General features: G+C 44.4%; 1 protein-coding gene across 1 annotated transcript; it reads right to left on the bottom strand.

Moving 5' to 3' along the window:
* Window positions 1-28,759: 28,759 nt before the first annotated feature.
* Window positions 28,760-65,148, bottom strand: SIRT1 (sirtuin 1). Its single transcript, XM_069753447.1, has 9 exons — window positions 64,531-65,148; window positions 60,747-60,860; window positions 52,826-53,067; window positions 51,470-51,622; window positions 50,308-50,455; window positions 41,734-41,813; window positions 41,082-41,268; window positions 39,145-39,702; window positions 28,760-30,136 (listed from the first exon to the last, which is right to left on the bottom strand). Exons 1-9 carry the CDS (start codon window positions 64,847-64,849, stop codon window positions 29,835-29,837), a joined length of 2,103 nt encoding a protein of 700 aa, XP_069609548.1. The 5' UTR covers window positions 64,850-65,148; the 3' UTR covers window positions 28,760-29,834.
* Window positions 65,149-72,089: the final 6,941 nt, after the last annotated feature.

Here is a 72,089-nt window from a genome sequence, read left to right as displayed (position 1 = left end):
TTTGACGCACAAAAAGGAGCAGGCGTCTGCAGCTGAGGAAGAGGGAAGCCTTGATGACAGTCAGCCATTGTCTGGTCAGGGCAGTCTACAGGACGAGGTAGCGGGTGAAGAGGAGGAGGATGAGGGGGATGATGGGGATGAGTATTTTTTGAATGAGGAAGCTTCTCCGGGGCCAATAGCAACTGGTGGCGTTGCAAGGCCGGGTTCTGGTTTTTTTAGGGAGACAAGTGACGTAGATTTGCCTGAAACTGCCCCTCAACCCAGCACAACCGCAGATTTGACAACTGGAACTTTGGCCCACATGGCGGATTATGCCTTACGTATCCTCAAAAGGGACCCACGCATTATTAAAATGATGAGCGATGACGATTACTGGTTGGCCTGCCTCCTTGATCCTCGCTATAAAGGCAAATTGCAAAATATCATGCCACATGAGAACCTCGAACAAATATTAGCAACCAAACAAGCAACTCTTGTAGACCGTTTGATTAAGGCATTCCCAGCACACAGCGCCGGTGATGGTTCTCACACGAGCTGCAGGGGGCAACAGGGCAGATGTGTTAGAGTTGCACAAATCAGAAGTGGCGTTGGACAGAGGGGTTTTCTGACCAGGTTGTGGAGTGATTTCGCAATGACCGCAGACAGGACAGGTACTGCAGCATCAATTCAGAGTGACAGGAGACAACATTTGTCCAGCATGGTTACTAACTATTTTTCATCCCTTATCGATGTTCTCCCTCAACCGTCATTCCCATTTGATTACTGGGCATCCAAAATAGACACCTGGCCTGAATTGGCAGAATATGCATTGCAGGAGCTTGCTTGCCCAGCAGCTAGTGTGCTATCAGAAAGAGTATTTAGTGCTGCTGGTTCAATATTGACCGAAAAAAGGACTCGTCTGGCTACCCAAAATGTTGATGATCTAACCTTCATTAAAATGAACCACTCATGGATTTCGAATTATTTTGCCCCACCTTTCCCGGCTGACACCTAGCTTTCCTATAAAAAGGTCTTGCTTGTGGACTCGTCTTACTGACTGTTCCTATCTCTTAATTTGCAGCAGCTGTTTGTCCAGCATACAACATGTTGACACCTCCCTAAATGGGCTAACTCCCCCCGCGGGGCCGTGGTCGCGCCACTTGGCGCAAGCACCTGTGAGAGTGCCATTTGTCTGAAGAGGTAGGTGTGCCCGCTTTTGGTCGACGGCACTGCAACTGGGTCCCTCATAGTACAATAAAGTGTCTCTGGCGGTGGTGGTGCGCACCCAACGTCAGACACACCGTTGTAACATGAGGGGCCCTGGGCCTGTACCGCCGGCCACAAGAGAGTCCCCCTCCCCAGCTCAAACAGTGCTCTACCACTTGCAAAATTATCTCTCACAGCTCCACCAATGTTTAGTCTATGCGCTGACATCCTTCAATGCCTGGCACTGACAATACCAATATGTTGACATGTATGATGCTAGTTAAAATAGTCAGGGTCAGTGTCCTATATTGACACCAGTAAATACTTAGCGCCAAATTACTATGTTTGAAACTCAGCAGAGGAGCCCACCCTTGTACCTAAGTATGCCACCCTTTTGTTTTTTGGTTTTGTTGTTTTGCGAGACATTAACATCTATTTATTTTTGGGGAGTACTAACTGTGTCAGACACTCTTTCCAATGGTCCTCCGCTGACCACACCAATGCTGCCTGTGTACCTCTGCAAGATAATTCAAACTGCTTTGAGCCTACTTTTTTTATTTTAGGCCTACTAAGTGTCTGCGGTCCCTCCTTCCAATTGTCCACCGCCGACCACACCAATGCTGCCTGTTGTGAATTCCGCTCTTGGGCTCCCTCCGGTGGTTGTAAGTAGCATTTTTGTGAGTTCTGCTCTTGGGCTCCCTCCTGTGGTTTTGAGTGGTATGGCTGCTTCTTGGATTTAGTTTCTGCAGCTGTTTTCACTGATCGTCTTTCTGGCTCGGCTATATTAGTCTGGCCTTATCCCTCATTTAATGCCAGTTGTCAATTGTTCCAGCCTGGAGTTATTGCTCTTTGGATTTTCCTGACTCTCTGACCAGTTCAGCAAAGCTAAGTCCTTGCTTGTTCTTTTGCAGTTCACTTGTTGTGGACTTTGTTGTTCAGCACTTTCTATGTTTTGCTCATTTGACCAGCTTATCAGTATGGATCTATTCAGCTAAGCTGGAAGCTCTGGGCAGCAGAGTTTGCCCTCCACACCTTTAGTCAGGTGTGGAGATTTTTGCATTTCTCTGCGGTGGACTTTTTCTAGTTTTTTTACTGACCGCACAGCGTTCTGTCCTGTACTATTTCTATCTAGCTAGAAGTGGCCTCCTGTGCTAAATCTTGTTTCATACTACGTATGTCATTTCCTTCTCCTCTCACAGTCATTATTTGTTGGGGGCTAAACTATCCTTTGGGGATTTTCTCTGAGGCAAGATAGTTTTCCTGCTTCTTTCTTTAGGGGTAGTTAGCTCTTAGGCTGTGACGAGATGCCTAGGGAGAGTTAGGAGCATTCCACAGCTACTTCTAGTGTTGCGTTGAGCTTAGGGACTGCGGTCAGTATAGTTACCACCTGCTCAGAGCTAGTCGCATGTCGCTCCTTAATCACCAGACCATAACAGCTGCCTGTGTACCTCTGCAAGATAATTCAAACTGCTTTGAGCCTACTTTTTTTTATTTTAGGCCTACTAAGTGTCTGCGGTCCCTCCTTCCAATTGTCCACCGCTGACCACACCAATGCTGCCTGTGTACCTCTGCAAGAGAATTGAAACTGCTTTGAGCCTAATTTTTTATATTTTAGGCCTACTAAGTGTCTGCGGTCGCTCCTTCCAATTGTCCACCGCTGACCACACCAATGCTGCCTGTGTACCTCTGCAAGATAATTGAAACTGCTTTGAGCCTAATTTTTTTTATTTTAGGCCTACTAAGTGTCTGCGGTCCCTCCTTCCAATTGTCCACCACTGACCACACCAATGCTGCCTGTGTACCTCTGCAAGATAATTGAAACTGTTTTGAGCCTAATTTTTTTTATTTTAGGCCTACTAAGTGTCTGCGGTCCCTCCTTCCAATTGTCCACCGCTGACCACACCAATGCTGCCTGTGTACCTCTGCAAGATAATTCAAACTGCTTTGAGCCTACATTTTTTTATTTTAGGCCTACTAAGTGTCTGCGGTCCCTCCTTCCAATTGTCCACCGCTGACCACACCAATGCTGCCTGTGTACCTCTGCAAGATAATTGAAACTGCTGTGAGCCTAATTTTTTTTATTTTAGGCCTACTAAGTGTCTGCGGTCCCTCCTTCCAATTGTCCACCGCTGACCACACCAATGCTGCCTGTGTACCTCTGCAAGATAATTGAAACTGCTTTGAGCCTAATTTTTTTTATTTTAGGCCTTCTAAGTGTCTGCGGTCCCTCCTTCCAATTGTCCACCGCTGACCACACCAATGCTGCCTGTGTACCTCTGCAAGATAATTGAAACTGCTTTGAGCCAACTTTTTTTATTTTAGGCCTACTAAGTGTCTGCGGTCCCTCCTTCCAATTGTCCACCGCTGACCACACCAATGCTGCCTGTGTACCTCTGCAAGATAATTCTAACAGCTTTGAGCCTAAATTTTTTTTTATTTTAGGCCTACTAAGTCTGTCTGCGGTCCCTCCTTCCATTTGTCCTCCGCTGAGCACACCAATGCCGACCGTGTACCCATGTAACTTTTTGTCATCCTGCAGTGAGCCTACTTTGTGGTGTAAGGTCTACTAGCAGTGTCTGTCTGCGCCACTTAATACAGCTGTCCTCCACTAAAAAAAAAAAAAAGGCGGATTTTCAGCTTGTCAGAATTATAAAACTGCATTGGGGCCACAAGTTTCGTCGTGGTCTACAAACTGAGTCTTCCGCTCCAAGCTTCTATCTTCTAGCTCTCGTTAAGTAGTTGTTGAAACAACACTGCATTAGGCCTACAAGTTGGGTCTGGGTCGTAGAGACGGTGTCTGCCGCTCCAAGGTGTTCTCCAGGTTGCCTCTCCATAGCTTCTATCTTCTAGCTCTCGTTAAGTAGTTGTTGAAACAACACTGCATTAGGCCTACAAGTTGGGTCTGGGTCGTAGAGACGGTGTCTGCCGCTCCAAGGTGTTCTCCAGGTTGCCTCTCCATAGCTTCTATCTTCTAGCTCTCGTTAAATAGTTGTTGAAACAACACTGCATTAGGCCTACAAGTTGGGTCTGGGTCGTAGAGACGGTGTCTGCCTCTCCAAGGTGTTCTCCAGGTTGCCTCTCCATAGCTTCTATCTTCTAGCTCTCCTTAAGAAGTTGTTGAAACAACACTGCATTAGGCCTACAAGTTGGGTCTGGGTCGTAGAGACGGTGTCTGCCGCTCCAAGGTGTTCTCCAGGTTGCCTCTCCATAGCTTCTATCTTCTAGCTCTCGTTAAGTAGTTGTTGAAACAACACTGCATTAGGCCTACAAGTTGGGTCTGGGTCGTAGAGACGGTGTCTGCCGCTCCAAGGTGTTCTCCAGGTTGCCTCTCCATAGCTTCTATCTTCTAGCTCTCGTTAAGTAGTTGTTGAAACAACACTGCATTAGGCCTACAAGTTGGGTCTGGGTCGTAGAGACGGTGTCTGCCTCTCCAAGGTGTCCTCCAGGTTGCCTCTCCATAGCTTCTATCTTCTAGCTCTCGTTAAGTAGTTGTTGAAACAACACTGCATTAGGCCTACAAGTTGGGTCTGGGTCGTAGAGACGGTGTCTGCCACTCCAAGGTGTTCTCCAGGTTGCCACATAATCGAAGCTGCATAGAGCCCATTTTGTTATTTTAGGCCTACTAAATCTTTCTGCGGTCCCTCCTTCCAATTGTCCTCCACTGATCACACCAATGCAGACCGTGTACCCATGTACCCTTTTTTAAACCTGCGTCGAGCCAATTTTGTGGTGTAAGGCCTACTTGTAGTGTCTGGCTGCGCCACTCAATACAGCTGTCCTCTTTAAAAAAATGACCTGCAATTGTCAGGTTTTCAGCCTATCGGAATTTTAAAACTGCAGTGGGCCTACTAGTTTGGTTGGGGCCTACTAACAGTGTCTGCCGCTCCAAGGTGTTCTCCTGGTTGCCTTTCCTGAGCTTCTATCTTCAGGCTCTTGTTAAATAGTTGTTAAATGGAACAACTGCATTTGGCCTACTAGTTGGGTTGGGGCCTACTAACAGTGTCTGCCGCTCCTTGCTGTTCTCCTGGTTTCCTGTCCTGAACTTCCATTTTCAGGCTCTCGTTAAGTTGTTGTTAATGTTAGACTGCATTTGGCCTACTAGTTGGGTTGGGGCCTACTATCGGTGTCTGCCGCTCCTTGCTGTTCTCCTCCACTGAACAAAGCTGTGCCGCCTGTTTACTACTGTTGCCAATTTTGAACTGCATTTACACTACTTACTGATTTGGGCCTACGCTCTGTGTCAGCCTCTCATTACAGTTGTCCTCCACTGAACAAAGCAATGCCCCCTGGTTAGTCCTGTTACCAATTTTGAACTGCATTTAGCCCACTTTATTCTTTGGGCCTATATCTGTGTTTCCTCCTCATCCTGCCCATTGCCCAGCCAGTGATAGATGAGTCTGCTGGTACATTGACCCATAACGCAACATTCCCCGTGCACGCTACACAGCAAGATTGTGACCCTGCTAAAAGTCAGGTTCCCCTTCCTGCATACCATATCACCTTACACGGGGACAAAGAGGAAGGTGCAGATGGAAGTGCAGGTGGGGGGAGGAATACTCGTTGGCGACGTCACTGGCTCAGGGCCCCTCATAGTACGCAAAAGTGTCGCTGCCGGTGGGAGGCGCCCCCGCCCTGCAAACACACCGCTGTACTTTGAGGGGCCCTGTGCCAGTGCCAATGCCAACGAGTGGGCCTCCCCTGCTTGCTCAGGATCACAGCACTTGCAAAGTTGAAATACTTACCTCTCCCTGCTCCACTGCCGTGACGTGGTCCAGATTTCCTGGGCCCACTAAATACTTGAACCAGCCCTACCCCCCACAACTTTAGCCAAATGACCCCTAATTTCCAATGCCTTACTATTTTTATAAGGTAAATTAAGATTGACAAGCTTCAGTAACAAGAATGGATGTTTTTGCCATTAAAATGGGCACTGTAGGTGTTTTCCTGGCCTCCACTCACTGCCGACTATGCTCCCCCATTGACTTGCATTGGGTTTCGTGTTTCGGTCGATCCCCGACTTTTCGCAATAATCGGCCGATTCCACTCGACTCGACTTTTGAGATAGTCGGGTTTCGCGAAACCCGACTCGACCTTAAAAAACTAAAAGTCGCTCAACCCTATTTGTGACTACTTTATTTGTTTGTTTAGCTCCTCTCAAACAATTTATGCCCACAGACCACATCACAGTTCAATGTGCAGAGAAACAAAGTGTATGTAAAAGCCAAATGGTGCAAAATTTGTAAAAAAAAAAATGGTTTTCCTTCTACTGGAATAACACATTATTGCCTGTATTTTCATACCATACTATACCCATGATGGAATAAATATAAGGTTTATGGAATTATCTTTGCTTTGCTGGACTGAAATTTCGGATTGAAAAGTCTGTGTCTCCTGGCAGAGGTCCATGTAATCTGTGAGTTCTCAGCACCAGCGGTGAGATGATTTTTCTGTGTGCGTTTAAAATATATAATATCTGGAATATTTCTATTAAGATATTGGCTCGCTTTACTTTTCTTCTCCCAAGTCAAATAACAATTCCTCCAATGTTTGTTTCCCATAAAAAACGCTTTTCCTTCTTTGTAAATAAAATGTGACACATGAGCAGTACCCAGTACATGGCAGCTATAGATATACTGTGGATCATGTGCAGGCAGGTTTATATCATCAGTACCTGAATACAGAGAATCACACATCGGAGATAAGGAAACGTCTGTATCATTATGGGATATATAAGGTTGGCTTATATTAGATCATTACATTTTATCACTTACATGATTGTGATATCATTCTCTATGCTCTTCTTTTGAATTAGTGCAAGAATTCTGTAGTTCGCCTCTCTATAGCACAAGGAAACATATCAATGTATATATTAGATCAGGTTAAACTAGAACTTATTGTAACACTAGTAATTGATATGAACGATTAGAAAAGGTGTCCCAACTTAGTTCTCCCCTATCCACATTATAGGGAATAAGCTGCTGATTGCTGGGGATCTGTCCGCTGGAGCCTCCAGCTCTGAGTAGCGCATGTGCACACCACTATACAATGAGAAAAAGGACCTTACCTGGGGTCTACAGCTGCAGCTGAAAAACAAACAGCTTACAATTAGATTTACTGAAGTATTTAATACAAGACCCTCAGTTGCAGTGGATGATTTAATTTCAGGTTATATTCACGTCATTTTTTTCTCATCTGCACAAAACAAAACCCACTCATTTTCATTAGTTTGCTGCACCCGATTTTCATCTTTCTTTTTGGTCCATGTGTCTATTTTTACCAACAGTATGTTATCCATTTCTCTTGCATGCAAGAAAAAAAGTTGATGGAAGTTTCCCAAGTTTTTCGTAGTGGTCAGTCATTGGGTGAGTGTAATCCACAATTTGCCCCAAAGCCAACATGTCACTAGCTCCATAGACTATAAGGGCCAGTGACAAATACTGAGAGCACACCTGGTACAAAAACAAACATGTGAACCAGCCATTTCTTTACAACCTGATTGTACAGACACTACCTTACAATCGGATCTCAGTGGAACAAGAGAGGAATGCACTGAGGAGTGTAGGATGGGGTTAAACCAAAGTAGGAGAAGAAAGGGAATTATCACACACTCAAAACCTAGCAAGTCTCAGATAAATCCACCAAACGCCTTCTCCAATAATAACCTCCAACCACAACTTCCTGCCATGCATGCAGCATAAGCTACTCTGACAATGAGTGCTAGCCAGGACCCAAATTATATAGGATAAAGTAGTCGCTAACAGTGAACAGGTGAGAGCCTTAATGCAGGAAAGCATCCAGGAGCTCTCAACTGAGCAGATTAACCCCTGCACTGCTAACATAAACTTGCACCATTTAATATGATGGTGAAGTGTTTCTATTCAGTGTAGGAGTAGGAGAAATCAGATGCTATGGTCCTCTAGCTCCTCTCTGTCTACACAGGTGTTGCATCTAAAGCGGCAGTCCACACAGCCATTAGTCCTGGGGAGTGCTGGCTCTGTTCCCCCATAATCCAAGCCATCATTTCAATTTTACTGTTCCTGTTCCACCATTCAGCCTGCTCCTATGCATCTGACACTCAGCTCAGTAGGCACCATTACCTCACGAGATAGTGTCCGCTGTGCAAAGCCTCAGTCCCCACGCTGCCCAGACCAGAGAAGGGCGCTGGGGGACACGGCGAAGTATAAATGCTATAAATGTGAGTGAGAATGTTAATACTTAAATGGGGTGTTGCTGATTGCAGCCTGTAATAGTAAGAGAAGTGTATAAAGTCCATGAAGTATTTCAGCTTCTTACATTGTACTGTATATCACCTTCTCATAGGCTTCTATTACACTGGATAATCAATGGGCTGTTAAATTATCTCACAAGGTGCACAATCTATGAGCAGAGCGCCAGTCCGTGCCCCATGCAGCATTCATATACTCCATAAACAGCACGCCTGGTAAGTGACCCTGGCATCTCCTGACAACTCAGGGCGGCATCTGCTGACAACTCAGTGATATCTGACTTTACTTTCCATTTTTTCAAGTATAAAATATGTGGAATACATTTATAAATGAGTTGTGTATTATGAATCATTAACCCATTATCTACCAATGTCCTTTTTTTGGGACGCCTAATCTTTAGCTTCTAGCAACTAAGATTTTATCATTTTTATAATTAGGTCCAATTTTTTGTGTTGTGTTTGTAAAATGAATGTTTTCAAAATAGGAAATCATGTCATTGTCATTTTTAAATGAATATAGGGACGCCCTTTTCTGAAAAATCCGTACTTGTAAAAATTTTAATTTGGCAAGTAATGAGTTAAATCATTTATTCCATATTTATTAATGTTAACAAATGGGGTAAACCGGCATAGCTGCATTGCTAAATGTGCCTGAATGTAACAAGGAGCTGGGTGTATTCCAGGGGACTTTTCAATAGACAGTGGGTGCACAACCGTTATTGTTTAAGGTGTAAATAATAAAGTAATATTGGTAGATAAACTTCGGCACTTAAAGAATTTGATTCATAAAGAATATTTTAATCAAAAAGACCCAGAAAATAGAATATAGTTCATCTATAAGAAGAACAGATAATATTCATCCGACGTTTCGGCCTTGCAAGGCCTTTTTCAAGAGCTGCTATGAGTGTCTCCATTGGGAATCTGTGAGAGTGTATGGGTCCGGGAGCAAAGTTATGGTGCTCATAGTGCTGTTCACCTGTTTAATGACGCCGTCAGTTCCAGACAGCAGCATGTAAAGGAATATTCCCATCTCCAAGATTCTCTCCCAATATATACAGTAGCAAGCGTAATAATAATAATAATATTATCAAATGCCTCCAATTAGAAATGTAGTTAAGTTCTTCTTATTCGCTATGTCACACATTACACCACTGCTCCCACAGAATAGGATGGGGTAGTGTAACATATTATACTACTACTCCCTTATATAATATATGACCAGTTCTGTCTACTTATATAGAAGCAGTGGTGTATTATAATGAGCATTAGATATAGAGCTCTGGGTTGTACCACCAGGGGCATATATTGAAATCATGGGGCCAAATAGCAAAAGTTTTAATTGCCCCTACCTCCCAAAAAAAATCACCGGGGTCACGGAAGAGCACACCTCATAACTTTGCAGCACTTACAAAGTAATTTCCGTCCACTTTAAACATCTAGATTCCCCATATAGTCCTCCATATAATGCAATGGGCCCCACATTGCCTTCCATATAGTACAAAAGGCACCATACAGTATAATGGCCCCATATAGTGCACCATACATGCCATCTTGACTGAAAGGTAACAGAAATGTAGAAATGTTTGCAAATTTAATAAAAAAGAAAAACTGAAATATCACATGGTCATAAGTATTCAGACCCTTTGCACAGACACTCATATTTAAGTCACATGCTGTCCATTTCCTTGTGATCCTCCTTGAGATCCTCCTTGTTCAACAAATTAAATGCTACTGTTAATCATTGACAGTGGTACATAAATGGCCCCAGATGGGTTTTCATGGTAGCTGGGGTCCTGCTGAAGTCCCCAAAGCTGCCATATTGGCCCTGTTTAACTGCAGTGGGTACAGAAAGTAATTTAGACCCCTTTAAATTTTTCACTCTTTGCTTCATTGCAGTCATTTGGTAAATTCAAAAAAGGTAATTTTCTTCACATTAATGTACACTCTGCACCCCATCTTGACTGAGAAAAAAAACAGAAATGTAAAAATTTTTGCAAATTTTATAAAAAAGAAAAACTGAACTATCATATGGTCATAAGTATTCAGACCCTTTGCTCAGAAACTCATATTTGTAAGATATTGTCCATTTCCTTGTGATCCTCCTTGAGATGGATCTACTCCTTCATTGGAGTCCAGCTGTGTTTAATTAAACTGATAGGACTTGATTTGGAAAGGCGCACACCTGTCTATATAAGACCTCACAACTCACAGTGTATGTCAGACCAAATGAGAATCATGAGGATAAAGGAACTGGCCAAGGAGCTCATAGACAGAATTGTGGCAGGGCATAGATCTGGCCAAGGTTACAACAGAATTTCTGCAGTACTCAAGGTTCCTAAGAGCACAGTGGCCTATATAATCCTTAAATGGAAGTAGTTTGGGACCATCAGAAGTCTTCCTAGACCTGACCATCCAGCCAAACTGAGAAATCAAAAATCGTCGGAGAAGAGCCTTAGTGAGAGAGGTAAAGAATAACCCCAAGATCACTGTGCCTGAGCTCCAGAGATGCAGTAGGGAGATGGGAGAAAGTTCCACAAAGTCAACTATCACTGCAGCCCTCCACCAGTCGGGCTGCTCATCACCTGCCCAATACAATCCCAACAGTGGAACATGGTGGTGGCAGCATCATGCTGTGGGTTTTTCTTCAGCTGCAGGGACAGGATGACTGGTTGTCATTGAAGGAAACATTAATTTGGCCAAGTACAGAGAGATCCTGGATGAAAACCTCTTCCAGAGTACTCTGGACCTCAGACTTGGTCGAAGGATCACATTGCAACAAGACAATGACCCTAAGCACACAGCTAAAATAACAAAGGAGTGGCTTCAGAAAAACTATGTGACTATTCTTGACTTGCCCACCCAGAGCCCTGAGCTAAACCCAATTGAGCATCTCTGGAGACACCTGAAAATAGCTGTCCATCAACGTTCACCATCCAATCTGACGGAACTGGAGAGGATCTGCAAGGAAGAATGGCAGAGGAACCCCAAATCCAGGTGTAAAAAACTTGTTGCATCATTCCCAAGAAGACTCATGGCTGTACTAGCTCTGAAGGGTGCTTCTACTCAATACTGAGCAAAGGGTCTGAATACTTATGACCATGTGATATTTCAAGTTTTTTTTATAAATTTGTAAAAATTACTATTTCTGTTTTTTTCCAGTCAAAATGGGGTGGAGAGTGTGCATTAATGAGTCAAAAAAGTTCATTTTTTTATTTACCAAATGATTGCAATGAAACAAAGAGTGAAACATTTAAAGGGATCTGAATACTTTCCATACCCACTGTATATCTAATATAAAGTCATAGTATTCAAACGTATCAGTGATGACTATAGTGGCACAAGAATCACTCATAGTAATTGCTCCCATCCCTGTCCATTAAGCTGGCATCCTGTAAATTCCCTCTGGGAACAGAGGCAGAACCCTTTTATAGCTCACAACTGTCCTTTAGGTCATCATCCACAGGGGGAAAGTGGGGTCAGATTAACTCTCATTGTTTGACTATTTAGTCAATCAATCTACATAGTTTGCCCTTCACTGTTTGAAGATTAACACGCTACCTGAATTTATACAATGGGTAATAAACATATTAGCAAACATGAATTGTTCAATGACCCTGCATCCCTGTCCTCCAAGGATGGCGACACAATAATCAATTCAAGAGTCAACATTTAGATTCATATGAACAATGACCTATGTCTCTTGATCAAGCAAAGAAAAGCACATGAATTCAAGAGTCAACGTTCAGACTCATATGAACAATAGTCTATTTCTTCTGGCTTACTGAAAATATACATCTGGCATAATTAAGATATGCCTGTACAATCCTTTTAATCCCTTGACACCTTCACCATTGACATATTTATTACCTTAGACCCATAGTCTAAGGTAGCTATAAACATCTTCATTTTCCTACAAAGCAAATGAAGTTACTATTATACAGCTTACTATCCTAGACCACCAGGGATGTTATCTGCTATATATCATCTAAAGTTTATTTTAGAAAAATACAAATAAAAAAATGGATGGGTAACCATCATTTTTTTTAAATATGAGAAGAAGGTGCAGGTTTGCCTGCAGAATGGGTCTGTTGTGCTGTTTTATACATGGTCCTCTATTGTTCGTGTAAACCAGGAGCCTAGGAAGCATTTCTCTTTAAGATCTTAGCAACCACACACTGTCTCCTAACAATGGGTATAGTGGATGCTGGGTAGATGTCAAATTCTTCTGAAATTGCTGACAGCTAATTAGCCTGGGGAGAACACAGAAGTTGTTAATAAATGCTTCTGTGTTTCCTTGTTTAGCCTCCTACTGCCCACCTTCACTAGGAAAGGGGTTCTTTGAGACCCCTGAGTAAAGGCCATGTTAGGGAATGTGTCCACGTTCAGGAAACGCTGCGTGTTTGACGCTGCATAGGGGCGCAGCGTCAAGCACGCAGCGTCCAGATGTTACAGCATAATGGAGGGGATTTAATGAAATCCCGTCTCCACTATGCGTGGTAACACGCATCCGACGGCCCTGCGACTCCGGACATGCGGCTCATCTTTTTAGATCGCAGCATGTTCGTATACCTTGCAGCGACGCTGCGTTGCCGCAAGGTATAACACAGGGCCCTATGTGTGGGGTGCGATGATTCTGGACGTGTGCAATGAACACATCCGGCATCATCGTGTCCCCCAGAAGGGGGAGGAGCTTTGGGCAGAGCTAGTTCACCGCTCCGTCCAAACCGCCGGCCATCCTGAAGGTGGACACGTACCCTCAGTGCCAAAGCATGCTTTAGTCACTATATATTAGATTTCTGAAGATAGTCAAATACCATAGAAGGTGAATGATCGAAAATCCTTATTCTCATGATCTAATGGTCAGACATCAAGATTGTATACTTGACCCTAAGTTTATACTAAATGCTAAAATCCTTTAAAAGGACAACTGAGCTGTCAATCACTGCACAGACAGCTCAGCACACCTCTGCACCAGACTGGACAACTGAGCTGTCAATCACTGCACAGACAGCTCAGCACACCTCTGCACCAGACTGGACAACTGAGCTGTCAATCACTGCAAAGACAGCTCAGCACACCCCTGCACCAGACTGGACAACTGAGCTGTCAATCACTGCAAAGACAGCTCAGCACACCCCTGCACCAGAATGGACAACTGAGCTGTCAATCACTGCAAAGACAGCTCGGCACACCCCTGTATTCTAAACAATAAAAACACAATATAATAGATAAAATGTTTTCATAGAGAAAATGTGATATCGGAAAATAAATGACCTATTGCATAAATCAGCTTTTTATGTTTAATGTATTTTAAACAGTTATTGAAGATTTCATTTATTTTACATATTGCGATCTATAGAAAAATATAATATGTAAATCCCATACTGGCAACTAGGCCTACATTAAGATTTCTACTTCCTGCACATGAACATTAGCAGCAACAGACTGACTCAGACCCTATCTTTTGCAAAGAAGTTTTCTTATCACCTAATCTGATTATGCTCTAATCTCGGTAAAAATCATTTGGAATGGATCCAGACGACAGCAGCTGTAATATCATCTATTTTAAATTGTGGATCCTGTGTTTTCTACTGTATATGAAGGTGTTAAATGTCTGTGACGATAATGAAACTGATGAAAAATCTTCTGTAAACATCACGACTATAAGAATAAGAGACTAGTGTGAAAATTGGAAGATTTCAGAATATTTTTTTCTAAACCTAGATAGTGATATAGAAAATAAAAAGTAGCATTTTTAAGAAATACACTAACAATTGGTCATTTTTCTTTAAAATAGCAGTTAGACCAGTCACACCATTGGTATTGATATTCTATGCTTGTTACTGCTTTCTTCCTCAGCTTTGACACATGACATTATATGTGTCTAGACACAATGTGATTGAAGAACTGACATTTATTTTGTTTTACCATACAGAGATTTAAACAGGGTAAGATAATGCTATCCTTGATTCTGGCAGCTATTCAAGAGAAGAATGAGGTTTTCTCTAAGACAAGCTATCATTTACAGTACTATTTTGCAAGTCTTTTTCTAACTAAAAGTTAGGAAATTTGCCAGTTTTGGAAATTAGACAATTAGACAAGGCTCAAAAGTTAATGGGGGTTATTCAAATAAAATTGTTTATCAATTATCCAGAGGATACATGATTAATTTATGATTGCTTGGGGTTTTAGACCACTGAAGGGGGTTGTAATAGAAAAAGTAAAAAGCTCATCAGCGCTGCCAATAGTTTGCCGACCACACTGTATATATCGACCGGAGGGTGCCGTATCCAGCTGGCAGAGTCAGCAAAAACAGGTAAGAAGAGGGGAAGTCCAGCACAGCCATCCGTCGTTAAAAAATGATTTTATTTTATTAGTAATCTATTAAAGTTAAAAGAAGAAAATAATTGTTGAAGAAAATTTAAAAAAAACTCTTATTCGTTTCAAGCTTAACAACCGCCCTTCTTCATAGCATAAAGAAAATGAAAAACACAGCACATATATATAGAAAACAGAAACCAATCAAAAATACATAGCAATTAGCCAATCCTAAACATTCAATTTGCATATACAATTCCAGAGAGATTGCGACCACACCTCGAAGGCAGAAATCACCCATTAGTAAATGCCTGGAAGAAAAAAAAGTAAATTTTTATATATGGGATGGGAGGAAAACAGGAGGCTTGCTCCTTTTAAAGTTCATGTGGGTTTATGGCTTCATAAACCCAGAAGCAAAAACAGAAAACAAACAGCCAAAGCAAAATCCAAAATGTCCATGACAGGGCTCTGTTCCACCAGGCCTGTGAGCACACAGGCTGGGGCAGGGCTGCCACTAGAAATTTCGGGGCCCCATACTGGCAAAATTTTCGGGGCCCCCTTGAGACTCCGCCCAGGCTCCACCCCAGCCCCACCTCCAGGCTCCACCCCAGCCCCGCCTCCAGGCTCCACCCCTCGAACTGTCCACAGTCCCACCGCTCTCTCTTGGAAAAACTCCACTTCTCACCTATCACACATTGACAGTTCCCATCACCAGATCACACATATAGCCGGCAGCTTTTGTTTTGGCCAAAATATTTTTTAAGCCGCCACCATAACAAGGTAGACACTTTTGGCCGGGCCCTACTCTGCTGTAACCTATTAAATATTTGTTAAAATATGCAATACAATTTAGGTATATTTTTATTTATTTTTCAATTTTTAAAAGGAAGGAAGGAACAAATACCACAACACCATGACCAGATGACATATTACCACCACAGTGATCGAATAATATCACATAAAAGGAACAAATACCACAACACCATGACCAGACCACATATTACCACCACAGGGATCGAATAATATCACATACAAGGAACAAATACCACAACACCATGTCCAGACCACATATTACCACCACATAGTGACTGAATACTACAATTCTGATCAGTAATTTTAAAAAAAGCACCATACTATCACCATAAGTGCCATTATACACAGGAGATCTGTAATTAGTAAGCAGTGTCTGTGTACAGATAATATAGTGATCACTAGTGAAATTATACACAGGAGCTCTGTATTCAGTATACAGTGTATAGTGTCAGTGTATAGGTAACACACTGACTCACCAGTGACGTCTCTAGGTGAAGTCCTTCATCTTTCATCCAGCACAGACTGCCATCATTTCATCCAGCCAGGACTTCTCTCTGCAGGAAATAACACAGTTATCTCGAGCTCCGCTTGCAGAACACATTACTTAATTTTTCACAACTTCTACATTACACCACATGAAGAAGGCGACATAGTATCACTCTATACAGTAACAGGACCACCCCCCATTTAAAACAGTATACTCAAAAAATAAAATAAATACATCACTGCAGTAATAATATCCCTAAATTAGCCCCTATGGTATTAATAATATCCCCCATCCTGGCCCTGTGTGTCTCATTCCTGGCGTCAGCCAGATGTTCTCCCATCCTGCCCTCATGAGTATCCATTCTGCCCCATATGATCTCCCCATCCTGCCCCATATGATCGCCTCATGTGATCTCTCCATCCGGTCCCATCTGTCTCCATCATATCCATCCTGCCCCATGATCCTGCACGCTCTGTCTCCAATTCTGCCCCCAGTGTCTCCAATCATGCCCCATGTCTCCATTCTGCCCCCTATGTCTCCAACCATGCCCCCATGTCTGCAATCCTGACACTTGTCTCCAATCATGCCCCCTGTGTCTCCATTCTGCCCCATCTGTCTCCAATCCTGCCCCATCTGTCTCCAGTCATGCCCCCATGTCTTTCATCCTGCCCCGTGTCTCCAATCATGCCCCGTATCTCCATTCTGCCCCGTGTCTCGCATTCTGCCCCAATGTCCAGCATACTGCCCCTGGGTCTCACAGTCTGCCCCTGTGTCCAGCATTCTGCCCCTGTCACTGTGTCCAGCATTCTGCCCCTGTCACTGTGTCCAGCATTCTGCCCCACTGTGTCCAGCATTTCTGCCCGTCACTGTCTCCAGCATTTTGCCCCTGTCACTGTCTCCAGCATTCTGTCCCACTGTCTCCAGCATTCTGCCCCACTGTCTCCAGCATTCTGCCCCACTGTGTCCAGCATTCTGCCCCACTGTGTCCAGCATTCTGCCCCACTGTGTCCAGCATTCTGCCCCACTATGTCCAGCATTTCTGCCCCACTGTGTCCAGCATTTCTGCCCCACTGTGTGTCCAGCGTTTCTGCCCCACTGTGTCCAGCGTTTCTGCCCCACTGTGTCCAGCGTTTCTGCTCCACTGTGTCCAGCGTTTCTGCCCCACTGTGTCCAGCATTTCTGCCCCACTGTGTCCAGCATTTCTGCCCCACTGTGTCCAGCATTTCTGCCCCACTGTGTCCAGCATTTCTGCCCCACTGTGTCCAGCATTTCTGCCCCTGTGTGTCCAGCATTTCTGCCCCTGTGTGTCCAGCATTTCTGCCCCTGTGTGTCCAGCATTCTGCCCCCCGGGCCCCCCTGGATGCCGCTCTCAGAAAAAAAAAAAAACACGACTTCTTACCTGGCCATGCTCCAGCGCCGGGTGAAGATCCCCCCTGGCTCCACACAGACGCACTCGCCGGGCCCGGCGGCTGACAATGACGTCAGACGCCGGCGACGCCGGCGAGTGCGCACTGCGGCCGGGGCCCTATTCAGCTGCCAGCCTCAGACTGGCTGGCGGCTGTTAACTATTGACGTGCGGGCGCGGGCCCGCACGTCAATAGTGTGCCGCCCGCAGCGCCTGCAGGGGGGGCCCGGTGAGCAGATGAGACGGGGCCCGATGCGGGCCCCCTCTGCTCACCGGGCCCCATACACCAGTCACGGCTGTCATGCCCTGATGGCGGCCCTGGGCTGGGGTAGTGTGTAGTACTCAGGCTCAGTCTGTTCAAAAGTCAGAGACATTTGGGTGGTAAAAATACACTTTTAAATTCTGCCATGTCACTTTGCATTAATTCCTGAAAATCACCTGAAGGGTTAATAAACTATGCGACGGCAAATTTTAATATGTCGAGTGGTGCTGTTTTTAAAATGGTATCACTTTTTGGGGGTTTTCCACTATATGGGACCCCTAAAGTCACTTCAAACCTAGATAGGTCCCTAAAAAAATAATTTTGCAAATTTCAGTGAAAAAACGAAAAATTGCTGCTACATTTTTAAACCTCCTAAAATGCTAACAAAATAAAACAACATTTTACAAATAGTGCTGATGTAAAGCCGACATGAGGGAAATGTTATTTATTAATGTTTTGCTATGGTATGACTAACTGAATTAAAGTTTGAAAACTGCTACATTTTTTTACATTTTTGTGAAATTTCTGTTATTTTTTTTTATAAATAAAAGCAAAACATATCAACCTAAATTTACCATTATCATAAAGTATAATGTGTCACGAAAAAACAGTCTCAAAATCACTGGAATTTGTCAAAGCGTTCCAGAGTTATTATCACATAAAGTGACACTGGTCAGATTTTTAAAATTTGGCTCCGTCACTAAGGGGTTATAATATCCCTTTTAGCATACATTCGCTGATATCTAGTGTTGGACTGGAGAAGGCAGGGCCCACCAGAGAATATCATTCTTGGGGCCCATCATTCATTTAGTTACATACGGTAGGTTGAAAAAAGACCTAGGTCCATCGAGCTCAATCTTTCTCCACCAATTATACATTTTATTACTACATTAACTATGCTATGTGTACTGAGGAAATCATCCAGTCCTTTTATAAAAGCTGATAGTGTCTGCCATTACTACCTCTTGTGGTAGGGTAATTCACTGTCTGACTGCACTAAGGCTGTGTGCACACGTTACGGATTGGTGTGCGGATTTTTCCACAATGATTTTGCACTATGGATTACCCGCGGATTTACCGCGGTTTTTGTGCGGATTCCACCTGCGGTTTTACACCTGCGGATTCCTATTATGTAGCAGGTGTAAACCGCTGCGGAATCTGCACAAAGAATTGACATGCTGCGGAAAATACAACGCAGCGTTTCTGCGCAGTATTTTCCTCACCATGTGCACTGCGGATTTGGTTTTCCATAGGTTTACATGGTACTGTACAACGCATGGAAAACAGCTGCAGATCCGCAGCGTCAAATCCACTGCGGATCCGCAGCCATATCCGCAACATGTGCACATAGCTGCAGGAATCGCCTTTCTTCTGCCCATAATGAGTGCCCCCTGGTCCTTAGTATGGTCTTTGGAAGGAATAATTCATGTGCCAGTCCTTTGTATTGACCACACATGTATTTATACAGTCATGGCCAAAAGTGTTGACACACTTGAAATTGTTCCAGAAAATTAAGTATTTCTCCAAGAAAATTATTGCAATTACACATGATTAGTTATGCACATGTTTATTTCCTTTGTGTGTATTGGAACAACACAAAGAAAAATGAGAAGGCAAATTGGACATAATTTTACACAAAACCCTAAAATGATCGGCACCTTTCAAAAAATAGGGGTAAACAGCTTTTTTCAAGCATGTGATGCTCGTTCAAACTCGTCTGTGGTAAGTAACAGGTGTTGGCAATATCAAAATCAGACCTGAAACCAGATAAAAATGGGATAAATGGATAAATTGACTCAATCTTTGCATTGTGTGTCTGTATGTTCCACAATAAGCATGGAGAACAGAAAGAGAAGAGAACTGAGGACTTGAGAACCAAAATTGTTGAACAATATCAACAATCTCAAGGTTACAACTCCATTTCCAGAGATCTTGATGTTCCTTTGTCCATGTTGCGCAACATAATCAAACATTTTACAACCCATGGCACTGTAGCTAATATCCCTGGACATGGATGGCAGAGAAAAATTAATGAAATGTTACAATGCAGGATGGTCTGGATGGTGGATAAGAAGCCCCAGTCAAGCTCTAAATAAATTCAAGCTGTCCTGCTGGCTCAGGGTGCATCAATGTCAGCGTAAACTATCTGTACACATTTGAATAAAATTAAACGCTATGGCAGGAGACCCAGGAGGACCCCACTGCTAACACAGAGGCATAAAAAACCTAGGCTGCTGTTTTCCAAAATGTACATGAGTAATCCAAAATCCTTCTGAAAAATCATCTTGTGGACAAATGAGACCAAGGTAGAACTTTTTGGTATAGCACATAATTCTTCTTTTCTTCCAGAGACACAAAAACAGGAAATTGTTACCAATGACAGTCACTCATGCGTGTTTCAACGGTCGTGCCGCCTTAATCATTGATCATTGATTGTGCCACCTTAATCATTGTGATCAAGGCACGTTTTTGTGTCTCTGGATATAAAGATGGATTTTGGACTTACATGCTTTTAATGAAAATGGAATAAAAGTTATTTTTTATGGATGTCACCCACGTTGGACTTCTGCTTCACCTCCTACTACTTGCAGCATTGCATGATCCGCTCGGTGGGACTAGAGAGGAAGTGAGCTGATCTTTGCTGCTTCTTTTCTGAATTTCAAAGGTACCAACACTTTTAGCCATTTCTGTATTTATACTTTTACATGATTTTGTTTTTTCTTTATTTTTCCCACTGATTATTCTCTAATGTAATATGTAGTATTTTTTTTAATTTCATATTCAACTTTCCTTTTATTCTTTATTATTTATCATTCATTATTCTTCATTACTTTTTTAATTTTTTTATATTATATTTTCATATTTTTTATTTATTTGCTTTTCTCATTTATATAGATTGTTCTATTTTTTATTTTTCAATTAATATATAAACTTACAAATTCTAAAATTTCTTCATATGTCATTTTTGTTATTTTTTCACATTCACAACTCATCCTCACTAATTATCCCTCTTTCATTTGGTTCTACATACAGTATATCTTCCATTTTCTTTTATTCACATATGTTTTCACTGCACAATTTTTATACCATATTTCATAATTTTTTCTATCACCTTTAAAAATGTTTTATCTACATAAATCATGCCACTACCTCATATGGTGTATCGCCCGTTTACCTGCATGGCTCCTCTCCCTCCTTCCAGAAGGGACGCCGACATGCTTATGCAGCACCCCAGGCAACTGGTTGCTGCAGTGATGTTGCTTTTCCTTCAAGGAAGGTAATGTCATGCTCAGAGGCAATGGGGTTCTCTTCATCAGGTAAGGCACACACATGCAACACATTCTGAATCCAGGCTAGGAGGGGGGGCTCAGGACCCGGATTCAGGGGAGCTTCCCTAAGCTTTATGTATCCTGACCTGGAGGAGGAGCTAGACAATTGGTCCAGGGAGACCGAAGTAGAAGAAAGTCTGAGAGAGCAGACAGAGAGTCCTGGCAGCCACGAGGGAGCTGCAGCCTCTGGAAAGGACAGATAACCCGAGGGGTTGTATGTGGAGGAGCTGGAGAGGGAAGGAGCAAAGGAGAGGAACAGGGCTCAGAGGGCATCAGCGGAGGGACACCCTCAGAGCCAGAGCACAGTAGCCAGGTACTGGGAGCCCGTGGCCTTAGTGGAACTGTACAACACTAGGCAGAACCAGAGGGCTGAGAGCTTTATGTGACTGGTCCACACCACACCTGAGACGCAGCAGCACCTAAGGAGCCCGGGCATGATAGAGTCCCTGTAAAAAGGCTCAAGCTGCCCGTCATGCAGGTACCTGTCTCAGGACAGGGGAATAGAGGACTCTGCAGGAGGCTTCAGGCAACAGGGACCCCATTTACAGCAAGCGCTAGTTGGAAAGGCTCACGGACCTCTACTGGAACAAGGAAACCCTCCATTGCCTTTGGGCCAGCCGGGCCTGTGAGGATAATGTATAATATACGTTTTTGTAATATAAGTTTTAGTTTATCTTGCCAGCACATATAGGGTGGGCGTTGACCCCCCTTCGCTCTGTGTTTTGCTTTCTGGAATGTGTGTGTGTAGAAGAGGTTTTATTGCTGGGCAACTTACTCATCCCTCCTCCCATTTAGAATAAGCTAGAACTGGGATAGAATTTCTCTAAATACAGGAAGTCCTTTGTTCTGTTATAGTAAGATATTGGGCCAACAATTTTGGCTAGGAAAATAATAAGTCCATTTTGTGAATCTCCATTGGCGGATCTATCAGCCACTGTAAGCGCGAGCCTCTAATTCCAACAGGTAAAAAAGTATGGATTTCTCCGGAACTGTGTGTCCCAACCAGCCCGAATTTAGTGCCAATAGTAAAAGAAGATGAATGTGCTGTGATTCTAACACATTCTGGAGCGGAGATACAAGCATTATAAAACTTTGTGTTAAAGGGTAAGGGGGGCGCCAGAGAGCTGCAAGTTTTCAAGCGGAACTGTGATATACATAAATCCCTGCAGTTCGTGTTATATTGTAGAGCAGTGGGATAACTAAAATAAGCCCCTGCTGTAAACTGAAAGGCCAATAGCCTTGTGTGTGTTTTCATCACATTGTTAGCAGTGGAGGGATAACGAAGATAACCCCCCTGCACATGTGATAGCCGTCTGTTGGCCTAAAGTCACCCCGATTCATGACGTAGGGGTGACGGTCATAGTGTGAATCGTGACAGGGCCATACCATCATCCGTGCCTGATACCCTGGACTGTGGCCTGCCAAATACAGTAAACCAGGTAAAGACTTTACTACTTGTCTCCTCCATTTATTCATCGGCACATACCATCATCTTGGCCACACACAATAGGACCCCTGGGGACCCCGCTTCACCTGTGGGAAGTGTAACACCCATGCTGCCTTAACATCCCCTTGGGGACCCACTACAATGCAGCGTCGGTCCCACTACTGACCGAAAACCACAGGTGGCGTCACGAATAGACTACATACCAAATCCTTTTAATTGAGTCCCAGGGCCACGGACCGGGTCGCAGCCACCGTGACTTCCCCTTTAATATCGTACCCGGTACCGAGTACCCCCCTGCCCTGGTGGGTGACTCACATACCACATCGTCCTCCCAGTTGCATACTCTGCTCTGGCTACTGCCTCAGCTCCTCCATTTCAGGTTCTGTGCATGCCGTGCAGTTCTCTTGGCAGCAAGCTTAGGGCTTCCAAAAGGGTTAGCACTCGCACTCTGGATTTGTCACCAGGCAATAGCTTGGAGGCGATAAGTATTTAAGGCATAAAAATAATAATAAAAGACTGACTGACACATCCAGGCTAGTGTGAATACTAGGAGCAGCCACCTCCATATAAAATATTCAAAAAGTTGCACTCTGTCGTGCTAAGGGTAAGTTTACACAGGGTATTTTTGTTGCGTTTTTTTAATGCTAATTTTCAGCTGCTTTTTACAGTACCAGCAAAGCCTATGAGATTTCAGAAATCTCATGCACACACATTGTTTTTTGTACATAAAGCATGTCACTTCTTTCAGCTGTGATGCAGTGACCCCTGTTACAGCTAGGGGGCGAGGCATGTGCTCCTCAGGATATGCATGGAGGCATATCTGTGCTTGTAATGGTTGAAATAGCCACACACACCTCCCACCTATGGGAGTGAATACAAGTATATAATGTGACCATGTGGGTCACATGTGGAAAAATGGATGGACCTGAGTGGTCTGTGTGCCAGGTCCTGGTGGGCCTCTGTGTTGGGAGGTGCTGGGAGTAGGACTAGATCCCTGAAGAGCACATGGGGGAGGCCTTGGACCTGGGGGCCTGTGTGTTAGACGGCCCCAGATGGGGATGGACGTCCTGAATAGCGCACAGAGAGGACACATGTGCAGAGTCCGTGATGGCACTGCATTTGGGGAAGCTACAGCCCATCTGTGGATCTAGACTGTCAGGTGGCCTGGTGAGCATGGCACTGCCCTGGATGGTGATCCCAGCTCGGCAGCTTCCCTGAGAGAGCGAGTACTGACAGGAGTCAGCGTATGGATCAGGAGCTCCTAGAAGGTAACCCAGCATATAGGGTGCTGTGCGGTCACCCATGGCATCTGGTCAGAAAAGGATCAGCGTGTTTAGAGACCGCGACCCAATGTCATGTGCGCTATATGACTAGGGACATTGATATTCGGCGTACGGACACTCATGGTAACGAAGTCAGAGGTCCAGCATGTTTAGTGTCTGTGAGATAAAGCCGAATATGAAGTGTCTAAAGATAAAGCTGCTACTTAAGGTACCGTTACACTAAACGTTGTGTGGTCGCTGGGGAGCTGTCACACAGACAGCTCTCTCCAGCGACCAACGATCAGGGGAACGACTTCGGCATCGTTGAAACTGTCTTCAACGATGCCAAAGTCCCCCTGCAGCACCCGGGTAACCAGGGTAAACATCGGGTTACTAAGCGCAGGGCCGCGCTTAGTAACCCGATATTTACCCTGGTTACCATTGTAAAAGTTAAAAAAACAAACAGTACATACTTACATTCCGATGTCTGTCACGTCCCCCGGGATCAGCTTCCCGCACTGACTGTGTCAGCGGCGCCGACCGTAAAGCAGAGCCAGAGCACAGCGGTGACGTCACCGCTGTGCTCTGCTTTCCGGCCGGCGCTGACAGTCAGTGCAGGGAAGCTGACGCCGGATGACGTGACAGACATCGGAATGTGAGTATGTACTGGTTTTTTTTTTTTAACTTTTACAATGGTAACCAGGGTAAATATCGGGTTACTAAGCGCAGCCCTCCGCTTAGTACCCGATATTTACCCTGGTTACAAGTGAACACATCGCTGGATCGGCGTCACACACTCCAATCCAGCGATGACAGTGGGTGACCAGCGACCAAAAAAAGGTCCTGATCATTCCCCAACGACCAGCAGGGGCCTGATCGTTGGTCGCTGTCAAACATAACGAGATCGTTAGCGGGATCGTTGCTACGTCACAAAAAAACGTGACGTTGCAACGATATCGTTATGTGTGAAGGTACCTTTAATGTCACCGGTTGGTGCCTATTGTGTTCTATGAAGTGTATATGATGAACTATGCATAATCAGGTTTATGATGCCATAATAAACCGTGTGAACTGTTTAAGTTGAAAAACCGTGCCTAAGTGCTTGAATCCCGTGCCAAGTGAGTGTCCCCCAATACACTCAGTAAATGCAATCTTACACAGCGTTTTTGCTGTGTTTTTTCACCCATTGACTTGAATGGGTGTTGAAAAAAACACAGCAAAGACGCAGGTATCATTATTTGCTTCGTTTTTGCTGCTGAAAATCCAAGGACATTAACATGGACAAAGAGAAAAAAAAAAGCAGAAAATAAAACGCACCAAAAAACGCACCTAAACCTGCGATTTTGACGCAGCTTCTTTCCTACCAAGAAGATCAGGTTTTCCTGATGAGACTGGAACTCCCCAATTACTTTTGGTCCCTTTAAAAACAGGGTGGCACATGTTAAGGAGCTGAAACTTGTAAACCCTTCATCCAATTTTAATGTGGATACCCTCAAATGAAAGCTGAAAGTCTGAACTTTAACTGCATCTGAATTGTTTAAAATTCATTGTGGTAATGTCTATAACCAAAATTAGAAAATTATTGTCTCTGTCCAAATATATATGGACTTAACTGTATCTCTATTCTAACCTGTCACTCTGTGATTTTACTCTGTGGCAGATGAATTGACAGCTTTCAAAGGACATCAGTGCCCAAAAATCGGACAGCACTTACATGGTCCGAGTGCTGTGCAATATTTTTTTTTCTCTCGCACCCATAGGCTTACATTGGCGAGTTTCGTCCGAATCTCAGTGACAATTGCAGCATGCTGTGATTTTTCACGCATGCCGAACACGGCTGAGAAAATAAACGCTAATGTGAGCTGCCCCATAGATTAACACTGGGCTGAGTGCTATGTGATGTTTTCTCGCATAGCACTCGTCCGTTTTCTATGGTAGTGTGACTCCGGCCTTATACAGGTCATCAAAGCAGCATCTGACAGGCAGGGGAGGAGGAGTCTCAGGTCCTGCTCTGAGCAGGCGCTCACAGACCACCTTCCGTGCAGGACCCTGAAGGACCCAGCAGCCATTTTGTATCCTGGGGTCAGCAAGGAGCTTCAACACAACGCGATCGAATAGTGTTGTGCTGATGGAAGCAGAAAGGGAGCTCACTCCCCTGCAATGCTCCACGATGTCGCTGTTAGTATTGACAGTGACATCAGCGGGATTAAACGCCTACAATCGGTGCTAGCAGGGTGTCAGCTCTCACATAGAGCCGACACCCGCACCAGATATGGCACTTGCGGAAATGCAGCTCCCACGGTGCTGTATATATACACATCACATGCCGGGAAGGGATCAAGTGGCCTAGTTAAAGCCAAGACCTTAAAACAACTGAGAATCTGTGGTCAGACTTGAAGATTGCTGTTTACCAGAGAAACCATCTAACCTGAAGGAGCTGGAGCAGTTTTGCCTTAAAGAAATGGGCAAAAATCCCAATGGCAAGATGTGTAAAGCTCATAGACTTATCCAAAGCGACTTGCTGATGTAATTGCTGTAAAAGGAGGCTCTATAAAATACTGACTTTAGGGGGTGACGTGGAGCGGGGGTGCCATTAGGTCTACAACTAGGGTGCCAACCTCCGCTGTCAGGTAGGGCGAACTTAGGGTTCATCTAGGGAGAGATTAGCCCTAGTTAAGCTACTACACTTCCCTTTGTTATTCACCTTCATCGTTTTTGCACATTTTTGTGATAAACACAATTTTTTTTTATTCCTTTTTTAATAATCTTAATAAAGGTTAATTTTTAGAGGTCTATATTTTTCTGGTGTTCAAGCCTGCAGAAAAGAACATTCCCTGCTATAGTGGGATGTGAAGTTAGGATAGTCATCAGTCGTAATTTTTGTGAGGAAGTCTGAGACAAATCAGCTTGGTCTTGGTTGTGGAGTTATATTAAATAGTTTTGGGGGTTCTTCAATTTGTACTGTAATATGAGCAGTTGGTTAAAATTGAGACCAGTAGTTCAAGCTACGTTTTTGTTATATAGGGACTTACTGTATGTCTTCTAATAAGGTGTCAGTTCAATTTGATGATGAAGCAATGTCTTTCTTGGTTGGGTTTGGCGGACCTTAAAATATTGCCACATTCTTTTTGAATTGGAACTGCAAAAACATGAGATGGACTGGGTTTCAAAGAAGAGATTAGGACAGTGGGAATCCTGCAGGTTTAACTTATAAATTAGACCCGATTACCTGAAGATTATTCTTTTTATGTTCACTCTTGGTTATCTGGGTAGTTTTTGAGAAACTGGAAAGTTTCCACTCCAAAAAATCCTTGAAAAACGGTGTGCAAATAGCCACTAAAAGGTTTTTGACTGTTTCCTCAGTATCTGGTGATAGTTGGCGATAGCGCTGGGCAGCATGGTGGCTTAGTGGTTAGCACTGCAGCCTTGCAGCGCTGGGGTTCTCGGCTCAAATCCCACCAAGGACAACATTTGCAAGGAGTTTGTATGTTCTCCCCGTGTTTGTGTGGGTTTCCTCCTTCCTTTTCTGGTTTCCTCCCATACTCCAAAGACATACTGATAGGGAATCTAGATTGTGAGCCCCATTGAGGACAGCGATGATAACGTCTGTAAAGTGCTGCTGAATTTGATAGCGCTATATAAGGCATAATAATAATAGCTCTCTACTTCTGCCACACCCAGGTTGCGTAATTTGAACGTGTAAACTATTTTGCCAGCTATATCTCCAGGAACACTGACTTTACTATCCTCTTTCCTTGTTTGAGGAAAAACAATGATATTGTCTATTAACAGTTGTACATCTCTCTTGACAACACAAGAATATTAGTGAAAGGGAGGCCCTTACTAATAATGATGGAGCGTAAGCCTATCACTTATGGAAAAGGATCTAGATGTATTTGAAGATAAGACTTAATAATAGCAAACAAGGTAAAACAGTGGCTTCTAATGTCAGAAGGATATTGTAATGTATTAAAAGGGGCATGGACTTGAGGAACAGGGACATAAGATTAATACTCTACTAAGTGTTCGTTCAGCCTCCTCTGCATTATGCAGTTCAGATGCAGGAAGAGTAAGGATGCCCTGGAGTTAGAAAAGCCACAAAACAAACACACAAAGTCACATCTCACTCGCAGTCCATAATCTGAGTGAGATGCATGGACTGGATGCTGGTCTCCGGACTCAAGTCCACAGCCTCATAGGCAACATAAGTGGGGGTGTAGAGTTCAGCTCAGGAGAGCCCCAGCTGTAAAGGCACAATGCCCTGAGAAAATGAGTGGCAGTTAAAGTGACTGTGCCTCTATCTATGACTAGTCCTCTTTTTCTGCAACGCCCAATGGTTCTTTGTTGTTCTTCTACACCCTACCGCCCTTATTGTGCAGTTGCCATCGTGCTTAACTAGTACATGGAGAACAGCAGGTCCACTCTTCACAAGTTTTCTGGAAAAGTTGGGCCTGTTATAAGCACATGTCACTAAGGTAAGCAGTTCCGCTTACTCAGAGTTAACTTTATTTACCCAAAACCTCAACACTATAGAGTGCCGCTTTTGACTTTTTCCTTTAGGGGAGCTCCTTGCATCTTAAGGGAGAAGGGTGTGAAGGTTCAATCTGTTGGGGAGAAAAGCTTTCAATTTGCTCCTGCAGAGCAGATTGGTTCTCACATTGCAGTTGTTAAACTCGTCAAAACAAAGTTTAATAATTCCGAGATTGCAGTAGTCATTAAAAACACCACATTTTGTGTTGAATTTGGAGAAACTACTTGTTATATTGTGTTACTTAAATGTTCCACATTTCTTTTGTTTATTGCAAATAGTAGAAAGTGTGTATATGTTGCTAATAAACGTAATTTGCAATGGGGGGTTGAACAATTCTGATATCAGAGAATGACTGGATATGTGGTCACCGCTCTTCTGCAACCAGAGTATATTAGAGTGCTTTACTGTGCAACTGTTGTAAAGTAGGAATGTAATAGAATTTAAAAAAAAGTGTATAGAAACTGGGTGACCACAGAAGATAACATGTAAATGGAATACGAGGAACACTCATTTTAATATGGAAGGAGAAACAAACGCACTTTTCAAAGTTTCACATAGGATTCAAATGCATAAAAAGTTACATTTCCTTCAAAAACTGTACAGTTACATTCCAGAGTATAAATACTGAAGTATCAATATGTATCAAGATTACATACTACAGGAAATTTGCATATTAAGATTTATTGAAAGGACTCCGATACAAATTCTACCAGAGGGACACAGCTCTCCCCACCCATACGGAGACAACAAAAACTTAAGAAAATAAATTAGGCACAGTTTTATACACAAACAAAATAAACTCAGACATTTTAGATGACAAAAAAACCTGTAAAACATGAATATCGCGGGAACAGCTGCTTTTATCCAGTCAGCCAACCTTTTTTTTTTTTTCTTTAAAGTGTTATGTAGAACTGTACATACTCATTTATATATATTATGGGAAAAAAACATTATGAAAAGTTAAAGAAACCTCTCATTTACATTGGCTCATTTTAACGCAAATATTTCAGTTCAAGCCTAAAATTTAAAAAAAAAACTAAAAAATGCTGAAAAATAAGCCATTTAGTTGAGGAATAAAACTAAAAACGTTGTCAGATAAACAAATAAAACCCCCCCAAAAAAAACCAGAAAAATATTTTTTTTAGTCGTCAGCATTGGATAATGTACTGCTACTTTTAAAAAAGTAATGACAAAACCTTGTCTTTGGCCTATTTTAGCTGTTCCTTTAACGTAAACCTTACATCTAAATGTTTAACAGGAGTTTTACAGTAAAAAAAAACAAAAAACCATGTATCTGAATGATACATAATTAACCACAATACTGCATAAGGAGTTCCACCACTACGCAGAGACAGAAAACGCAAGTTACAAAAATAATTACAGAACGGTCTAGAGTGAATAGAAAGGTCTTTAAAAATTCTCGAGACCATGTCATTTTTTGGGTTCTGTTATACTTTTCTGTATACTAATTTGTGTTTCGCATGCTCTCAAGTCCACATATTTCCATGCTTCTCATTGTCCGGTTTATATTCTTAATGCTGGTGTTAGAAGATGTAAGGCATTGTCTATACTATAACTTTGTTGTGTCATCGGTACCTAAAACCCCATTGTTTTCATATATTACAACCCCATCAGACTCGTCCTCGAGCCCAACTCTATGTTCGGTGTCAGAGTCATTGTCAAACTTGACAAGGTAGAGGTCTTCGTTCTCACTGTCTTCGTCCACGGGTTCCTGTAAACTCGGACTTTGTAACGACTCGCTGTCACTGTTGGTTCCAGATGAGCTGGAGGATAGGTCATCCTCAGAATCAGAGAACACCTCTGCGCCATGGAAAATGTAGCGATTTGGGGACACAAAAAGATACTGAGTACCTAAAAGAGAGAGGGAGAGAGAATTAACCCATACTCCTGCAACAAATGAAAGCCTAAATAACAAAAAAACATGAAGTATGATAACTCAAAAAGATTTTTCCATATAAAATTGTAAGTTTATTAGTGCACAATAAGCAACACTAAAAATTATATAACAGAAACGAAATATCCAGATATATAATCACAATAATACTAACAAAATACAGAAATATTTGAATATTGAGAAATGGGTGCAATAAAAACAATGTTGCACCACCATGGATATAGGAGAACGGGGGGAGTTTTATATGGGAGATCAAGAAAGGCCTAATAATACACAGTAGTCGCTACCTAGAGGGGAAAGTAAAGTGCCCAGTGCTAAATAAATCCCCTAGCAGCTGTATGAGGTGAGAACATTACATCAACTACAGGGTAAGTACCTTATAGTTCAACAGAACCCAAGATGATCAGAGTACAAAAACTAATCCCATATCCCCATCTTACCCGTATCCTTCTCCATGGTTAGCAACACGCGCCCCTACGCGCGTTTCGCCCACAGCTTCGTTGGGGGGCCCGCATTTTATATGGAAAAATCTTTTTGAGTTATCATACTTCATGTTTTTTTGTTATTTATATTAGAGGAAGTATCTCAGGGTATTTACCCCATAAGTCCTGTGTATTCCAGACGGGACTGTGTTTTATGGCAATGGTATCTGTATCTGAGGTTTTGTTTCTGAACAAATGAAAGCCTGCAGCATTAAACTGTTGCCTACTTAATGACTGGGAAGTTTTCGATTTTATGTGCATTCATTTTTAACTCTCCTTTTACGTTAGTCAACAGTCATTTCACGGATTGATTTTTATGGGGCGAATTGTAGTTTTGAATTACACCACTTTACTATGTAATGTATAGAGAAAAAAAAAAAGCCAAATTGTGTTAAAATGCTGAACCCCCCACACACAATTCCACCATTGTTTTTACAACATTCATAATGTGGTATGAATGACCTAGCAGTATTGTTCTTCAGGTTAATACGTGTAGTCAAAAATGTATAGAACATTTAATACAAATATACTTGTATTTCCGTTAGAGGAACCGTGTGGGGGACTGGTTAGTTGCATACTAAGCGGATGTTTTTATAGATGCCATTTTGGCACATATGACATTTTGTTTGCTTTCCATTGCATTTTTTTGTAGGGTGTTCAACCCAAAAAAAAACCTGTCATTCAACTCTTTTTCAGAGTTCAACATGCTTAAAGTGAACCTGTCAGCAGAATTTTGCCGTGTAAACTACAGGCAGTGTCATATTGCCGCTGGTAAATTGATTAACCCCTTAGTGACAGAGCCAATTTGGTACTTAATGACCGGGCCAATTTTTACAATTCTAACCACTGTCCCTTTATGAGGTTATAACTCTGGAGCGCTTTAACGGATCCCGCTGATTGAGATTGTTTTTTCGTGACATATTGTACTTCATTTTAATGGTAACATTTCTTCGATATAACTTGCGATTATTTATGAAAAAAACTAGATGGTGGCCCGATTCTAACGCATCGGGTATTATAGAATATGTATGTCCACGTAGTATATTGCACAGCCACGTAGTACAGTGGGGCAAAAAAGTATTTAGTCAGTCAGCAATAGTGCAAGTTCCACCACTTAAAAAGATGAGGCGTCTGTAATTTACATCATAGGTAGACCTCAACTATGGGAGACAAACAGAGAGAAAAAATCACATTGTCTGTTTTTTTTATCATTTTATTTGCATATTATGGTGGAAAATAAGTATTTGGTCAGAAACAAAATTTCATCTCAATACTTTGTAATATATCCTTTGTTGGCAATGACAGAGGTCAAACGTTTTCTGTAAGTCTTCACAAGGTTGCCACACACTGTTGTTGGTATGTTGACCCATTCCTCCATGCAGATCTCCTCTAGAGCAGTGATGTTTTTGGCTTTTCGCTTGGCAACACGGACTTTCAACTCCCTCCAAAGGTTTTCTATAGGGTTGAGATCTGGAGACTGGCTAGGCCACTCCAGGACCTTGAAATGCTTCTTACGAAGCCACTCCTTCGTTGCCCTGGCGGTGTGCTTTGGATCATTGTCATGTTGAAAGACCCAGCCACGTTTCAGGTTTTTCTCAGGAAATTTCTGCAAGAAATCCTGATCGTGTGCACATAGCCTTAAAAGAGAAAATGAACCATAAAATTTGTTGTACAATTTCTCCTGAATACGCCGATACCCCATATGTGGGGGTAAACCACTGTTTGGGCGCACCGCAGAGCTTGGTAGAGAAGGAGCGCCGTTTTACTTTTTCAATGCAGAATTGGCTGGAATTGAGATTGGACGTCATGTCGCGTTTGCAGAGCCCCTGATGTGCCTAAACAGTGGAAACCCCCCACAAGTGACACCATTTTGGAAACTAGACCCATTAAGGAACTTCTCTAGATGTGTGATAAGCACTTTGAACCCCCAAGTGCTTCACAGTAATTTATAACGCAGAGCCGTGAAAATAAACAATCCTTTTTATTCCTCAAATATGATGTTTTAGCTTGCAATTCTTTTATTTTCTCAAGGGTAACAGGATAAATTGCCCAATAAATTTTGTGGTTCAATTTCTCATGAGTACGCGGATACCCCATATGTAGGGGGGGGGGGGGAGACCACTGTTTGGGCGCATGGCAGAGCTCAGAAGGGAAGGAGCGCCGTTTTGGAATGCAGACTTTGATAGAATGGTCTGTGTGCATTATGTTGCGATTGCAGAGCCCCTGATGTACCTAAACAGTAGAAACCCCCCACAAGTGACCCCATTTTGGAAACTAGACCCCCCAAGGAACTTATCTAGATGTGTGGTGAGCACTTTGAACGCCCAAGTGCTTCACAGAGGTTTATAATGCAGAGTCGTGAAAATAAAAAAAACTTTTTCCACAAAAATGATTTTTTTTTAGCACCTAACTTTTTATTTTACCAAGAGTAACAGGAGAAATTAGACCCCAAAAGTTGTTGTCCAATTTGTCCTGAGTACGCAGATACCCCATGTGTGTGTGGGGGGGGGGGAACCACTGTTTGGGCACACATCGGGGCTTGGAAGGGAAGTAGTGACGTTTTAAAATGCAGACTTAGGCCGGCGTCACACTCAGCGTATAAAAATACGGTCCGTAATTTACGGCTGTAATAAGCAGAAAAGTCCCCAAAATAGTGGTCCGTATCTCCTCCGTAGGCAGGGTGTGTCAGCGTATTTTGCGCATGGCATCCTCCGTATGTAATCCGTACTGCGAGATTTTCTCGCATGCTTGCAAAACCGACATACGGACATACAATGGATCCATGTTCTCAAAAAATCGTAACATCATATATATATGTATATATATATATATATCAGTATATATGATGTTATATCAGTATATATGATGTTAAATATCAGTATATATGATGTTAAATATCAGTATATATGATGTTATATATCAGTATATATGATGTTAAATATCAGTATATATGATGTTATATATATCAGTATATATGATGTTACGATATATGATGTGATATATATATATAAACAAAGAAGAAACAGCCGGACGGCACTAACGACGGAAAGAAGCTGAGTGAACCGCTCACCTGTGTCTAGAAGGTAAAGATCAGTCCTGGGTGCAAGAGCTCCACGAGAAAGCAGCCACAAATGTATCACAAATCTGAAGAAAAGGAGCGCACAACCTGGACATCCGATGCGGGTAAGCTTTAGTCAGTCAAACCCGTTGAAGCGCCAGTCAGGCGCGAAACGGCCGTCGTCTAGCCCAGCCGCATTCCTTTCCTTGCACCCCCGGCCGTGAAGATGTTTTTTATGCATTTGGAATAAAGCTTACCCGCATCGGATGTCCAGGTTGTGCGCTCCTTTTCTTCAGATTTGTGATATATATATATCACATCATATATCGTAACATCATATATACTAATATATAACATCATATATTGTAACATCATATATACTGATATATATATATATATATATATATATTAATAATATACCCGTATATACTCGAGTATAAGCCGACCCGAGTATAAGCCGACCCCCCTAATTTTGCCACAAGAAACTGGGAAAACTTACTGACTCGAGTATAAGCCTAGGGTGGAAAATGCAGCAGCTACCGGTGAATTTCAAAAATAAATGGTCCATACCATTCATTATGGCCCCATAGCTGTGCCATATAGTGCTCTGCACCGTTCATTATGGCCCCATAGATGCTCCATAGAAAGCTGTGCCATTGCTGCTGCTGCTGCAATAAAAAAAAAAAAATGCCATACTCCCCTCTCTTGCTTGCAGCTCCTCAGTGTCCCGTCTCGGCGTCTCTCCGCACTGACTGTTCAGGTAGAGGGCGCCGCGCACACTACTGTTTGGGCGCATGGCAGAGCTTAGAAGGGAAGGAGCGCCGTTTTGGAATGCAGACTTTGATAAAATGGTCTGTGGGCGTTATGTTGCGTTTGCAGAGCCCCTGATGTACCTAAACAGTAGAAACCCCCCCACAAGTGACCCCATTTTGGAAACTAGACCCCCCAAGGAACTTATCTAGATGTGTGGTGAGCACTTTGAACGCCCAAGTGCTTCACAGAAGTCTGACGCAGAGCCGTGAAATTTTTTTTTTTTTTTCCACAAAATTGATTTTTTTTATCCCCCAATTTTTTTTCTATTTTTGCAAGGGTAACAGGAAAAACTGGACCCCAAACGTTGTTGTCCAACTAGTACTTGGTACGCTGATACCCCATATGTGGAGGTAAACCACTGGGCGCATGGGAGAGCACAGAAGGGAGGGAGCACCATTTGACTTTTTGAGCGCAAAATTGGTTGTCTCGTTTGCAGACCCCCTGATGTACCTAAACAGTTGAAACCCCACCAATTCTAAATCCAACCCTAACCCCAAACACAATCTATAATCCTAATCACAACCCAAACCATAAGCCTAATCACAACCCTAACCCCAAAACACCCCTAACCCTAATCCCAACCTTAACCATAACCCTAATCAAAACCCTACGCCCAACACACCCCTAATCTTAATCCTAACCTCAAAGCTAACCCTAATCCCAATACACCCCTAATCCCAAACGTAACCCTAATGACAACCCTAATCCCAACTCTAACTTTAGCCCCAACCCTAACCCTGATTGGAAAATAGAAATACATACATTTATTATATTATTTTTTCTTAACTAAGGGGGTGATAAAGGGGGGGTTCTTTGCAATTTTTTTTTATTTTGATCACTGTGATAGGATCTCACAGTGACCAAAATAAAAAAAAAAAGGAAGAAATCTTCCTCGGCCGGCCAGCAGATCACGGCGGGCGCACTGCGCATGCGCCCACTATTTTCTTACAGAAGCAAGAAGCCGGCGGCCAGGAGAGGAAGCAGGAGGACCCAGGGACACCGGTAAGTATAAATGGGTCCCCGATCCCCCTATTTCTCTGTCCTCTGATGTGCAATCACATCAGAGGACAGAGAATAAAACCACTTTTTTTTTTTTTTTTTTTTTGCAGTCGCCGGTAAACTTATTTACCGGCAATCACAAAACAGGTGTCAGTAAAAACTGACCCGATCATTTTCTTTGGGGTCTCTGCTACCCCCGGCAGCCGAGACTCCAAAGATCTTCCAGGTGTCGACCGGCGGGGGCATTGCGCCCGACATTTTTTTTGCCGGAAGAAGATGGCAGCGCCCATGGGGAACCACGAAGAGCACTGGGGAGACGGGTGAGTATCGCGGGCGATCGGGGACCCCATTTCTCTGTCCTCTGATGTGTGATCACATCGGAGGACAGAGAAATTAAATGACAAATAGCTTTTTTTTTTTTTTTGCGACCACCGGTAAACGGTTAATTACCGGCGATCGCAACTCTGTCGGTAAAAACAGACCCGAATCATGTTCTCTGGGGTCTCGGCGACCCCCGGCAACCGAGACCCCAGAGAAATTCAGACTCTAGGGGGGCGCTATACACTTTTTCCACAGAGCAGTTAATCTGCGGTCGTTAAGGGGTTAAAGTAATACCAGGGGTAAAGAAATCCATCTTGCGTTTTTTGTTTAATCTAGAAGTTTTTAGTTAATGATATACCTGTTGCTCCACAGCGGATTGTAGGCAGAATCTTAATTTCCTGCTGTAAGCTGTAGGAATCAAGGAGAGACCTGCCCACAGGCCATCCCGAAGCACAAGCATGTTCCTCATCATATACACAGACTGACTGTGCTTCTATATATTTTCTATTTGTTTCTTTTAATAATCATTTTTATTTCTAAGACTCTTTAGCCAACTTCAACCTGCAATCACTTGATAGCTTATGATATATACTGCATTATTGCACTGTTCCAAATATACAGTGGGTAAGGAAAGTATTCAGACCCCTTTACATTTTTCACTATGTTTCATTGCAGACATTTGGTAAATTCAAAAAAGTTAATTTCTTTTCTCATTACTGTACACTCTGCACCCCATCTTGACTGATAAAAACAAATATAGACATTTTTGCAAATTTATTAAAAAAGAAAAACTGAAATATCACATGGTCATAAGTATTCAGACCCTTTGCTCAGTATTGAGTAGAAGCACCCTTCGGAGCTAGTACAGCCATGAGTCTTCTTGGGAATGATGCAACAAGTTTTCCACACCATGATTTGGGGATCCTCTGCCATTCTTCCTTGCAGATCCTGTCCAGTTCCGTCAGGTTGGATAGTGAACGTTGGACAGCCATTTTCAGGTCTCTCCAGAGATGCTCAATTGGGTTTAGGTCAGGTCTCTGGCTAGGCCAATCAACAATGGTCACAGAGTTGTTCTGAAGCCACTCCTTTGTTATTTTAGCTGTGTGCTTAGGGTCATTGTCTTGTTGGAAGGTGAACCTTTGGCCAAGTCTGAGGTCCAGAGCACTCTGGAAGAGGTTTTCATCCAGGATATCTCTGTACTTGGCCACATTCACGTTTCCTTCAATGACAACCAGCCGTCCTGTCCCTGCAGCTGAAACACACCCTAATAGCATGATGCCGTCACCACGTTTTACTGTTGGGATTGTATTGGGCAGGTGATGAGCAGTGCCTGGTTTGCTCCATACATACCGCTTAGAATTATCACCAAAAAGGTCCATCTTCGTCTCATCAGACCAGAGAATCTTATTTCTCAAAGTCTGGGAGTCCTTCATGTGTTTTTTTTTTTTTTAGCAAACTATGCGGGTTTAACATGTCTTGCACTGAGGAGAGGCTTCCGTCGGGCCACTCTGCAACAGCGGCCCGACTGGTGGAGGACTGCAGTGTTAGTTGACTTTGTGGAACTTTCTCCCATCTCCCTACTGAATCTCTGGAGCTCAGCGACAGTGATCCTGGGGTTCATCTTTACCTCTCTCACTAAAGCTTGTCTCCCACGATTGCTCAGTTTGGCTGGACGACCAGGTTTAGGAAGACTTCTGGTGGTCCCAAACTACTTCCTGTTAAAAGATTACGGAGGCCACTGTGCTCTTAGTAACCTTGAGTACTGCAGAAATTCTGCTGTAACCTTGGCCAAATCTGTGCCTTGCCACAATTCTGTCTCTGAGCTCCTTGGCCAGTTCCTTTGACCTCATGATTCTCATTTGGTCTGACATGCACTGTGAGCTGTGAGGTCTTATAGACAGGTGGGCGCCTTTCCAAATCAAGTCCTATCAGTTTAATTAAACACAGCTGGCCTCCAATGAAGGAGTAGAACCATCTCAAGTATGATCACAAGGAAATGGACAGCATGTGACTTAAAAATGAGTTTCTGAGCAAAGGGTCTGAATACTTATGACCATGTTATATTCCAGTTTTTCTTTTTAAATTTTCAAAAAAAATTACATTTTTTTTCAGTCAAGATGGGGTGCAGAGTACATTAAATGTGAAAAAAATGAACTTTTTTGAATTTACCAAATGGCTGCAATGAAACAGAAAAATTTTAAGGGGTCTAAATTACTTTCTGTACCCATTGTAGTTAAACTGCAGTTCTCCTATAAGAGGGCCAATATGGCAGCTTTGGGGACTTCAGCAGGACCTCAGCTACCATGAAAACCCATCTGGGGCCATTTATGTACCACTTTCATTGATTAATAGTAGCATTTAATTTGTTAAACAGCAGCGAGTAGAGTTCACTCCGGCCGCTGATATACAGGTGCTGGCAATGCCTAAGCCCGGTTCTATATACCCGCTGTATACAACCACTGTAACCATATGATGTAATATTACATGATGTCCACACGAAGCGCTTAAAAAGGGCATTATTCTTATTGATCTCCGCCAAATCATAAAACTATAGAGATGCTAGTTTAGTCCCTCGCACAATCACTGCGGCGCTCACGGCCACTTCCTATGGAAAGAACTCGACACTCCGGTATATTCTGCAGTCTTGACTGATATTTGACATATCCTAGTGATGGTTTACGCCTAAGAGTAGGATATATACTAAATGATGATTTGTACAGAAAGTCACAATTCAAACTTAAAAAGTGCCACTTCACAGCATAATTTGATTTTTTAAATTACCACTTGCAATCTAAGCTTCAAACATTGTACCACTGGTCAACATGGGAAGTTATTTGTACATCTTAAGATAGGAAGAGGGGAGAAAATTGGACTCATGCAGAACTGGCAATATTTTAGCATTTGGCGTATACATTTCCTATGCAAAGCAAAGTGTCCTCAAGACTATCAACTACAAACCATAAGTAATCTTTTACTACAAATTTGCGGTACATCATTACCACCATCTCTGTAACCTAAGTAGGAGGAGAATAAAGATTTTTAACTTATTTATATTTTCAGGGCAGGCGAGATTAGTATTAGATGACATCTGGCTGGCGAAACCTCCCATGACCATTGTGGCCCATCTGTAAGTAATCAGATAAAAACGACGACAAGATTCATTCCTGATGTCGTCATGTAACCATTTGTCTAAAAGGACAGCTTGGTGATGTCTCGGAGCTTCGAAACAGTGACTGATAGGTTGATAAAGGCCTGTCAGTCAGTCATGAAAAACTCAGACCTGCACACTTACCATCCAGACGTTTGCTTATCTGCTCCTTTGAAGCTTTACTGCTCAGAGCCGTCCTGGATGGATCAATGCTGCTCTCTGTAACAAACTTTGTGGAATCTTCATCGTTTCTCATTGGAGTCTCAATTGCAGGCTCTGACAACTCGAGTTGTGTGATATCGGCTTTAACATTAGTGTTGCCTATGCCTATTTCTCCTTTTCCACTTTGAGAAAGTTCAGATTCACTTTCTGAAGAGGGACAATCTTCTAGTGGTGGAGTCAGAGGCAGCTCTGGGTGCGCCAACACAGCTTGTGGAAACAGATCATGTCTATTGCCCACTACTGGCTTAGGGGGCATTATATCTGGCAAAACGGAAGGTACTATGTTTGGTCGAGGAGGCTTCTCTGTGATTTGTGAAAGTTTCATGGGACTGGTACAAAGTTCTGTATATTTTCCACCCAGACTCTGACACAATTCATTTATAATGACATCGCAGTCACCAAGAAGTTCAATATCAAAATGCAGATGAGGCAACGGCTCTCTGTTGATTAAAATTTGAGGCACTTCATGAGGGATTGAACCTTAAAAGAAATAAAACATAATAAAAATCCAAGTATAAGATCATGAAAATGCATGACTGCCATAGAAAATAGGAAAAAAGCGCTATATAATGTACACATGAAATATTTATCTGCAAAAATTGCTATGAAAAAAAGAAGGTACCGTATATACTCGAGTATAAGCCGAGATTTTCAGCCCATTTTTTGGGCTGAAAGTCCCCCTCTCGGCTTATACTCGAGTCATACCCAGGGGTAGGCAGGGGAGGGGGAGCGGGGGCTGTCTAATAGTACTCACCTGCTCTTGGCGCGGTCCCTGCTGCCCGGCGACCCAGCTTCATCCTGTACTGAGCGGTCACATGGTACCGCTCATTACAGTAATGAATATCTGGCTCCACCTCCCATAGGGGTGGAGCCGCATATTCATTACTGTAATGAGCAGTAACTGTGACCGCTCAGTACAGGGAAAAGCTGCAGCGCCGGGGAAGCAGGAACTGCACCGCGCCAGGAGCAGGTGAGTATATTTATTTTATTTTTCAAAACTTCTGTTTTTTTGTTTTTGTTTTTTTTTTACTTTTGCCATGCTTCAATATTCTCCATAGGAGGCTAGAAGCTGGCACAACTGGATCGGCTCTGCTACATAGGAGCGATGCTCAGATCGCTATGTAGTAGATTTACTGCATTGCTATGAGCGCCGACGACAGGGTGGCACTCACAGCAATCCGGCATCAACAACCATAGAGGTCTACAATAGACCTCTGGCTGTCATGCCAAAGCATCGCTGACCCCTGATAGCGTGACGGGAGTCAGCAATGTGCTCATTTCCAGCCCGATGGCTGGAAGCGGTACTTAAATGCCGCTGTCAGCGTTTGACAGCGTTATTTAACTAGTTAATAGCGACGGGCGGATCGCAATTCCACCCGCCGCTATTGCGGGCACATGTCAGCTGTACAAAACAGCATCCCGGCTTTGATGCAGGCTCACCGCCGGAGCCCGCATCAAGTGGGGGTTCTGACCTAGGACGTACTATCCCATCCGAGGTCAGAAAGGTGTTAATGAGCTGTATCACGTGACCGCTCAGCACGGGAGAGCTGCCGCGCCGCAACAACGGAGATGCAGCGACTGCGCGAGGAATGCGAGTATGAGGTCTTCTGAAAGCTGGCGGCTGCAGCTGTCACTATGCCACAGCCGCCGGCTCCTGCCACTCCTCCGCCGGCAATGACTCGTGTATTAGCCGAGGGGGTGTTTGCAGCATACAAAAAAAGCTGAAACTATAAAATTTCACTGGGAGTGCGGCCATCATTTTATATGCCTAAGCACCTATATAAGTGCATAACATATCAATTAGAGGCAGGCAGAAGCTGCAAACAAAATGGTTGGAATGGTCTCTACTAAACACTTACTTGGGATTAGAGCAACCGGCCTCACTTTCAAAGACGAACCAATGACAATAAGAAGATCAACCTCATCCTTGTCATACTTCATCGCTCTGTGAAATTCAGCAGGTAAATTCTCCCCAAAGAAGACAATATCCGGTTTCATGATTGCAAGTGGCTCATCTGGTGGACATCTCGGACAACGTGGCACAACCTACAAAGCAAGAATATTGAGGATATACTTTCTTCCTGAATTGTAAACCTGTGACGGACAACACAATTCCCAGCATATTTACAGAAATCAGTTTCTGATATGAACTAAAGACATAAGATCACAGACAATCTGTGACTACTACAGATCTCAGGAAACATCCATTGCAATCAAGAACACAAGCAGCACCCTCATTTACTACAGTATACATCATTATTGAACTCCTCCTTAACTTAGAGGGCTTCCCGAGCAGTACCAATTGGGTTTCAGGACTCCGAAGAGTCCTTACATAAAATAAATCTGTGGTGGTCATAAACTGCAGCATTTACCAATGTGATCTCATATCTCCATGCACTTTTCTAAAGGCTTTACAAGAATTCAAGGAAAAGTGAACTATAAAACAGTATGTGACATGGTTGTACAATGTCACCATTCACAATGCTATAAACAAAAACACATGAATATTACCTGGTTAAATATGTCCTCCCTTACAGTTTCACAGTCCACTTTGTTTTTGCATATTAAACAGGAAGCCATGGCAAATGATCCTATGGGCAACAAAGACACAATCTTTATAAAAGGAAAATCCCAAGTGTTGGCTTTACATATAGTGAATCTGACACGTAATTACTATGTGATCTGCATCAAAGATGCAAGACAACGCTGAGAATATTGCTGTGATCTCCATGTGGATTAGCCTTATTGTCATCCTCAGCTATGGAGTCCACAAAAATAAGCAGCACACTACTTTATTCCCACATCTGATTTTTCCTTTCCTCTGTGGTGCAAACAGAAATCTTCTCCCGAATTTTTCACTGCATGTAAAGAGGGTTGCAGAGACCCAATTCCCAATCAATGGATGTGAACGGTCATTAGATTTTACGTGAGCTTTTTTCAGACTATTAGTCAAACTTTTTACAAAAGGGATGGGGAAAAAAAAGCAAAAAAAAAAAACCCTTTATAACAGACTGCACATATGGATAAGTCATCAACTGATTACTCTTTTTACAAGGGTCATCCAGGCGTAATCGCCATTTAATTTTTTTTCTTTCCATAAAACACTAGTGCAGGTAAAAATAAGAAACTTTGTAATATTTCCCATTAGAGAAATTCTTGGCACTGAGATCTCATCTCCTGAGATATCAATCTGCACATGCGCCGCCTCCGGCGGCCATTTTCCTGTAGGCCACCGCATTACAGCAATGAAACTGCGGGGGCTCCGGGCTTTCACAAAATGTCGACGGAACCCTCGCACTACTGAGAATCTCCGAAACTGCCGAGCACCAGCCTGAGAGGACACTCTTGGTAAGCACATCCGGACTATAGGACAACCCCATTTTCCTCCAAAAAATTTTTGGAAAAAAAAAAAAAAAAAAGTATGTAAGCAGCATACACCCATGGTTTCCTGTGTCCCCCAACGAAGCAATAGAGAAAGTATGTATTATTGTCCAAAAAAAATATGGTAATTAAATTATTAATGTGTTACAGTAAAAAATTGCCTGAGCAATTCAATGGCCGACCAATGTGTAAAACTAAACATTACCTGACCACTGTGCAAACTTGAACAATACTTGACCAACTCAATGGCCCCGACCAATGTGTGAAAGCAAACCGTTTCCGCTCTACAAAATGTACTGCCAGAGTCTTAAGGTACCGTCACATTTAGCGACGCTGCAGCGATATAGACAACGATGCCGACCGCTGCAACGTCGCTGTTTAGGTCGCTAGGAGACGTCAAACACCGGCAACGCAGAACGATGCAGGAGCGATCCAGTGACGTACTTATCGTTCTCGCTGGTTGTTCGCTCCATGAAAAAACATTGCAGGCATCTTTGCTTTTGCTGTCAAACATAACGAATCACGCCGACCTGACGACCAAATAAAGTTCCGGACTTTCAGCAACGACCAGCGATGGCACAGCGGGATCCTGATCGCTGCTGCATGTCAAACACAACAAGATTGCTATCCAGGCTGCTGCAACGTCACGGATCGCTGTCGTTCTCATTGTAAAGTTGCTGAGTGTGACGGTACCTTTAGGTACGATTCAACTCCAGTCAGTCACTCACAAAAAAAAAAAAAAAAAGTAGCAAGAGAAGCAGCAAAACCTGCTTTTCTGGTCTGGGTACAAATGGGGAATCAAAAGTGGCTACAGATGCTGGGAATAAAATTCTCAGGGACATGTATTTTATTATTATTTTCCAAGTGGTCTAAATTTGATAAATAGTGCTACAATCATTAGCCTGGTGGGCACAGAGCACATTATCTATTCTTAGTAGGAATCCATAATAATTTATATTCATTATTGGTTTTTGAACTGGAGTTACAGGTCCCTGAGAACTTTATTCCCAGCATCTGTAGCCACTTTTGATTCTCCATTTGTATTAATTTGTATCCAGGCCAGGTTGCACTATGCTATAGGAATAAGCGCAACAGATTTTTTCATATATATCTAGTCTCTGTGTACCTTCACAGTTCTTTCATACAGATCTGTGTATTTGCCTGCAGATTTTCCTACTCATTTCTTACACTGACCTATCTGAGGAGCGCATGTGTATCTATCCAATCCTTAAAACCTGCTTTTTGCCTGCAGCTTTTTTTTTTTTTTTTTCCACTGCCAAGAGATCACGTTTTGACTTTAGCAAAAAAGCAACATTTGAATATAACCCAACTGTTGTTTCAGGAGAACTTGTAGCAAAATGTGTGACTTCTCCTCTATAGAATTTTACAAGCACCAAATGCATCTCAGGAATGTGAATAACTGTCCGAATCCTCACTCAATACAGATTTTGAAAATGTTACCCTTACAGAGGCAAGGATCAATATAGGAGGCACACATTTCAGTGATAAAATATATTATTGTTTCTGGTGTTCATGTGTACTATTGATTTATGAAATCAAACAAAAAATTGTTGCTCTTCAATTAGCAATTTAATTGGTTAGGAATAAATCTCTTTCATTTTAAACGGTTTTATAATCAGGTAAAAAAAAAAATATATATATATATATATAGATAGATAGATAGATAGATAGATAGATAGATAGATAGATAGATAGATAGAGATATATATATATAGATTTTTGTGTACTGACCGTAAAATCCTTTTCTCCGAGCCGATCATTGGGGGACACAGACCATGGGTGTTATGCTGTTGCCACTAGGAGGACACCAAGTTGAAACAAAAAGTTAGCTCCTCCCCTGCAGTGTACACGCTCCTGCTGGCTCCCAGAGAACCAGTTCGGTGCAAAAGTAGTAGGAGATCATAAACTTCATATCAGATTAAAGAAAAACCAAGCGCAAGCCAAAAGATTAACAGGGTGGGTGCTGTGTCCCCCAATGATTGGCTCGGAGAAAAGGATTTTACGGTGAGTACACAAAAAATCCCTATTTCTCCTACGCCTCATTGGGGGGACACAGACCATGGGACATCCCAAAGCAGTCCCTGGGTGGGAAATCACATCACAGATCTAATCCCATGTACCGACTAAAGTTGCGCTACCGCCGCTTGCAGAATACATCTGTGAGGGGCCGATTGTGAAGTCTGAGAGCATAGGCTGTATCAACTTACAGCCTTGCAGACCTGTTGTGCTGACTGCTGATGCCGAAAGGCACAAAAAAAAAACAAAACGTGTACCGACCGAGTAGTGTGCCATAATCCCCACTGCGAAAGGCCTGTCTCTGACGCAGTAGGACATCTGAAAAGCTAAGTGAGACCATTTAGTATCGTAGCCCTGAAATGGCTAAATGGTGCCTGAGACTCTCAGGAAGCACAGATAGGGTGTCCGACCTACTGAAGGGCGCCGTCTTCTAGATGCACCTTCAGAAAGCCTTTACTATGTCCAGGGTGTGAAAGGTTCATTCCACCAGATGTACCGGAGCTGGAGAAGAAAAGAGAGAAGGACAAAGTCCTTGTTAAGGTGGAAAGAGATAAACCACCTTGGGAAAAAACAGAGACCGTAGATGATTTGATGACAGCCTTGTCCTAGGGGAAAATCAGGAAGGAACGGAACTCGACCGAACAGAGTGGTAGCTCTGAAACTTGGTTGATACACAGCGCAGCGAGAAGAAACAGACGACTTCAGAGACATCCTGCAACGGTTTGAAAGGTGTCTGTTAAAGAGCACCCGGGACCATATAAGGTCTCAGGGCTCTAAATGCAAGCTATAGGGGGATAGCACATGGGAGATCCCCTGAAGAAATTGCTCACTTACAGAATGGAAGTAACTCTGCACTGGAATAAAACAGATAAGGCCAAGTTCTGGCCTTGGAGAGGGACAGAGAGAGAGAAAAAAAAAAAAGCTGAGCGCCAAACCTGATTCCAGACCAGTCTGGAGAATTTCCCAAATTGGAGGGAACAGAGAAGACATGAGGACGTCCTGACAAAAAACAGACGTTGGCAGAGCAGATTTGGATGATCCGGCAGTCGCCATAGGACAGACGACTATCTGCACTAAATCTGCATATCATGCCCAGCGTGGCCTAACCTGGGCGACAAGGATTACTGGGGTCCCCTCTGCTCAAGTCTACCTAACGACTCACGGAAGTAAAGGAAGCAGGGAAAAAAAAAGGCATGTACGGAAGATGAAACTGAAGCCGCGGAGAGACCCGTGTATGCCCCTTGATGGTTTATGGATCCCTAGACCGAGCTCTGAAGTGGAATACCTTGGCGTTCAATCTTGAAGCCATCCGATCCACGCCCAGAGTCCTTAAATGAATATATTTCTGTCGAACGGCCTACCACTGTCCCAAGGCGAGACCTTGACAGCTAGGAAAAAACTGCCGTCTGGGATATGGACTGCTAAAAATACTGAGTGGTTCCTCTCTGCCCATCGGGCAATATGGGCTACCTCGTGCATGGCCACCCTGCTCTGGGTACCCCCTTTAATGATTGATACATGTAACAGCCGTGGCTTTATCCGATTGAATTCGGATGGGGTGACTTGTCAGGAGATAATGGAACTGCTGCAGGGCTATCCTGATTGCTTGGATTTCCCAGACATTAATCGGAAGGCTCGACTCCCGAGTTGATCAGCGCCCCTGAGCCATGAGGTGCCCAAGACTACTGCCCAGTCAAGGAGACGGACATCGGTAGACACCACTAGCCATTAAACCGGGAGAAAATATTTTCTCTGGAAGAGAGACGGCCTCAATGTCCACCACCTGAGAGGTTGCCTGATCCGCCGGGGCATGCAGCACCGGCGATCAAGGAAGAAAACGGGTTCATGCTGCAGAAACGGAGATTCAACTGAACGAAAAAGACCGTTTCCATTGCTGTCACCATTTTGCCCCAGTGCCATCATAGCAAACCAGATAGAATGACGGAGTGAGTGGTTAAGTGCGTGGGCTTGGGAAAATCCGAATATGTAGGAAAAAACACCCCGTTGTCGATGGATGTTAGAAACGTCCCTCTTTTAATCGAGTGAGCATGATCCTTTGGTGGGATCTGATGCCAAGACTCCAGATTGCAAGGCTGTAGAACTAACCACTGAACCAACGTGCTTTCATTAGAGATGGAAGAATTATCCCAGTCAGGCTGGTGAAGACCCTGACCGATAAGAGGAAGGATCATGAAAGGACTGCATCGCTGTGGTCAGTGATGCCATGGGCTGTGACAGCGATGAAGCCCACTTGGGGGGGGGGGGGGGGGAGCGGGGTATAGTGAAGTCTAGATCCCAGCCTCAGTACAATGAGGCTGAAAGACAGAATACCCCATGACCTGTTAATCTCATGCATCCTTTGCAGGGAAAAACAACGGGGTCTCAGGGATAGAGAACTTACCCAGGGCTGTTGCCCAATGGTGCTGCAGGTCCGATAAACTAAGGTGGGATTTTGACCCCAGGACCCCATGCAGACAAAGTAATGAGCGAACGTCAAACAGATTTGAGTAGAATATCTTGAGCCCCTTGTAAATCTATGGTGTCCAAATTTCTACACCAAAAAAAGTCAGCTTCACTCTAAATAAACGGCCACTCTGGAAAGAAGAGATGTCAGAGACTTTTTTTTTTTTTGCACACAGAGTCCGTTTTCTATTCAATGAGCCAAAAAAAAAAACAAAAAAAAAACCAACAAAAAAAAAAAACCTTCTGAACGTGATGGTATCCGCCGCTGATGGCTAGCTGCGCTGCACTGCCTCCAAAAAGGCAACCACGATACCATGGCTTTAGCTACCTCTGCCACGGCATACGATGGATAATGCTGAACCAGAGGTCTCAAAGATGGGGCGAGTCAGTCTCTGACAGTCCATGGATGATCTATCTTGGCCGGATGGAGGATTCTGAATACCGAAACGAATACTGGCAGGTTCACCGCAGGAGATTCAGCTCAATCTTTCCACAGATCAAAACAGGGGGGTACCATGCCTCAAGAGGGTGCTGACCCTTGAGACGTTTAACAGGTTGCTCTCAGCGCTGGTTAAGTATAACCCGGACCTCCGGGTGAATGGTAAACGCTGTATGAGGGTGATTAGTCCTCTTGAAGGGCACTGTGTATTCTGGGACAGAACCGCAATCCTCGTCAACCTTTAGAGTCTGATTGACGAGCTCAATATGCGAGTCCCTCATTTTCTGGAACTCTGGTGAGTGCAGATCCGGGAAACATCCAATTCAAACTCAAAGTCTTGTTCTGCAAATCACTGGTGAGGGAGAGCGAGAAACAGAGCTCACGGACGCCAAGGCCCGAGATTGCTTGGGTAATCGTCCCACGGATCCGATTTCTAGACGCTTGTACGGTTCTAGAATACTTGCGGCCACTGCTAGCCGATGACTCCAGTGTAGGAGAGGATCCATTTATATCAGACCTGCTAATCGCTCCGATCCACAGAATTCAATCTCTTTTGGACGGATAAGCCATGGATTGCTTCATTGACGATGCCCCTCAGGGGAACTAGGTACACCGGGACTGGGGAGATGGAGGTCTCCTGAACGCATTTGAGGGCGCGGGTTTTGCAAGTTAGATAAAACTAAGTCTTATTGGACCCTTTGGGAGCTTGGACCATGATGTCATGGCGCCTTTAAGGAAACTGCATGCAGAGTCGTTGTAAATGCCAAACTGTCACCCCTGTGAGTCGGCCCCAGAAATACACCCTCGCTGCCAGCGTCGCAACAGACCGCCTGTCCAGTGCTGCTGGTCTAGGACCATGGTACAGGGAGAAAGGGGTCACCCTCAATCCGCCATCCCTTTAATAGGGAGGTGGAGAGGGACTTACACCTCGGCCGAAGCCGGGGACTAAATTTTTGCGACCGGCGCGTTACCTCAGGTGTTAAGCTGTCAGTTCCGGAGGATTTAGCTTACCCAGGTCCTGCTCTTGTGTCCCCAGGGAAGGTGTCGGTGTCCTTACGCCTCGCAGCGCTTCTGTTACTGTCACCGCTGTCAGGAAGCCAGCTCCGTTCCTGAGGTGTAGAAAGATGGCCGCCGAGAGCAGGAGGGGCGCCTCTCGTTTAGTTTAGGACGAGAAGCGCCAGAAGGTTGGGTGGCGGCGGTGGGCGGAGCCATGAAAAACACGGCCTAGGCCGGCTAGAAGCCGCGGACTAAATTTGTGAAGCAAACAGACGAATAAAGCGGTGTAAAACGCCGCTGGACGCCGTGACACCGCTCCCCCAGAAACCAGGACCCCGTCTCTGCGTGCCAGCCACAGTCATACTTACACTTTGAGGTGATGTAGCTGGTGCAGACCAGTTGCAGTGTGGCTGGTCGTGGGACTTCACCCTTAATACACCATCCCCATAGTCAGGGGAGTGGAGAGGGACTTTCTGCCTCCTTCCATCATCCGCTTTCAATCAGTGGTCATGCAGTGGGGGCTGCACGGACGCCATAGTGGGACCTCTGTTGTCCATGGAACAGGGTAGAATGTCCGGCATTAGGCCTGGCTCCAGGAGAGGATACATAGAGGCGACACTATGTGGTCGCCTGTTGCTGGTGTGGGGAGATCGGGACCGTGAAGGAACCGTCGCCCCTGAAGTGAGCTCAGGCATGGCTTCCCACATCGCAGGAGAGGGTACAGGGAAGAAGTCTCCGCGTTCTAACCTGTTGATGATTGGAAGGAGATCGGGGCCTTGAAAGGATCCGTCGCTCCCTTCCCTCCGTTAATTAAAAAATAAAAATTTGCAGAAAAGTAAAAATAAAATAAAAATGTTGGGGTCTGAACTAGACCCAAGTGCCTCCTACAGACACAAAGCAAGAACTGGTTCAATTAGAGCCAGCAGGAGGGTGTACACTGCAGAGGAGGAGCTAACTCTTTTTGTTTCAACTTAGGCCTCGTTCACACTTCCGTCGGCAGTGTCCAGTCTTAATGCGTCGCCGAGACGTAGCGACGTATGTTTAGAACATAGTGTTAAAACGTACGCAACGGTTCCAGCGGATGTGCCGCCTGAATTTTTATAGTGTAGAAGTAGGATTCCGGGGACGAGAGAGAGCGAGAGTGACTTTTTCCCGGACATATTCAGAGTGGAAAAACGGGATACGTCGCTGGATTCCTGTGTTTGACGGTCAGCAACGGAACCTGCGTCCATAGGCTTCCATTATAGCTGACAACAGACAGCGCAGACCCGTTGCTGAGCGATTTTCATGACGTGCAGAAAATACGTTCCTCTGAACTTTTTCTCCGCACGACGGACCGCTATTTTCCGACGGATCCAGTGCACGACAGATGAAACGGATGGACATCCGTCACAATCCGTTGCTAATACAAGTCTTTGGGAAAAAACAGGATTCTGCAGAAAAATTAGCAGGATCCTGTTTTTTCAAAACTCAACGGATTTCGACGGGAGAGAAGACAGTATTGCGGTATCAACAAGCGTTACCCTGTTGAGGGATCTCTGTATAGTGTTGTGTGTCTCTGTCTGGAGTATCAAGGCAATCAATGTATCATACAACAAGTTTCCTTCACACATTGACTATACATGTAGTATGACAACCGAGCAGCAGTCTTCCTCAGCAGTTTCACTGTCATTAGATAATTCTCATAGGACTCTGCCAAACTGTACAACAAGCATATGACCCATTGAGCAGTAATTGCCTCACATGGCAAATGCATCACAAATCCTCACCATGACATTGTATAATCCGCTGAATGCCTGCAACTTGCTCCAGTGTATCTATATTCTGAGTATAATTTCTAAGCAGTTTTCCCTCTTTATCCAGCATAGCAATAAATTTGTGGCAGAGAGATGGTTGAAATTGGCCAGGAAAGATTTCCTAAAATGAGGGTGAAAAAAAACAAAACGAACATCATTAGATGTTAGAAAATAGTCAACTACACATCAACTGCTGTATATTTATTGCCGTTCATCAGAAAATACAATGAGCCATTTTCCATGTAAGACTCCTGGCATTATATTACTGCAGACTGATTATATTATGACTACCTCTGCACCGCTCCATTGACTTTACTGGAGGGTAACTGTAGAGACACAGCCAATTCTATGCTAATAATAGAGTTCTTGGGATCAGTGGGTGATCATGTCAGATCCCCCACTGATCCCAACAAGGCAGATGTCCAGTCTCTATTCCCAGAGCAGAATCTCCCACCAAGACTATTATGGAGTAGCATCAATGTGATTGGATTATAACTAGTATTTATGACTGCTCGGAGATTTAGTTTTCATCCCGGCAGCTGAATGATTTACAGCTATTAGCTTTCTTGATTACATGTGGGGATTCCCTAGCAACCAGGCAACCCCCACATGTACTCAGCCTGGCTAGTAGCTGTAAATCATTCAGCTGCCGTGATGAAAACTAAATCTCAGAACAGTCATAAATACTCGTAGGTCACCCGAACAACGAGTATATTCACTCATCACTAATTATAACATGTATATATTTTTGGGAGATCTCACCAAAGGCTTTTGTAGAATTTCATAATTTTGGTCAGATAACCTGACCATATATATGATGCTTCATAAAAGCCTTCCAGTTAGAGAACAGGCTAACCTAAAAAAAGAAGAATTTTTTTTAATTTTCTTATAACTGAGCAAAAAGATTAGAGTTTTCCTGGCACGGCATCCAGTATGGCCCTCCATGACAGTGGGACTTGTGCAGTCTTTAATTCTAGGCCAGCATACCGGGTATGTTAGGTGTATAATGGCGCAGAAGTGACGACAGCACAAGAGGACTAGACTGAATGCTGGACCATGTAGCACCAAATCATTTTACTTAACGTCAATATTGTTTTTTCCAGAAAGGTAATACATTTTGGAGGTAAAATCCCACCTTAGCAAATTTAAAGAATGGTCTTGGATCCTTTCTAAAATACTCAATATCAAACATGGCTTGAGGATTTGGAAGGTCTGGAAAATCCACTGCAAGACGTGCATAAATGCCATCCCTTGATCTGAAGTCTGGTATGCCACATGAAACTGAAACCTGTATGAGGTGATAAATGGAAAATGTGTAATGTTATCCTCAAATGAGCTGCAGGTATTAAAGACACTTGTCACAAAGACTGAAACTGAACAGAGGTGTAAGGAGAAGAGCTGGAATAAATGTCTCAGCCTATTGCGGTCATCTCAGCTCGGACCAGTGACCCTGGTACTACTGCGGTACCGGAACTACTATTAACCCCTTACCGACATAGGGTGTAATAGTACACCGATGTCGGTATCCACCGCTTTGATGTGGGTTCCAGCGGTGAGCCCATATTTTTTCCGGGACAGGTCAGCTGTTTTGAACAACTGGCATGTGCCCGCAATAGCAGCGGGTGGAATCACGATCGGAATTTTTTTTTTCACCACTTAGATAAAAAAAAATAACCTAGCCATGTTTGGTGTCCATGATCTCGTAATGACCTAGAGAATCATAATCGCAGGCCGGTTTTAGCATGTAGTGAACCTACTAAAAAAGCCAAAACAAAAAAGTGTGGGATTATACTTTTTTTGGCAATTTCACAGCACTTGGAATTTTTTTCCCCGTTTTCTAGTACACGATATGGTATAACCAATAAAACCAATGGTGTTGTTCAAAAGTACAACTCATCCAGCAAAAAATAAGCCCTCACTTGGCCATATTAACAGAGAAAAAAAAAAAAGTTATGGCTCTGGGAAGGAGGGGAGTGAAAAACTAAAACGCAAAATCGAAAAAAGCTCCGGGGGTGAAGGGATTAACTTTATCACCCCCTCTTCACTGTCATAGCTAGGATTTGGCCAACAGCTGTCTTATATGTATGTCATCCAATGGGCTTATGCTCTGGGTTATATGGAGCCATAATGTGGAAACTGTAACAGTCATGATCCATAACTGTACTTCTCATTGCCTCTAATTTCATAGAGTCCCGAGTCTAGTGGATGGTCTCACCCAGACAGTCCTAAATGTATGAGCATTCTACAGAGACTTCTATCCGTTAACATTTAGGACCACCTACTGGACTTTCAAGCCAAGAATAAGCAGAGTGTTAAATAAATATGAGAAATAATATAGAGTCTTTCCTAGAAAAAAAAAAATAAAATACATATCACTCTGCTCAACTCTTCCACATTCAATGTGACCAATTTGTACATCTAGGTCTAGGTTTTATGTGTATGATGGCCAATTTATTTGTTCATACCTTTTTAAATCAATAAAGCTACTTACCCCAGCTCCAGTCAGAACCATTATTTTCTTGCTTTCTTGAAGTAACTTCAAAGCATCCTCCATAGTATTAATGTCCTTACGTTTTTTCCTTTTTGGAGGGTCCGAAAGTATATTGATAACAATCTGCCACAGGGTCATATCATCCAGATCTGGAGGTGCAACAGAATCGGGAAGCAGATCTCTCAGAATGGTCCTAGGATCTGTGCCCATCATAAGGTGACGCTGAACAAACGTGTATGGTCCTGCAGATGGTTTCCAAAAAAGTACACTTATTGAGCAGTCATATCTTCACCACAATAATTAACTCAAGCACACTTAGCCTTTTAATAACAGTCTTTCGGGTCCTTAAGAACAAGAGCTACTTCTACAACCAGCACATTTCAAAAGCTGTAACTTTTTGCATCAACAGGTCCTATAGAATGTGGGTGAGCAGTAATTTTATAGTCACCATTTGAGAGTCTATATCAGGGGTCCCCAACTCCAGGCCTCGAGGGCCGCCAACAGTGCAGGTTTTCAGGATTTCTTTAGTATTGCATCGGTGGTAATGTGATCATCTGCACAGGTGATGATTCCAACCCCTGTGCAATACTAAGGAAATCCTGAAAACCTGCACTGTTGGCGGCCCTCGAGGCCTGGAGTTGGGGACCACTGCTCTATACTGTAAATGGGATATTCCCGTATCACACTTATGACACTCCTGGCAAACCCATGGGATACTCCGTATGTGTACAGCAGATGCAAATCGCACCAACAGGACCTGTGTCTACTTTGAGCATGTAGCACTGACAAGTGCCGCTGTCAGTGGAGCAGTGGTCAGAATAACAATTTATTCCTATGGAAATTCTGACCACCTCTCCTCTAAAACCTGTGTGCAACAGTGCCCTGTGCTTCTAGAAAAATATAAACATTTCTCATTACTAGACAGACGTGAACATTCCTATACTCTATTCATGAGGTGGCACCATACTAAGGCTATGTGCACACGTTCAGGAATTCATGCAGAAAATTCCTGAGAATTCCGGACATTTTCTGCATGAAATCCGCAAGAAAACCGCATGCGTTTTTGCCGCGGTTTTGCCGCGGTTTTTTCCGGACACTTCCCAATGCATTTTGGAGTGGGAAATCCGCAAAAAAAACGCAAAAAGATAGAGCATGTCCGGATTTTGCGCGGTATGCGTTTTTTTTGCAGAAAAAAACGCATCATGTGCACAAAACATGCGGAATTCATTCTAAATGATGGGATGCTTATTGTATGCGGTTTTATAGCGTTTTTATCGGGAAAAACCGCAACGTGTGAACACAGCCTAACAAAGAAAATGCTACTCTTCAATGCATCATTTTGTTAACAGCCAATACTCAAATATTTGTGATTTCTCATGACATATACAGTGGATATTACACGTCAGAGTGGGCAAACCTCTTTAACCCCTTCCCGACCCATGACGCCACGTAGGCGTCATGAAAGTCGGTGCCATTCCGACCCATGACGCCTATGCGGCGTCATGGAAAGATCGCGTCCCTGCAGATCGGGTGAAAGGGTTAACTCCCATTTCACCCGATCTGCAGGGACAGGGGGAGTGGTAGTTTAGCCCAGGGGGGGTGGCTTCACCCCCTCGTGGCTACGATCGCTCTGATTGGCTGTTGAAAGTGAAACTGCCAATCAGAGCGATTTGTAATATTTCACCCATTATAACGGGTGAAATATTACAATCCAGCCATGGCCGATGCTGAAATATCATCGGCCATGGCTGGAAATACTAGTGTGCCCCCACCCCACTCCTCCGATCTCCCCCCCACCCCCCCGATCTGGCCGGTACACTGCTCCGGCTCCCCTCCGTCCAGTGCTCCGCTCCCCCCCGTGCTCGTGTCCGCTCCCCCCGTGCTCCAATCACCCCCCCGTGCTCCAATCACCCCCCCTGCACTCCGATCCACCCCCCCCCGTGCTCCGTTCCACCCCCCGTGCTCCATTCCAGCCCCCCCGTGCTCCGTTCCACGCCCCCCGCGCTCCGTTCCACCCCTCCCGCGCTCCGATTCCCCCCCCCGTGCTCCGATCCCCCCCCCCCGTGGTCCCCCCCCACCCTATCATACTTACCGATCCAGCCGTGGTCCCGTCCGTCTTCTCCCGGGCGCCGCCATCTTCCAAAATGGCGGGCGCATGCGCAGTGCGCCCGCCGAATCTGCCGGCCGGCAGATTCGTTCCAAAGTGCATTTTGATCACTGAGATATAATCTATCTCAGTGATCAAAATAAAAAAAATAATAAATGACCCCCCCCCCCTTTGTCACCCCCATAGGTAGGGACAATAAAAAAATAAAGAATTTTTTTTTTTTCCACTAATGTTAGAATAGGGTTAGGGTTAGGGGTAGGGTTAGGGGTAGGGTTAGGGTTAAGGTTAGGGCTAGGGGTAGGGTTAGGGTTAGGGGTAGGGTTAGGGGTAGGGTTAGGGGTAGGGTTAAGGTTAGGGGTAGGGTTAGGGCTAGGGTTAGGGCTAGGGTTAGGGTTAGGAATGTGCACACGTATTCTGGTCCTCTGCGGATTTTTCCGCTGCGGATTTGATAAATCCGCAGTGCTAAACCGCTGCGGATTTATGGCGGATTTACCGCTTTTTTTCTGCGCATTTCACTGCGGTTTTACAATTGCGATTTTCTATTGGAGCAGTTGTAAAACCGCTGCGGAATCCGCACAAAGAAGTGACATGCTGCGGAATGTAAACCGCTGCGTTTCCGTGCAGTTTTTCCGCAGCATGTGTACAGCGATTTTTGTTTCCCATAGGTTTACATTGAACTGTAAACTCATGGGAAACTGCTGCGGATCCGCAGCGTGTGCACATACCTTTAGAATTAGGCTATGTGCACACGGTGCGGATTTGGCTGCGGATTCGCAGCAGTGTTCCATCAGGTTTACAGTACCATGTAAACATATGAAAAATCAAATCCGCTGTGCCCATGGTGCGGAAAATACCGCGCGGGAACGCTGCGTTGTATTTTCCGCAGCATGTCAATTCTTTGTGCGGATTCCGCAGCGTTTTACACCTGTTCCTCAATAGGAATCCGCAGGTGAAATCCGCACAAAAAACACTGGAAATCCGCGGAAAATCCACAGGTAAAACGCAGTGCCTTTTACCCGCAGATTTTTCAAAAATGGTGCGGAAATATCTCACACGAATCCGCAACGTGGGCACATAGCCTTAGGGTTAGGGTTGGAATTAGGGTTGTGATTAGGGTTAGGGGTGTGTTGGGGTTAGTGTTGTGGTTAGGGGTGTGTTGGGGTTAGGGTTGTGATTAGGATTATGGCTACAGTTGGGATTAGGGTTAGGGGTGTGTTGGGGTTAGTGTTGGAGTTAGAATTGAGGGGTTACCACTGTTTAGGCACATCAGGGGTCTCCAAACGCAACATGGCGCCACCATTGATTCCAGCCAATCTCGTATTCAAAAAGTCAAATGGTGCTCCCTCACTTCCGAGCCCTGACGTGTGCCCAAACAGTGGTTTACCCCCACATATGGGGTACCAGCATACTCAGGACAAACTGCGCAACAATTACTGGGGTCCAATTTCTCCTGTTACCCTTGTGAATCTAAAAAAATGCTTGCTAAAACATAATTTTTGAGGAAAGAAAAATGATTTTTTATTTTCACGGCTCTGCGTTGTAAACGTCTGTGAAGCACTTGGGGGTTCAAAGTGCTCACCACATATCTAGATAAGTTCCTTGGGGGGTCTAGTTTCTAAAATGGGGTCACTTGTGGGGGGTCTCTACTGTTTAGGCACACCAGGGGCTCTGCAAACGCAACGTGACACCCGCAGACCATTCCATCAAAGTCTGCATTTCAAAAGTCACTACTTCCCTTCTGAGCCCCGACGTGTGCCCAAACAGTGGTTTACCCCCACATATGGGGTATCAGCGTACTCAGGAGAAACTGCACAACAACTTTTGGGGTCCAATTTCTCCTGTAACCCTTGGGAAAATAAAAAATTCTGGGCTAAATAATTATTTTTGAGGAAAGAAAACGTATTTATTATTTTCACGGCTCTGCATTATAAACTTCTATGAAGCACTTGGGGGTTCAAAGTGCTCACCACACATCTAGATAAGTTCCTTTCAGGGTCTAGTTTCCAAAATGGGGTCACTTGTGGGGGGTTTCTACTGTTTAGGCACATCAGGGGCTCTGCAAACGCAACGTGACGCCCGCAGAGCATTCCATCAAAGTCTGCATTTCAAAACGTCACTACTTCAATTCCAAGCCCCGGCATGTGCCCAAACAGTAGTTTACCCCCACATATGGGGTATCACCGTACTCAGGAGAAACTGGACAACAAATATTGGGGTCAAATTTCTCCTGTTACCCTTGGGAAAATTAAAAAATTCTGGGCTAAATAATTATTTTTGAGGAAAGAAAACGTATTTATTATTTTCACGGCTCTGCATTATAAACTTCTATGAAGCACTTGGGGGTTCAAAGTGCTCACCACACATCTAGATAAGTTCCTTTGGGGGTCTAGTTTCCAAAATGGGGTCACTTGTGGGGGGTTTCTACTGTTAAGCCACATCAGGGGCTCTGCAAACGCAACGTGACGCCCACAGAGCATTCCATCAAAGTCTGCATTTCAAAACGTCACTACTTCACTTCCGAGCCCCGGCATGTGCCCAAACAGTGATTTACCCCCACATATGGGGTATCACCGTACTCAGGAGAAACTGGACAACAACTTTTGGGGTCAAATTTCTCCTGTTACCCTTGGGAAAATAAAAAATTGCAGGCTAAAAGATCATTTTTGAGAAAATAATTTTTTTTTTTATTTTCATGGCTCTGCGTTATAAACTTCTGTGAAGCACTTGGGGGTTCAAAGTCCTCACCACACATCTAGATTAGTTCCTTTGGGGGTCTAGTTTCCAAAATGGTGTCATTTCTGGGGGATCTCCAATGTTTAAGCACACAGGGGCTCTCCAAACGTGACATGGTGTCCGCTAATGATTGGAGCTAATTTTCCATTTAAAAAGCCAAATGGCGTGCCATCCCTTCCGAGCCCTGCCGTGCGCCCAAACAGTGGTTTACCCCCACATATGGGGTATCAGCGTACTCAGGACAAACTGGACAACAATATTTGGGGTCCAATTTCTCCCATTATCCTTGGCAAAATAGGAAATTCCAGGCTAAAAAATCATTTTTGAGGAAAGAAAAATTATTTTTTATTTTCATGGCTCTGCGTTATAAACTTCTGTGAAGCACCTGGGGGTTTAAAGTGCTCAATATGCATCTAGATAAGTTCCTTGGGGGGTCTAGTTTCCAAAATGGGGTCACTTGTGGGGGAGCTCCAATGTTTAGGCACACAGGGGGCTCTCCAAACGCGACATGGTGTCCGCTAACAATTGGAGCTAATTTTCCATTCAAAAAGTCAAATGGCGCGCCTTCCCTTCCGAGCCCTGCCGTGTGCCCAAACAGTGGTTTACCCCCACATATGAGGTATCGGCGTACTCGGGAGAAATTGCCCAACAAATTTTATGATCCATTTTATCCTACTGCCCATGTGAAAATGAAAAAATTGAGGCGAAAATAATTTTTTTGTGAAAAAAAAGTACTTTTTCATTTTTACAGATCAATTTGTGAAGCACCTGAGGGTTTAAAGTGCTCACTAGGCATCTAAATAAGTTCCCTGGGGGGTCTAGTTTCCAAAATGGGGTCACTTGTGGGGGAGCGCCAATGTTTAGGCACACAGGAGCTATCCAAACGCGACATGGTGTCCGCTAACGATGGAAATAATTTTTCATTCAAAAAGTCAAATGGCGCTCCTTCCCTTCCGAGCCTTACCATGTGCCCAAACAGTGGTTTACCCCCACATGTGAGGTATTGGTGTACTCAGGAGAAATTGCCCAACACATTTTAGGATCCATTTTATCCTGTTGCCCATGTGAAAATGAAAAAATTGAGGCTAAAAGAATTTTTTTGTGAAAAAAAAGTACTTTTTCATTTTTACGGATCAATTTGTGAAGCACCTGGGGGTTCAAAGTGCTCACTATGCATCTAGATAAGTTCCTTGGGGCGTCTAGTTTCCAAAATGGGGTCACTTGTGGGGGAGCTCCAATTTTTAGGCACACGGGGGCTCTCCAAACGTGACATGGTGTCCGCTAAAGAGTGGAGCCAATTTTTGATTCAAAAAGTCAAATGGCGCTCCTTCCCTTCCAAGCCCTGCCGTGCGCCCAAACAGTGGTTTACCCCCACATATGAGGTATCAGCGTACTCAGGACAAATTGGACAACAACTTTCGTGGTTCAGTTTCTCCTTTTACCATTGGGAAAATAAAAAAATTGTTGCTAAAAGATAATTTTTGTGACTAAAAAGTTAAATGTTCATTTTTTCCTTCCATGTTGCTTCTGCTGCTGTGAAGCACCTGAAGGGTTAATAAACTTCTTGAATGTGGTTTTGAGTACCTTGAGGGGTGCAGTTTTTAGAATGGTGTCACTTTTGGGTATTTTCAGCCATATAGACCCCTCAAACTGACTTCAAATGTGAGGTGGTCCCTAAAAAAAATGGTTTTGTAAATTTCGTTGTAAAAATGAGAAATCGCTGGTCAAATTTTAACCCTTATAACTTCCTAACAAAAAAAAATTTTGTTTCCAAAATTGTGCTGATGTAAAGTAAACATGTGGGAAATGTTATTTATTAACTATTTTGTGTCACATATCTCTCTGGTTTAACAGAATAAAAATTCAAAATGTGAAAATTGCGAAATTTTCAAAATTTTCGCCAAATTTCCGTGTTTATCACAAATAAATGCAGAATTTATTGACCTAAATTTACCACTAACATGAAGCCCAATATGTCACGAAAAAACAATCTCAGAACCGCTAGGATCCGTTGAAGCGTTCCTGAGTTATTACCTCATAAAGGGACACTGGTCAGAATTGCAAAAAACGGCAAGGTCTTTAAGGTCAAAATAGGCTGGGTCTTGAAGGGGTTAATCACAGTAAATCACACTTAACACCTTCCAAACTAGTCGATTTACCATTTTTAGTTTGTTTTTTTCCTCCCATAATTTTTTTAATTATTTCCAGTGACGACTGTATTTGGGCTTGTTTTTTTAACTCAAAAATTAGAAAAAAATTAAACTGCACAGAAATAGTAAAAAAAAAGAAAGGAAAAAAAACCTACAATTTGGTTTTGGGGCTAGATATTAAAACCTTGAGAACATTCATGTCTGGTTACAGCTTGTGGTCCAGCTTACGAGTATGTGCACACATTGCGGATTTGCCTGCGGATCCGCAATGGATTGGCCGCTGCGGATCTGCAGCAGTTTTCCATGCGGGTTACAGTACCATGTAAACCTATGGAAAACCAAATCCGCAGTGCCCATGCTGCGGAAAATACCGCGCGACAACGTTGCGGTTTATTTTCCACAGCATGTCAATTCATTGTGTGGATTCTGCAGCGTTTTACACCTGCTCCTCAATAGGAATCCGCAGGTGTAAAAACGCAGCGAAATCCGCACAAAAAACAAAAACAATGCAAATCTGCGGATTTTACGAAAAAACTGGGTGGAAAAGTCCACACAGAAATCCGCAACGTGGGCACATAGCCTACATCTAAAGCCCATAAAAGCTAAAGGGTAAAGGGGCAAGCTGCTCCGTGGGTTGCCATAGTCCTTTTATTTAAGGGATCAGTAGGGGATTAGGTATGAGAAGTGGTCTAAGTCCACCTACGCTTTGCACAAGGTACATCCAAAAGGATAGGTCATATTTTACCTCTTAAATCAAAAAGAAAGCAGATTGCATAAACGGCCACCAGTAAGTTTGATGTACTACGGTGTATATCTGCCAGCCCCTTGGCTTACAGAACAGTCGTTAGGAGGCCACATTATCCTAACAGTTCAGAGGCCTACAGGGACTAGAACGTACAAATATCTGCACTCCAGACACCAGAATCTGTACCTATACAGGGCTTGGGAGTCCAATCACTGGAACTGGCGTGGGAAGCTCTATCATCTTCATCACTGTCACATGAATGGAATCCACCAACAAGCTCATCATCTAGGTGAATACTTTCTGCAAAAAGGAAAGTGAAAATGAGATACGGTAAGTACAATTAAAGCACCTGCTGCAGTGATGCTTCCGATCTAAGGTCCCTATCCACCCGCCGACGTCTTCCCGCAGCACCATCTTGTGACAATTTCTGACTGACCGGAAGTCAAAGATAATGGTCACAAGCTCTCAATGCAAGGCTCTCACACTTGCATTGAAAAGTGACCTCTGCCTCATCCAGCTAACACTGGAGCGATCTAGCATGTCACAAACTGGTGAAGATTGGCCGGAGCAGCGGTGATAGAAGGTGAAGGCAGAAGCAAGCAAATGAGAGTAGAGGCAGAAAACTTAGAAGCATCACATGAAAGAAACAAAGGGGCGCCAATTTTCTCACGTTTTCTGGTGATAAACCTGATAAATACAACTTCTTCTGGGAAACTGCTGAAACACTTAGATTAAACGCACGACTATAGTGGGGGAAAAAAAAAAAAACCCAAGCCCCACACTGGAGTGGTGCTCTAAAGGGGCCATCCACTACTTATATAACCCTTTCTCAATCATCATGTTTCCACCAAGTAAAATAATACACCTGTACTAATCTCCGTTGCGGGCGCCGTTCCAGGGGTGTTGGCATCGGCTCTCCCGTGGCTCGTGTGACATTTCACTGCCATATCCTTTGGACATAACTAATAACGGGAGGAAGTAAGAGTTGCTGCTCTCACTGCCTCCATTCAGAAGTCTTACCAGGTCTTAAAAGGTGTACTCCAACATTTTGTTTGGCTTAAAGTGAACCTGACAGCGAATACATACTGCCAATCCATAGGCAGAAAGTATCAGGCACTGGCTGCATGATCTTGGCCAGGAACGTTTGACTCTGAGATGCTGCGGCGTTTCAGAGAAAACCATACTTTAATAGCCGATGATGACCGAGACTGCGCTATAGAGTAGTCGGAAGGACAGATCCCTTGCCTACACGAGCACATGAGGGCAGAGACCTGTCAATCCTGGGCAACGGGCGAGGAGAAGCCGACATGGACCGCCGCTTGTCTACACTAGTCTCCTGGGCAAATTGGTCCCCAGCAGCTTTTGAAGCATGTTTCTTTCTGAAACACCGCTGCATTTCAGAGACAAACATACCTGGCTGACATTATACAGCCAGTGCATGATACATGCTGCCCACCAATGGATAGCATGTGTTAGATGACAGGTTCACTTTAAAGGTATTTTTGAAGTCATGGTGCACGGTGGCGCAGTGGTTAGCACTGCAGCCTTGCAGCGCTGGAGTCCTGGGTTCTAATCCCACTCAGGACAACATCTGCAAAAGAGTTTGTATGTTCTCTCCGTGTTTGCGTGGGTTTCCTCCGGGTTCTCCGGTTTCCTCCCACATTCCAAAGACATACTGATAGGGAATTTAGACTGAGCCCCATCGGGGACAGTGATGATAATGTGTGCAAAACTGTAAAGCGCTGCGGAATATGTTAGCGCTATATAAAAATAAAGATTATTATTATATGAGGCACATTACCGCTGCTCCCAATCAGTTTACTGTTTAGAGGTAAGCAGCACTCATCATATGTAAACAGTGTTTCTCTTGATTGAGGTCCATTTAAACATAGAGCCATGATTGTAGGGTGCATCTGATTTCTGGGAGCCGACCCTTTAATCTCTGGGACATAAGCAGCCACTGGAGGAGTCTGACAGCAGCACTCTCAGAGAACAGATCAGTGCTCGGCCTACGGAGCTTCCCTGTGTATGGAGGAATCTGGAGAGATCGCTGCTGGAGGAATCATTGTTAGGCAGACAGCCATCTGTTGTGTCTGGGGGGCATTAGACAAGACAGTCTAAGGCTACGTTCACACTAGCGTTGTGCGCCGCTGCGTCGGCGACGCGACGCACAACGCACCGAAAAACGCGTGCAAACGCACGCAAAAACGCTGCGTTTTTCGACGCGTGTGTCGTTTTTTGACGAAATTCGGACGCAAGAAAAATGCAACTTGTTGCGTTTTCTTGGTCCGACGCTAGCGTCAAAAAAGACGCACGTGTCGGAAAACGCAACAAGCAAAAACGCATGCGTCCCCCATGTTAAACATAGGGGCGCATGACGCGTGCGTCGCCGCTGCGTAGCCCGACGCTAGCGCGACGCACACTAGCTGAACGCTAGTGTGAACGTAGCCTAAGAATTTACCATCCAGGATGGTCTAAGCTGACCACGACCATTACACAGGATAAGTAAGGGTGCCCCTAGGGCCACTGTTGTAACTTGTAGGTTTATCAGGCACTCTAAAACGAAATCTGTCAACAGGTTTTTGCCACCGAATCTGAGAGCAGCATAATGTACTGTAAGGGCAGAGAATCTGACTCCAGCAATGTGTCTTATGGAGCTGGTTATTGTAGTTTTGATAAAATCAGTGTTTTATCAGCAGGAGATTATCAGCAGAGGACTAGTAAACCTGCTGGCAGGTAGCCATGAGCTTTGTATTAAACCACAGCTTTCTGCATACACTGTATATGTGCAGAAAGCTGCCAATCAGTAATCTTGGCGGGATTCTTCAGGGCTCAGCATTCAGAGAACTGCAGCAGATTAAACAGGGATTTTATCAAAATGACAGCAGGCAGCTCAGTAAGTGACACATCGCTGGAATCCAGGTCTTTTTCTCTACATCATGGTGCTTGTAGATAGGGTAGCAAGAATCTGGTGACAAATTCCTTTTAACCCCCACTCTTAAAGGGGTTGTCCAGACCCTTGTAATTTTTAACCAAGACAATGGAGTAATATGATAAACTGAGTATACGTTAATCCTGGGCCCCAGAGATGACATCGTAGTATGCTGTGATTGCATCGGATCGCCCTCACCCATACAAGTCTATGGGTGCGTGCAAAACATCGGATTGCACTCGGATGTCATCCAAGTGCAGTCCAATTATTGTGGAAGCCGGCAATGGAGAAGATTAAATTACTTTGTCTTCAGATCTCTCATGCGAGACAATCGGATCACAGTAAGGCTACGTTCACACTAGCGTTATGCTAGTTTGCGTCGGGTTTGCGTCGGGTGACGCAGCGGCGACGCACGCGTCATGCGCCCCTATATTTAACATGGGGGACGCATGCGTTTTTGTTTGTTGCGTTGTGCGACGCATGCGTCTTTTTTGCCGCAAGCGTCGGACCAAGAAAACGCAACAAGTTGCATTTTTCTTGCGTCCAAATTTCGGCAAAAAACGACGCAGCGGCGCACAACGCGAATGTGAACGTAGCCTTAGAGGACATCGGATCAGATTTGGACAGATTTTGAGCCAGTGTCATTAGCATCATGAGCCCGACTATCTCGCACGAGTGAGTATACAGGACCTCACCGGCCGCGGCCCAGTCCAGCGGCGGCAGCCGTCATCACCAGCACCCTGGGGGGAAACCCAATAAATTGCAGCTTGTCTTATTCTGCTGACAGTAAATGTTGATCATTTTACTTGCATGATCCAATATGAGAAAACACTGGAATTTATGAACTCAGAGAGAGGTTGCAGGAATCCCCAGGGCAGCGCTGTATGGAGAATGAAGACTAGATACAAACATCCATCGAACCACATCAAAGAGGAAAAAAAAATAAATACAGTGGGCAGGACATCGCATGCGATCATATCGGCCGACAGGTGTCGGCTGCAGCGCCCTCCGGCGGCGGGCAGTGATGGCGGCACTCACCTGCACAGTGCGAGCTCTGCTCGGCGGCAGCGTCGCCTCCATTGTGCAGCTCCTCCGCTGCGTCCACCCCCACCAGGCCAGGAAGCGCCGCGCTATTGTGCGCCTGCACCCCGGCCGCCCTCTCCGCGGAGGCCTCTCCGTCACGGAGGCTGGAAGGCGCGGACGACAGTGGTAATCTCCATCCGCTCTCGCCCGGTACCGGCAGCCCGCCATTACCCGCGTCTGTCCGCGGCTTCTTGGCGACGGGCGCGCCGTTTTCTATTGGCAGAGAGAAGAGAGAACTGGACTGGAGACAGCCCAGCCGAGCCGCGTCCGCCATCTTCCCGCAGCCCCAAGTAGGAGGCGCCCGGCAGGAGCTGAGGGAGACAGCCGACACACGTGACACGTCTTCCACCAATGGCAGCCGCTCCTCGTGACGTAAACAATAACAAACTTCATCACGTGGAAGATGTAACGGGGCAAGCACCGGAGAGAGGCGGGCGGGGAGCGAGACGTGCAGGCCCCGGGACTGGCAGCGCCTCACTGGTGGCAGCGCACCGGCTGTGCCTCACAGGAGCCCTGCTGTGCTGCCGCAATTACCGGGGCCGGGCCACTCCTTGTGTCACGTGACCACAGGACAGCTGGGAAAGCGCGGAGAACCCGGATGGGAAGAAGGCAGCGCAAGTGTCACGTGATCCTGAAGACGATGATGAAGACGATGATGAAGATGAAGTTGTTTTTTATTCAGCAGTTTCTTATCGCCATTCTTTTTACAGGTTTAATAACAAGAGAATCGATCGCAAAAACAAAATGTAGTGAAGTGCCATGATGTGAACACACAAAACTGGGCATCAAAGTGGGGGCATCGGAGGGGGCTAACAAAATGATCCAGATTTTCCTGCACTGGGGGGCAAACATTCACTTTGGCCCCCATCTACTATATGCTATGTGAAAAACCAGCCCTCGCTAGCCGGCTGTGGGCATGAGAATTGCCTATGAGTGGTTGTGAGGACCCCCAGAAGCCGCTCGCCCGATCCTGACAGTGAGGCGACTGTATTGTTAGGGATGGCGTGCCACGGTGCTGAACGTTATTATGGTCCTAGCATAACTGCAGATGTCCTCACCCTAAACTGGTCACATGACACAATCATTTATGACACAAAAATTGTGTAATGAGCGAGGCCCAACTTATTTTGTAAACCAGAGGAGAGTATGGACCCCTAAAATATAACTTTTAGTATTACCAAGTTAAAAAATCTTTGTAAACTCTCATTAACATCATCAATTAGTGGGTGTAAATCCAATACACATCTAGTGACAGGATTGTACTCCAATAACAGAGTGACCCTTCACCAGGAGTGAGTGCAGTCTATCACACCCAATTGTCCCCTACAGGAGACCCTACCTGTCAGCGGAGGTTGGCACCCTAATGTTAATGGTCTGGTGCCCCCGCTCCTCAACTGCTGTCCCTTTAGGCCCTAAGCCTCCCCTACTGTAAAGTGCAGTGCAGGTAGTATTTACCTCCAATAGGTAATCACATTTTTAAGTCCTTAGACCATCACTGGTATAGATTGTAGTGTAGGTAGTAATAGACAATTAGATATTCACCTTGCTCCCATCTACCTCTCCAATTCCCAGTTGGGGGCTCTCTAATGCTCATAAATATACTAGATACAGATCAATATGAGTCAGAGAAAAACAATAGGGCAATCATAAACACTATCCTGAATAAATTCAATGTACTTAGCTTGTGACTATTTTTGACAATCCCTTATCAGGAAGTAAATCCCAATGCGTTTCCTCCCATAACCCTAGCCCCAACCTGAACCCAATCCTAGCCCAACCCCAACCCTAACCTAGCCCAAACCCTAGCCCAACCCTTATCCCAGCTCTAACTCAAGACTCAACCTTAACCCTAGCTCAACCCTAGCTCTAAGCCCAACCCTAGCCCCAACCTTAACCTAGCCCAAACCCTAGCCCAACCCTTACCCCAGCTCTAACCCTAGACCCAACCCTAGCCCAACCCGAACCACAGCTCTAACCCTAGACCCAACCCTAACTCAACCCTAACCCTAGCTCTAACCTCAACCCTAACCTTAGCTCTAATCCCAACCCTAGCCCCAACCCCCTGATGGAGAAAAGGAAATCATTTTTATTATTTTTACCTAGCTAAGGGGATGTTAAACGGGGGTTTGATTTACTATTTTTTTTATTTTGATCACTGTGATAAGGTCTATCACAGTGATCAAAATGAACCAATAGGAGAAATCTATTGTTGCCTGGTGCCGGCCGGCAGATCTCGGCATGTGCACTGCACATGCAGACACTATTTTCTTCCCGGAAGAAGAGGCCGAGGGCCAGGGGACATCACCTGGGGATGGAGGTGCCAGAGGTACCGGGGGGGGGAAGGGTAGGTTCTCGGGGGACCCCATTTCTCTCTCCTCTGATGTGCTAGATCATATCAGAGGAGAGAGAAATAAATAGGAAATTGGACTTTTTTTTGTGGTCGCCGTTATTCTGTGAATAACAGTGATCGCAACACTGGGGACAGTAAAAACCGAACCGAATCATGTTTTCCGGGGTCTCAGCTACCCCTGATAGCAGAGCCCCCGGAGAATTTCTGATGCTGGGGGGGGGGCGCTATAACCTTATTTATCAGCGCTGTTAAAAAGTGGTGTTGAGTACTCTTAACTGTCACCGTTGAAGGCGTTTTGACGGTCGTTAAGGGGTTAACAACTGGAGCAAGGTCAGAGAAGAGCTATCAGGGCGGTGAGCGGACAGCAGAGTATGTCCTACAAGGAATGGTTAAAGGATCTGAGAATGTTTGGCTTGCAAAAACTAAGGCTAAGAGGAGACTTAATAGCCATCTACAAATATCTGAAGGGATGCCACAGTGTAGAGGGATCATCCTTATTCTCATTTGCACATGGAAACACGAGAAGTAAAGGGATGAAACTGAAAGGGAGAAAATACAGGTTAAATATTAGAAAAAAAAACTTTTTGACAGTGAAGGAAATCAATGAGTGGAACAGGCTGCCAGGAGATGTGGTGAGTCCTTCTTCAATGGAAATCTTCAAACAGATGCTGGACAGACGTCTATCTGAGATGGTTTGGTGAATCCTGTGCTGCATTGAGCAGGGGGTTGTGCATGATGAGATGGTTTAGTGAATCCTTCATTGAGCAGGGTTGGACACGATGACCCAGGAGGTCCCTTCTAGCTGCAACATAAACTGATTCTATCACCTGGTGGGCCTCATAGATACCAGGTGGTCGAGAGGTCCCTGAGGAAGCCAGGGGGTGGTACATCTCCATGCGGGGATGCCCAGCGGGAGCCTGAGTCCCAAAATTAGGGTAACAGAGCCACCACTGGGGGGAGTCCGAGGTCCCAAGGAGCTGCCGAAGGGCCACCAAAGGCTGATGGTAAAGACCTGTTCTGCTGGCGGTGTCACGGTCCTGGACACATAGCGGCCCGTTGTCCTATGTCTGCTGAGCTGAGCAGATAGATTGCAGCCTAGGCAGGCATTGTTCGTATTATGCCTACCCAGTCTGCAGTGTGGACTATCAGCCCAGAGAGGGGCTGCAGTCATGCCCCGTGACCATAAACGGAGAAGAAACGCCATATTATAGTGCAGATTTTGCTGCACTTGTTCAGGGTGCCATGTCACACTGGCAGAGCCCCTGAGATGCCAACACAGCAGAACCCCCTATAAGTGACCCCATTTTCCAAACTAAACCTCTCAATGAATTCATCTAGGGGTACAGAAATTATATTGACAAAACAGGTGTGTCAAAGACTTTTATACCTTTGGGCAGTGAAGAAAACTAGTGGGCCTGGGTTGCGGGAAGTTTGCAACCCTGGTGTACTTGTTACCTCGTTGGGTAAGATTCTTTTTTTTTTTACCTGCTACATTACTCGTTGGTGTAAATAAGGTAAAAGTTTCCGCCTTCCTGGACAGTGGGGCGGGGTTTAATTTGGTTGACGCAAAGTTCATTCGGGACCAAGCCTGATCCCACATACATTGTCCAGACGCATACCCATTATTGCTATTGACTCCTCCTCCCCAAAGCAGGAGCAATTTATGCAGGTGGTCTGAGACTTGGGATGATAAACAGTTATGTGCTTGAGGCTTGCCCTCACTTGTGGTACTGGGACTTCCTTGGCTTGCTCTGCACAATCCGGTGATTGATTGGCAGACACAGCAGGTGGCTAAGTGGAATACTTACTGTCATGGACACTGCTTGGGTACCCAGTTGACTGGGGTGGATACCCAGTCCATGCCCAATTAACTGTCAGACTTTGGCTATGCGTTTTCTGAGCAGGGGAGCCAAGAACTTTCTTCCCATCATCCTTGTGATTGCGCCATCAATCTGATTCCTGGTGCCAAGCTGCCCAAGAGCAGACTCTGTAACATCTCAGGTCCATGGAGGCAGGCCATGAAGGACTATATTTCAGAAAGTCTGATTAAGGGTCATATTAGACCGTCGTCATCTCCCATTGCTGCGGGGTTCTTTATTGTCAAGAAAAAAGATGGCGGGTTACGTCCCTGCCTGGATTTCTGGGAAGTCAATGTGATCACTGTCAGTGATCCGTGTCCGCTTCCCCTGATCTCTGACTTCTTTAATCAGATTGATGGGGCAAAATCGTTCTCTAAAATGGAACTCGGGGGGGGGCGTATAACCTCATCAGCATTAAGGAGGGAGATGAGTGGAAGACTGCGTTCAATATGCCTGAAGGGCACTATGAGAACCTGGTGATGCCTTTTGGGTTGACTAACGCGCCTGCCATCTTTCAACACTTTATTACATCTTTAGTCACCGGGTAGGCAAGTTCATGGTTATCTATCTGGAAAATATTCTCATCTCTTCACCTGACCCGGAGACACACCAGGGACATGTTAGGCAAGTTCACCATATACTTTGTGACAATAAATTGTATGTTTTGTCTGCCACTGGTTTTCGCATGAATCCGACGAAAGTCCGGGTGGTATTGGAGTGGGAATGTCCAGAGGATTTGAAGGTATTAGAAAGATTCTTGGGTTTCGACAACTACTACCGTAAATTCATAACAAACTTTTCGGTAGTAGCCAAACCTCTCACCGATATGACCAAGAAGGAGACAGACTTCTCCAAGTGGTCCAGTCCTCCCAGGAAGGCATTTGACACACTGAAAAAGCATTTTGCTTCTGCACCAATTCTTGTCCAGCCTGACTTCTCTGAGCTTTTCATTGCGGAGGTCGATGCGTCTGAGGTGGGAGTGGATGCTGGACTATCGCAAGGTGTGTCTCCTGGTAAATGTCAACCGTGTGCTTATTTTTCCAAGAAACTGTCACCAGCTGAGAGAAATTACAATATTGGTAATAGGGAACTCTTAGCTATCAAATGGGCATTTGAGGAGTGGTGTCATTTCTTGGAGGGAGCGGTTCACCCAGTGATGGTTATTATTATTATTATTTATTATTATAGCGCCATTTATTCCATGGCGCTTTACATGTGAGGAGGGGTATACATAATAAAACAAGTACAATAATCTTGAAAAATACAAGTCACAACTGGTACAGGAGGAGAGAGGACCCTGCCCGCGAGGGCTCACAATCTACAAGGGATGGGTGAGGATACAGTAGGTGAGGGTAGAGCTGGCCGTGCAGCGGTTTGGTCAATCGGTGGTTACTGCAGGTTGTAGGCTTGTCGGAAGAGGTGGGTCTTCAGGTTCTTTTTGAAGGTTTCGATGGTAGGCGAGAGTCTGATATGTTGTGGTAGAGCATTCCAGAGTAGGGGGGATGCACGAGAGAAATCTTGTATGCGATTGTGGGAAGAGGAGATAATAGGGGAGTAGAGAAGGAGATCTTGTGAGGATCGGAGGTTGCGTGCAGGAAAGTACCGGGAGACGAGGTCACAGATGTATGGAGGAGACAGGTTGTGGATGGCTTTATATGTCATGGTTAGGCTTTTGTACTGGAGTCTCTGGGTGATGGGGAGCCAGTGCAGGGATTGACAGAGGGGAGAGGCCGGGGAATAGCGGGGGGACAGGTGGATTAGTCGGGCAGCAGAGTTTAGAATAGATTGGAGGGGTGCAAGAGTGTTAGAGGGGAGGCCACAGAGCAGGAGGTTACAGTAGTCAAGGCGGGAGATGATGAGGGCATGGACTAGGGTTTTTGCAGATTCTTGGTTTAGGAATGTGCGGATCCGTGAAATATTTTTGAGTTGGAGGCGGCAGGAAGTGGAAAGGGTTTGGATATGTGGTTTAAAGGAGAGATCAGTGTCAAGGATTACCCCAAGACAGCGGGCTTGTGGGACTGGGGAGAGTGGGCAGCCGTTTACTGTAATGGATAGGTTCGTTGGGGAGATCGCGTGAGATGGGGGAAAGATGATGAATTCTGTTTTGTCCATGTTAAGTTATCACAGATCACCATCTGGTGATACTTGGAATCGGCACAACGCCTTACACCTCGACAGGCAAGATGGGCATTATTTTTTTACCAGGTTTAACTTTTTTTGTTACTTTTAGGTCGGGGAGCAAAAATGTTGAGGCAGATGCCTTGTCCCGTAGCTTCCCTGGGCAAAGAGATAAGTGCAAACCAGTTCCTATTCTCCAAAAGGAGATCTTGAAAGAGAGGTTGACGCTCAGGGGGACGCTCCCGATACCTGTCCACCTGGACATCATGATACGGTGTTGGCTGGACATCCTGGGAATGAGGCCACATCGGATCTACTTGCTCTGCGTTTTTGATGGCCAGGTACTCACGAGGATGTTCGGGAGTATGTGGCCACCTGCAATATCTATGCGAGTTCTAAGACCTCACATACTCGTCCGTCAGGGGCTCTCCAACCACTGGAGATTCCCAGCAGTCCTTGGACTCACTTATCGGTCAATTTTTTTTATGGAACTACCCTGGTGTCTGCAGGGAATACTGTGATCCTAGTGGTGGATAGATTCAGGAAAATATGTCATTTTATTGCTTTACCAGCTTTGCCTAACGCCAAATCTCTGGTGCAAAGTTTTGACAGGGAAATTATTAGACTGCATGGGATTACTACCAATATTGTTTCTGATGGGTGGGTACAGTTTATCTCCACATTTTGGAGAGCATTTTGTAACCGTCTGGGGATTTATTTGTCTTTTCCTTCTGCTTTTCACCCACAGTCTAACAGGCAGATGTCTCAGATGTTTTGTGTCTGAGAATCAGGAGGACTGGGTTACCTATTTATCGTAGGGTGAAGTCGCGGTAAATAATTGTCAGGAATCAACGGGTATGTCCCTGATTTTTGGTGCATATGGGGTCCATCCGCAGTTTAGTTGTTTCAATGGTAATCACCCTTACGGATTACCAGAGGAGGAACGATTTTCATCTTCCATCTTCTCCATATGGCAGGAGGTGCCTAATAATTTGAGATGGGTTCTAAATATAAGAGTGTGGCTGATGGGAGACATGTGGTGGGTCCGGAACTGTGTGTTGGTGACTTGGTATGGCTGTCTGTTGTGAATTCTGTGGCCAAGCTCCCTCCTGTGGTCGTGAGTGGTACTTCGGCTAGTTCTGTCTATGAGCTTCCTTTGGTGGATGAGAGTGGTACTGCGGCTTCTG

This window comes from Ranitomeya imitator, chromosome 2, assembly GCF_032444005.1.
Source record: "Ranitomeya imitator isolate aRanImi1 chromosome 2, aRanImi1.pri, whole genome shotgun sequence".
NCBI classification, from domain to species: Eukaryota; Metazoa; Chordata; class Amphibia; order Anura; family Dendrobatidae; genus Ranitomeya; species Ranitomeya imitator.
Note: the sequence above shows the minus strand (reverse complement) of the source record. Positions and strands in the feature narration are given on the sequence as shown.

Coding starts and splice junctions, on each gene's coding strand:
- SIRT1 (XM_069753447.1), bottom strand. CDS start 64,849: ATGGCGGACGCGGCTCGGCTGGGCTGTCTCCAGTCCAGTTCTCTCTTC. Junction 53,068..60,746: donor GACTCCCAAGCCCTGTATAG/GTACAGATTCTG, acceptor AACCATCTGCAG/GACCATACACGTTTGTTCAG. Junction 30,137..39,144: donor GATAAGCAAACGTCTGGATG/GTAAGTGTGCAG, acceptor TCTCTCTTTTAG/GTACTCAGTATCTTTTTGTG.